The sequence below is a fragment of the Dendrobates tinctorius genome, unplaced genomic scaffold (assembly GCF_039654945.1).
Source record: "Dendrobates tinctorius isolate UK_male_01 unplaced genomic scaffold, ASM3965494v1 ptg000136l, whole genome shotgun sequence".
NCBI classification, from domain to species: Eukaryota; Metazoa; Chordata; class Amphibia; order Anura; family Dendrobatidae; genus Dendrobates; species Dendrobates tinctorius.
Genome location: NW_027361804.1, coordinates 6,503,473 through 6,575,086, shown reverse-complemented (window position 1 = coordinate 6,575,086; position 71,614 = coordinate 6,503,473). Strand labels below are relative to the sequence as shown.

At 50.5% G+C, this 71,614-nt stretch overlaps 3 protein-coding genes across 7 annotated transcripts; 2 read left to right on the top strand and 1 right to left on the bottom strand.

The window, feature by feature from the left end:
- The first annotated feature begins 1,999 nt into the window (after window positions 1-1,999).
- On the top strand, window positions 2,000-10,647 carry MANSC4 (MANSC domain containing 4). The gene is made up of 4 exons (XM_073544239.1): window positions 2,000-2,100; window positions 7,726-7,989; window positions 8,095-8,229; window positions 9,282-10,647. Exons 2-4 carry the CDS (start codon window positions 7,752-7,754, stop codon window positions 9,917-9,919), a joined length of 1,011 nt encoding a protein of 336 aa, XP_073400340.1. The 5' UTR covers window positions 2,000-2,100; window positions 7,726-7,751; the 3' UTR covers window positions 9,920-10,647.
- A 1,695-nt stretch (window positions 10,648-12,342) lies between these two features.
- MRPS35 (mitochondrial ribosomal protein S35) lies at window positions 12,343-24,064 on the bottom strand. 3 transcript variants are annotated; one of them, XM_073544235.1, is made up of 10 exons: window positions 24,022-24,064; window positions 20,533-20,627; window positions 15,862-15,970; window positions 15,430-15,476; window positions 14,964-15,131; window positions 14,825-14,885; window positions 14,450-14,589; window positions 14,266-14,375; window positions 14,107-14,176; window positions 12,343-12,700 (listed from the first exon to the last, which is right to left on the bottom strand). In XM_073544235.1, the coding sequence occupies exons 1-10, from the start codon at window positions 24,050-24,052 to the stop codon at window positions 12,443-12,445; spliced, it is 1,089 nt and encodes a 362-aa protein (XP_073400336.1). In that variant the 5' UTR covers window positions 24,053-24,064; the 3' UTR covers window positions 12,343-12,442. The 3 variants fall into 3 exon arrangements, with proteins under 3 accessions (XP_073400336.1, XP_073400337.1, XP_073400339.1); XM_073544236.1 differs by lacking the exon at window positions 24,022-24,064 and adding an exon at window positions 23,885-24,015; XM_073544238.1 differs by lacking the exons at window positions 15,862-15,970; window positions 20,533-20,627.
- A 3,931-nt stretch (window positions 24,065-27,995) lies between these two features.
- LOC141048538 (potassium voltage-gated channel subfamily KQT member 1-like) lies at window positions 27,996-69,856 on the top strand. 3 transcript variants are annotated; one of them, XM_073544234.1, is made up of 18 exons: window positions 27,996-28,109; window positions 29,171-29,634; window positions 51,609-51,699; window positions 55,848-55,974; window positions 56,381-56,459; window positions 58,206-58,302; window positions 58,452-58,592; window positions 58,768-58,878; window positions 58,975-59,070; window positions 59,137-59,265; window positions 62,314-62,515; window positions 62,779-62,838; window positions 62,926-63,040; window positions 64,501-64,576; window positions 64,689-64,783; window positions 65,224-65,264; window positions 66,878-66,939; window positions 67,692-69,856. In XM_073544234.1, the coding sequence occupies exons 2-18, from the start codon at window positions 29,309-29,311 to the stop codon at window positions 67,848-67,850; spliced, it is 2,007 nt and encodes a 668-aa protein (XP_073400335.1). In that variant the 5' UTR covers window positions 27,996-28,109; window positions 29,171-29,308; the 3' UTR covers window positions 67,851-69,856. The 3 variants fall into 3 exon arrangements, with proteins under 3 accessions (XP_073400335.1, XP_073400333.1, XP_073400334.1); XM_073544232.1 differs by having other exon boundaries at window positions 56,381-56,463; window positions 58,206-58,361; XM_073544233.1 differs by lacking the exon at window positions 62,779-62,838 and having other exon boundaries at window positions 56,381-56,463; window positions 58,206-58,361.
- Window positions 69,857-71,614: the final 1,758 nt, after the last annotated feature.

Sequence of the window (71,614 nt, the reverse complement as noted above, 5' to 3'; positions counted from 1 at the left end):
TGTCTTCTGTCCGCAGTGCTATCACCTGTGACCAGCAGGTGGCGCCTGGTATCATGCCTGTAGCGCAGTGTCTTCTGTCCGCAGTGCTATCACCTGTGACCAGCAGGTGGCGCCTGGTATCATGCCTGTAGCACAGTGTCTTCTGTCCGCAGTGCTATCACCTGTGACCAGCAGGTGGCGCCTGGTATTATGCCTGTAGCACAGTGGCCTCTGTCCTCGGTGCTATCACCTGTGACCAGCAGGTGGCGCCTGGTATCATGCCTGTAGCACAGTGTCCTATGTCCACAGTGCTATCACCTGTGACCAGCAGGTGGCGCCTGGTATCATGCCTGTAGCACAGTGTCCTATGTCCACAGTGCTATCACCTGTGACCAGCAGGTGGCGCCTGGTATCATGTCTGTAGCACCGTGTCCTATGTCCACAGTGCTATCACCTGTGACCAGCAGGTGGCGCCTGGTATTATGCCTGTAGCGCTGTGTCTTCTGTCCGCAGTGCTAACACCTGTGACCAGCAGGTGGCGCCTGGTATCATGCCTGTAGCGCAGTGTCTTCTGTCCGCAGTGCTATCACCTGTGACCAGCAGGTGGCGCCTGGTATTATGCCTGTAGCACAGTGGCCTCTGTCCTCGGTGCTATCACCTGTGACCAGCAGGTGGCGCCTGGTATTACCCTTGTAGCACAGTGATCTGGGTGCTCCGCGTTTCACATTACTCTTATTACACAGGTGCTGCAGTGATATTTGTGATGTGGGATATAAAGTGGTGAACACAGGGGAGGGGTTCTGCTCCCTTTACAGAACTCTACAGTCAGTCTCTCACTGAAATGGCTGATAACAGGGAACAATAGATTGCATTCAGCTGTAATGCACCTTGCAGACAGGGCAGAGAATGCAGCGCGGGGCGGATCGCGCTCAGGTTTATTGTGGACTCAGCCTGAAAGTCTCAGTTCATTAAGCAACAGAATAGCGAGCGTGGGAACGGGGGCCGAGGACGAGCGACACAATGGCAGGAGGAAACCGTATCAGTCACATGACAGTGACAAGAAGACGATCCTGTGAATAATCCCGGTACAATGGAAGAGATTCAAACATACACAATGTCACGCTTATCATTCTTCTTTACATCCAGAGACTGAAAACCTCTGTAGAGTTAATGTGTCCCACGGCTGAAAGTTGTATCCACTCCACAAAATCCTCTGGGAGCTAAACAGACTACACACTGATACACTGTAACAAACTTTCAGCATAGGAGAGAGATTTGTGCTGTTTTTGTGTATAGTTCACAGAGGATTGTCTACTCAGGATTCAACTCTAACATCAGTGAGAAGTAATTAGATCAGGACAAGCTTTTGTTTTTCAGGAGTAAAAAAAATACCATTCACTGATAGCAAGCAGAACCATCTGGCTAATACATTCCTATGAGGATGTTGATTTTGGCACAGGACACCTTCAGCCATCCTAACATCACATCCCTAATGGTGGAGAAAGAGGATTTTGCCCCCCTGGGCCTACCTATAGCCATATTTAAAGCAGGGGGTCAAATGAGACCCCATGGCGGTACCCAGCAGAGAATGACATCACTAATGCTCCTGCCACATAAAGGTGCAGTAGTGCTATTAATAGGAAGTTAATGCAGGAGAGGCCTTGATTTTTACCCATGGGCACTAAATATTTAAGCTGTCCCCATGTTCAATCTACTGTCCACCTGCCTTTCTCATCTTTCCCATCAGTCTCCGATCCCTTCACAGCAGATTTTAAAATTTCGCCACTTTTTCATCCTACAAAACTAATCTGAAACTTGTTTTCTGCTTCTTTCAATTATATTTGAATTAAAAGATTAATATCTCCCCTGCGGCCCCTCCTCCCATCCAAAAAAAAAGTTCTGAAGAAAAGTTTTATATTCCAGACTTTGGTTTCTTTTAAATTTTCAGCCAATTATGTGCGTGTCCCCCTCCCCCAAGTCCGACCCAGAGGGCAGGAGGGGACTGTGTGACAGAGGAGAGGAGGAGACATTCAGGTGGGATCCTGAAATCTGGAGAGGAGAGAACCATGAGAGGCGAGGAGCAGCATGAGTCAACACATGGGGCCGGCGCCTGGTACAGAGGTGAGTGCACACTCATACAGGAGGCTGATACCCCGAGGAAAAGCACTGCGAGGGGCCAATATGGATCTTATACATGTATAAGGGGAAAGGAGGAAGATACAGATTAGATATTAGAAACAACTTTGACAGTGATGGAGATCAAAGAGTGGAACAGGCGGCCACAAGAGGTGGTGAGTTCTTCTTCAATGGAAGTCTTCAAACAGAGGCTGGATAGACAACTGTCTAAGAGGGTTTAGTGACTCCTGCATTGAGCGGGAGGGGGGTGTCAGACACGACCATGGAGGACCCTTCCAACTCTAATATTCTAGGATTCTGTGATCTACACATCACACTGTTATATATAATCTATGCACATAGTATGCCGATATATATGTATAGTGTACAGTATACACGTCACACATTATATATAACACTTGTATATACTATATCCACATTACAGACCATATACTGTGGAATACACAGCACACATGGCATAATTACACACTTGTGTACACTATACACTCATTATTATACATATGTGTATTTGTCTGTTACACACTATAATATATACAGTGGGGATAATAAGTATTTGATCCACTGACGATTTTGCACATTTCCCCCCCCCCTACAAAGAATGGAGAGGTCTGTAATTTTTATCGTGGGTACACGTCACCTGTGAGAGACAGAATCTAAGGATAAAATCCAGAAAATCACATTGGATGATTTCTACATAATACATTTGCATTTTATTGCATGTAATAAGTATTTAATACAATAAAAAAACAGAACTTAATATTTGGTCCAGAAACCTTTGTATTTACAGAGGTCAGACATTTCCTATAGCTCTTGACCAGGTTTGCACACACTGCAGCAGGGATATTGGCCCCCTCCCCCATACACATCTCCAGATCTTTCAGGTTTCGGGGACGTCACTGGGTAACATTGAGTTTCAGCTCCCTCCAAAGATTTTCTATTGGGTTCAGGTTTGGACACTGGCTAAGCCACACCAGGACTGTGAGATGCTTCTTACAGAACCACTCCTTAGGTGACATGGCTGTGTGTTTTCAGGTCATTGTCATGCTGGAAGACCCAGCCTCGACCCATCTTCAATGCTCTTACTGAGGGAAGGAGGTTGTTGGCCAAAATCTCACGATATATGACCCCATCCATCCTCCCTGTAATATGGTACAGTCTTCCTGTCCCCTTTGCAGAAAAGCACCCCCAAAGTATGACGTTTCCCCCACCATGCTTCACGGTTGGAATGGTGTTCTTGAGGTTGTACTAATCCTTATTCTTCCTCCAAATACGGCGAGTGCAGTTGATACCAAAAAGTTCTATTTGGTCTTATCTGACCCCATGACCTTCTCCCATGGCTCCTCTGGATCATCCAGATGGTCAGTGGTGAACTTCAAATGGTCCTGGACCTGTACTGGCATGAGCAAGGGGACCTTGCGTGCCCTGCAGGATTTTAATCCATGACGACGTATTGTATTACTAATGGTAATGTTTGAGACTGTGGTCCTCTGGTGAACAGCGATTTTCATGGCAATTTTCCACAGATTCTCCATTAGATTAAGGTCTGGGCTGTGACTGACACTCCAGAACATTTACACATTCCCCCTTACTCCACTCGAGTGTTGCTTTGGGTCATTGTCTTGTTGGAAGGTGAACCTCTGTCCTAGTCTCAAGACTGAAAGAGGTTTTGCTGGAGAATATTCCTGTATTTCACACCATCCATCTTCCCCTCGACAAGGACCATTTTTCCTGTCCCTGCTGCTGAAAAACATCCCCACAGCATGATGCTGCCACCACCATGTTTCACTGTGGGGATGGTGTTCCTGGGGTGATGAGCTGTGTTGGTTTGGCGTCAGACAGTATTTAGCTGGGTGGCCAAAAAGTTCAATTTTGGTCTCTTCTGACCACAGCACCTTGCTACATTAGGGGAGTCTCCCACATCTTTTGGCAAAGTCAAAACAAGTCTCACAATATGTGTGTAAGTAAAGGCTTTTTTCTGCCCACTCTTCCATAAAGGCCACCTCTATGGAGTGAACGGCTTATTGTGGTCGTATGGACAGATACTCCAGTCTCTGCTTGGGAGCTCTGCAGCTCCTTCAGGGTTAGCTCTTGTCTCTGTGCTGCCTCTCTGATTAATGCCCTCCTTGCCCGGGCTGAGAGTTTTGGTTGGTGTCCTCTCTTGGCAGGTTTGTTGTGGTACCATGTTCTTTTTCATTTGATGATAATGGATTTGATGGATGCTCCAGGGGATCATAAGAGATTGATATTTTTTTTCTTTTATAACCCAACCCTGACTTGTACTTCTCTACAACTTTGTCCTTGACTTATTTGGGGATCTCCTTGGTCTTCATGGTGGTGGGTGGAGATCTCCTCGGTCTTCATGATGTTGTTTGGAGATCTCCTTGGTCTTCATGGTGGTGGGTGGAGATCTCCTCGGTCTTCATGATGTTGTTTGGAGATCTCCTTGGTCTTCATGGTGGTGGGTGGAGATATCTTTGGCCTTCATTGTGTTGTGTGGAGATCTCTTTGGCCTTCATTGTGTTGTTTGGAGATCTCCTTGGTCTTCATGATGTTGTTTGGAGATCTCCTCGGTCTTCATGATGTTGTTTGGAGATCTCCTCGGTCTTCATGATGTTGTTTGGAGATCTCCTCGGCCTTCATGATGTTGTTTGGAGATCTCCTCGGCCTTCATGATGTTGTTTGGAGACCTCCTCGGCCTTCATGATGTTGTTTGGAGACCTCCTCGGCCTTCATGATGTTGTTTGGAGATCTCCTCGGCCTTCATGATGTTGTTTGGAGATCTCCTCGGCCTTCATGATGTTGTTTGATGATCTCCTTGGCCTTCATTGTGTTGTTTGGAGATCTCCTTGGCCTTCATTGTGTTGTTTGGAGATCTCCTTGGCCATCCTGTTGTTGTTTTGGAGAGCTCCTTGGTCTTCTTGGTGGTGTTTGGTTAGTGGAGCATCTTGTGAATGGTGTTGCATCCTCTGTGACCTTACAGAGAAGGTAAAGTCTATTGACAGCCAGGTGACACTATACCGTTACACCTAGCGATGCACCAGTGATATGACGCGGTCTGGATCGCTGGTGCATCGCTAGGTGGTCTCTAGTGAGCTGCCAAACAGGCAGATCTCACCAGCGACATACCGGTGGTCGGGGGTCGCTACTTACCTGTCAGACGCGGCGATCCTGCGTCCTCCCGCCCGGCTCCACGCGTCGCTTGTCGGCGCCACAGGAAGCCCCAGCAGGAAGCTGACGACGAGAAACGGTCCAGGATGTTCTCGTGCGATCAGCGATAACCAGCGGGGGAGCCGGTCGGAGGTATCACATGCAGCGATATCGCAGTGTGTAACGGGGGCTTTAGATTGCACACAGGGGGACGTCTGTCACTAAGAATGGGACTTATGAAGGGAATTGTTTGCACCAGAAATGTTGAGGGGCTTCAAAACAAAAGGTATGAATACATATGCACGTCAATTTTACTTATTTGATCCCATAATTGAAATTGATGCCGAGATTTTTCACACTTCACCAACTTACACTATTTAATGCTGCTGTGTCACACACAAATCCGATTACAAAAATATTTACACACAGGTTGTAATGTAACAAATTTGGAAAAAAGCTAAGAGAAGTGAATACTTTTGCAAGCCACTGTACAATATACACATTACACAGTATATAATACACACACATAAAGTGGGTACGGAAAGTATTTACATTTTTCACTCTGTTTCATTGCAGACATTTAGTAAATGCAAAAAATTTCCATTTTTTTCTCATTACTGTACACTCTGCACCTCTAGACTGAAAAAAACAGAAATGTAGAAATTTTCGCAAATGTATTAAAAAAGAAAAACTGAAATCTCCCATGGTCATAAGTCTTCAGCCCCTTTGTTCAGTATTGAGTAGACGCACCTTTTGAGCTAGTACAGCCATGAGTCTTCTTGGGAATGATGCAGCAAGTTTTTCACCCCTGGATTTGGGGATCCTCGGCCATTCTTCCTTGCAGATCCTCTCCAGTTCCGTCAGGTTGGATGGTGAACGTTGGTGGACAGCCATTTTCAGGTCTCTCCAGAGATGCTCAATTGGGTTTAGGTCAGGGCTCTGGCTGGGCCAGTCAAGAATGGTCACAGAGTTGTTCTGAAGCCACTCCTTTGTTATTTTCGCTGTGTGCTTAGGGTCATTGTCTTGTTGGACGGTGAACCTTCGGCCAAGTCTGAGGTCCAGAGCACTCTGGAAGAGGTTGTCATCCAGGATCTCTCTATACTTGGCCGCATTCATGTTTCCTTCAATGGCAACCAGTCGTCCTGTCCCTGCAGCTGAAAAACAAACTCCATAGCATGATGCTGCCACCACCATGCATCACTGTTGGGATTGTATTGGGCAGGTGATGAGCAGTGCCTGGTTTTCTCCACACATACCGCTTAGAATTATCACCAAAAAGTTCTCTCTTCATCTCTTCAGACCAGAGAATCTTTTTTCTCATAGTCTGGGAGTTCTTCATGTGTTTTTTTAGCAAACTCTATGGGAGCTTTCATGTGTCTGGCACTGAGGAGAGGCTTCCGTGGGGCCACTCTGCCTTAAAGGCCCGACTGGTGGAGGGCTGCAGTGATAGGTGACTTTGTGGAACTTTCTCCCATCTCCCTACTGCATCTGTGGAGCTCAACCACAGTGATCTTGGGGGTCTTCTTTACCTTTCTCACCAAGGCTCTTCTCCCACGATTGCTCAGTTTGGCTGGACGGTGGCCAGGTCTAGGAAGACTTCTGGTGGTCCCAAACTTGTTCCAAGTAAGGATTATGGAGGCCACTGTGCTCTTAGGAACCTTGAGTACTGCAGAAATTATTTTGTAACGTTGGCCAGATCTGTGCCTTGCCACAATTCTGTCTCTGAGCTCCTTGGCCAGGTCCTTTGGCCTCATGATTCTCACTTGGTGTGACATGCACTGTGAGCTGTGAGGTCTTATATAGACAGGTGTGCGCCCTTACAAACCAAGTCCTATCAGTGTAATTACACACAGCTGGACTCCAATGAAGGAGTAGAACCATCTCAAGGAGGATCACAAGGAAATGGACAGCATGTGACTTACATATGAGTGTCTGAGCAAAGGGGCTGAATACTTATGACCATGTGATATTTCAGTATTTCTTTTTTTAATAAATTTGCAAACATTTCTATATTTATGGGGTTTTTTCAGTGAAGATGGGGTGCAGAGTGCACATTAATGAGAAAAATGAACTTTTTTTTTAATTTACCAAATGGCTGCAATGAAACAAAGAGTGAGAAATATAAAGGGGTCTGAATACTTTCCGTACCCACTGTAGATACTATAACACTATATTCACACCCTTGTCTCCTGCATTTTACACTTCCCGCCACTTGCCGTGTGATTACATTGTAGCACAATTAGCCCATCCTGAGCTAACCTTCTCACAGCTGAGGGTTTGTGACAATTGTATCTGGACAATGATACACGTCAGCAGCACTAATGTCTCCCCTGTGCTGCTGGGTTGTGACGGTAAGCAGAGATCCTGAGAACGGAGAGGAATTGGAACACAAAGTATTAGAAGGTTTGAGCGGATGATTGGCTGCAGCTCTGAGACCCCCATACATTTCCTGTCCCCCTGTAGGACCCCCCACCCCATAGCCCCCGGTGATGGCAGTGAGTGTGGAGTCGGTGAGTCTCCTGCTCCTCTCCCTCCTGGACGTGCCCTGGATCTGCTCCCTGCCCAGCGCCCTGTGCCCACACACCGCCTTCTACCATGGCTGCTGGATCAGACGCTTCCCAGGACTAGTCCTCAGTTTCTCCGGATCGGAGCAGCGCGGAGCCCGGCTGTTACTGAGGCGTCCGGAGCCCTCCGCCCAAAAGTGCAGCCACAAGTGCTGCCACCAAGGTAACGCAGGAGCACTTCTGCTGCAGTGTGTCAGCGCAGGTCGCACGCACATGGAACAAGCCCTCTGCTGCGTTTCGTAATCGCATTTCTACCCTATCTTCCCAGATTCGTGCAACGTGGCCGTCTTTTACTCCGAGACGAGCGCTGAGAGCGGAGACTGTCACCTGGTGCACTGCCCCGAGCCCGAGAGCTGCCTCCTCCAGCTCCGAGAGCGCAGCGTTCTCTACACGGTCACAGCAGGTAAGTCGTCCGTAGCGCGCGTCACGGGAATCACAGTAAGTGATCATCCCCCGTCCCCATAGAGAGAAGTAGCTAACTTCTCCTCCTCCAGCTCTGAGAGCGCAGCGTTCTCTACACGGTCACAGCAGGTAAGTCGTCCGTAGCGCGCGTCACGGCAATCACAGTAAGTGATCATCCCCCGTCCCCATAGAGAGAAGTAGCTAACTTCTCCTCCTCCAGCTCTGAGAGCGCAGCGTTCTCTACACGGTCACAGCAGGTAAGTCGTCCGTAGCGCGCGTCACGGCAATCACAGTAAGTGATCATCCCCCGTCCCCATAGAGAGAAGTAGCTAACTTCTCCTCCTCCAGCTCTGAGAGCGCAGCGTTCTCTACACGGTCACAGCAGGTAAGTCGTCCGTAGCGCGCGTCACGGGAATCACAGTAAGTGATCATCCCCCGTCCCCATAGAGAGAAGTAGCTAACTTCTCCTCCAGCTCTGAGAGCGCAGCGTTCTCTACACGGTCACAGCAGGTAAGTCGTCCGTAGCGCGCGTCACGGCAATCACAGTAAGTGATCATCCCCCGTCCCCATAGAGAGAAGTAGCTAACTTCTCCTCCTCCAGCTCTGAGAGCGCAGCGTTCTCTACACGGTCACAGCAGGTAAGTCGTCCGTAGCACGCGTCACGGCAATCACAGTAAGTGATCATTCCCCGTCCCCATAGAGAGAAGTAGCTAACTTCTCCTCCTCCAGCTCTGAGAGCGCAGCGTTCTCTACACGGTCACAGCAGGTAAGTCGTCCGTAGCGCACGTCACGGCAATCACAGTAAGTGATCATCCCCCGTCCCCATAGAAGTAGCCAACTTCTCCTCCTCCAGCTCCGAGACTGCAGTGTCCTCTACACGTTCACAGCAGGTAAGTCGTCGATAGCAGACCTCAGAGGGACTCCACTAACTCTTCCAGGCAATCGAATCACAGTTTCGCTCTCACAGAGAGAGGAAGTAGCTAACATCTTCTGTAGTCGGCGTCATTTGCTTAAGCTTCAGATGTGCTGACGACCATTTGGTTTCCCCTTTAGGTGTGGATCCCGATCTGCTGGTATTCGATCAACTGCGACAGATCGACCTGAACCCTCGGTCATCCCTGAAGTGGGAGCGTCTGAACATATCCCGGGAGCCTCCGACCCTCGGACACTCCAAGGAGCCTCAGTCGTTGCCCACCAGTCCACATGATGAGCCGCCGGCAACCCAGCCCCCTCCTCCCCAGCCCCCGTCCCCGGCGGACTCTCCTCTCCGCTCTTTAGCTCCTACTTATTCTCCTCCAATCACTGCTCAAGATACGACACCGGTCTTCCCCCAAGGAGCCAGGCTGCCCGACAAGGAGGCCCCTCCGTCCTCACCGCCCCTGGATCGACCGGAGCTGCAGAGCCCTGCGCACCTGGACAGCAGCAAACAGCACGTGAACGAAACCAAGGGCCACGGCGGCCGGAACCAAACATACGACGGGGAAACCGAGGACCCTGCAGACACCTGGGCCAATCTCTGGCCCCTTCCTACCATGATCGGGTCCACGGTGACCCTATTGTGCTGCTGCTCGGGGGTCCTGGCGTTTGGGTGCTGTAGGAGGCGGCAGCGCGGGAGGTACCGGCCCTGGAGGGCACCAATGACCGGCACAAGGACCCTCATTACTTGCACTCTGCTCAAGGAGAAGGACTGACGCTTGGGCACCCATACGCCCCCTGGTGGATAATACCAGTACTGAAAGGTGAGGGAACGGACAGACCCCAAACTACCTGCAGGCGAGGCAGCCGCACCCCCAGCACTGCAGCCGCAGGACACTTCATGAGCATTTCCCCTGGACATCAGGGCCAATAATTAAAGGTTTGCACCTAAAAAAAAACAAAAAAAAACAGCAACATTGTCCTTACACTTCAGGGTGCGTATACTTTTGCAGTTTTTTTTTTTACTATTCCAGTGCACAGAGCATCGAAAGTCCTGATGACAAGTTTCCAACCGTTCTGCGTCTACAGCTCCAAGGGAGAGCGATGCGTCTCCACGGCAACAGACGACAAATAATGCCGATGCAGTTCGGGTCCTGTGATTCTTCTGCGGGGGAAGAACAGGACACATGAGTATACAGCTCCTGTGCAGACCTAACAGATTTGTTAGCAAAAGTATACACACCTTCTCCTTTCTAGGTGCCTGTATACACAAAACGGATTTATTTTTCATCAAGACTATTTGGCTTTTTGTCTGAGCCGTAAAAAGCATGTTGCAAAAGTCCACACACACCTTCAGCGCGAAGAGAACCTAAAAAACATGCACTTTTTTAACCTGTTATATATTTGATAATCCAGAAAGTCTGATAATCTGGAAAAGCAACAGATCCCATTGATGTCGGATTAAAGGAATTTCCTACTTCTTGTCTCATCAGCGCTGAGCTGTTTGCCGTGCCATGCGATGAGTGTATCCCCCGTCCTCCACCTCCCCTTAGTCAGGGGGGGTGTCTCGCAGAATGGCTCCATTCTTCTGTGATGCCGTGTTTGGGTTCTTGCTCGGGGAGCGGCCTGTGAAGGTCACCGCAGCTGGATCCGCTCCAGAAATGGAGATTTTGTGTCCTCAGATTAGGAGGAGGTCAACAGCAAGAATTATATCAGATGGGCGACGTCACCTGCGCCGTGACCCCCGGGGATTATGGCAAACACCCACAAAGGATGATCCTAGGAGACAGGCGTGGAAAGGGTCAAGTCTCCGGGTCGGGGGTCCTAGAATTACAGGACACTCCCTCCTTTCCAACTTCTGGTGGCTTTACATTTCTGCAGCAGGCGCTTGACGCTGTGCGTCCGATGATCTCAGGCTTATAGAAAGCAAAGCCACCGATTACAGGAGGAGGGGGGGGGGGGTGCACATACTTATGGTCCAACACAGCCAACAGCCGTACAGCGAGGCAGGTTTGTTATCCCCCCCCACCGTCCATCAACACATAAGGCTTTTAGTCAGTGGCAGAAATTGGAGCTGCTACGAGGTGTCGTATGAAAGTGTGATGGGTGCAATCCAGGCCCCGAACTTACACAACGACCTTTATCCCATCTCACATCACAAAGAGGCCACATAATCCACCCCGAAATCAAAGCCCCAGCTCACGGGAACACAGCCACAATCCACTCATATAGCTGTACACAGCCACCACTAGGGGGAGCTCGCTACATGCAGATTTATCCAGCCACCACTAGGGGGAGCTCGCTACATATAAATTTATCCAGCCGACACTAGGGGGAGCTCGCTACATATAAATTTATCCAGCCGACACTAGGGGGAGCTCGCTACATATAAATTTATCCAGCCGACACTAGAGGGAGCTCGCTACATATAAATTTATCCAGCCGACACTAGAGGGAGCTCGCTACATATAAATTTATCCAGCCGACACTAGAGGGAGCTCGCTACATATAAATTTATCCAGCCGACACTAGAGGGAGCTCGCTACATATAAATTTATCCAGCCGACACTAGAGGGAGCTCGCTACATATAAATTTATCCAGCCGACACTAGAGGGAGCTCGCTACATATAAATTTATCCAGCCGACCCTAGAGGGAGCTCGCTACATATAAATTTATCCAGCCGACACTAGAGGGAGCTCGCTACATATAAATTTATCCAGCCGACACTAGAGGGAGCTCGCTACATATAAATTTATCCAGCCGACACTAGAGGGAGCTCGCTACATATAAATTTATCCAGCCGACACTAGAGGGAGCTCGCTACATATAAATTTATCCAGCCGACACTAGAGGGAGCTCGCTACATATAAATTTATCCAGCCGACACTAGAGGGAGCTCGCTACATATAAATTTATCCAGCCGACACTAGAGGGAGCTCGCTACATATAAAATTTATCCAGCCGACACTAGAGGGAGCTCACTACATATACATTTATCCAGCCGACACTAGAGGGAGCTCACTACATATACATTTATCCAGCCGACACTAGAGGGAGCTCACTACATATAAATTTATCCAGCCGACACTAGGGGGAGCTCACTACATATAAATTTATCCAGCCGACACTAGGGGGAGCCACTAGGGGCTTTTCTATTTTGGGGGGAAGCAATTAAATAATTTCGGGTCACACGAGGGTGAATCTCAATCATATAATAAAGAATTTGATTTATTCAGTCCAATTACAGCAGATGACAGTTCTGTCAGTCTTTAGGGGAGGGCAGGTCCTGTGACGTGTTTAGGCCACACCCAGTAGACTCTTGACACTTTGCTTGTAGAGGCTGATGCTTTCCTCAGTCTCGCCCTGGTTGCGCAGGTTCAGCATGGCACGGCGATATTCCTGCACACTGGGCGATTGGAGGATCTGTTCGCTGGAGGCGGCGTTACCCGGCATCCTGGAGAGCGTGTCCAGGATGTTCTGTTGCGACCGGCTGCCCTCCCAGATGTATTCCTCCATGTCACTTTCCTCCTTCTCACTTTCCCATGCTTCAGTTTTCTGTCAGATAAAATAAAGTCATGATGTGAGGATTCAGATATTAACCAGGAGCTGAAATCTCCCAGCATCCCCTGCTGCTTGCAGCTTTGGATGTGACTAGAGAATAAAATATAGCATAGTCCATCACCAGCACGGAGCTGACTGTAGAAGAGACGAGTGTGCCATTGCTCTCTGCCATCAGCCACCTCAGCATGAATGAGCTTCTGATGCAGATCAGCAGTGTCCTGATAACAGAGAGCACAAGACACCTGGACATCTACAGTCCACAACATCCAGGATGTCGGCAGCAGTGAGGACACTGTGGGAGTTGTAGATCCACAGCAGATGGTCGGGAAGGGAATTACACAAAGGCAACTGGCTGTGCCTCGGGGGGTAGCCAGGAGCTCGCTGCCTCCGGGATCCCCCCTGGATCCTGCAACCCAACCCAAGCCCTCGCCCCGGATCATGGAAAAATCACAAGTGTCAGCGAGGCTCATAAAATATACAGGGCAATCAAAGGCAATTCATCCGATGAGCAGGAGCTGAATTATTAATGAGACACTGAAAGGTAATGAAAGCGCCAGGAGGTTTGTGTACAGGGAACGGCCCGAGATCAGGTGGCGGAGTGCAGAACGGGGGAGGACATCATAGTGACAGGCGGCAGACAGGAGCGCTGCACAGGGAGCGGCCAAAGGATGCAAGGAAGCAGCGACACAGGAACGCAGTACCACCACACAGCCAGTGGGGGGCACCACGCTCAATCACATAGGACATGCATGCTAGGTTACATCCTGTATTATACCCCAGAGCTGCACTCACTATTCTGCTAGTGCAGTCACTGTGTACATACATTACTGATCCTGAGTTACCTCCTGTATTATACGCCAGAGCTGCACTCACTATTCTGCTGGTGCAGTCACTGTGTACATACATTCCATTACTGATCCTGAGATACATCCTGTATTATACTCCAGAGCTGCACTCACTATTCTGCTGGTGCAGTCACTGTGTACATACATTACTGATCCTGAGTTACCTCCTGTATTATACCCCAGAGCTGCACTCACTATTCTGCTGGTGCAGTCACTGTGTACATACATTACATTACTGATCCTGAGTTACCACCTGTATTATACCCCAGAGCTGCACTCACTATTCTGCTGGTGCAGTCACTGTGTACATACATTACTGATCCCGAGTTACCTCCTGTATTATACCCCAGAGCTGCACTCACTATTCTGCTGGTGCAGTCACTGTGTACATACATTACTGATCCTGAGTTACCTCCTGTATTACACCCCAGAGCTGCACTCACTATTCTGCTGGTGCAGTCACTGTGTACATACATTACATTACTGATCCTGAGTTACCACCTGTATTATACCCCAGAGCTGCGCTCACTATTCTGCTGGTGATGTGTTACGCACCCAGGCCTCGTGGTATAAGACGGTCAGCAGGTACAGGGCGTAGTCCTGATTCTGTTTCCTGACTGGACACCTGGAATGAGGCAGAATTGTGTCAGTTGTGGAACCCAGTAATGCTAATATTATTCGGGGGTCCGCTGCCATCACTGGGGTCTGTCCTACCTGTCAGTGCGGATAGTGAGTGTATCGTCCTCGGGGTTGTACCGCGGCCCCACGAGCTTTATCAGCTTCCTCCGGGCATGAGTGTCCAGGTTCAGACTGGAGAGCTTCACCTGCGGAGAGGGTCTCGGGATTAAGTGACTACTGACCCTGAAGAAGACCCCCTAAGTGACCGGACTGCACCCACCTGTAAGGTCACAGCTCGAGCCTTTGGGTTGCGGAGTGACGGTCCAGCGAACAAGTAATCCATGGACTGGAGCTGGATGGGAAAGTGGCGGCTGCAGGAATCATCGCTGGCGAGTGTCGCCGGCCACGGGGTGCAGAACTCTGCAGGGGACGGAAGGGAAGAGATAAGCGGCCCCTCGTCTGTCTGGACCCCTATATACAGAGCGGAGGCCTGGGATACAGAACGCCGGGTGACGGTCTGAGGACCCCTCATAGATCAGAAATACCATCATATGCTCCAATCACATCCAGAGCTGAAGTCACAACTTGCTGCATTACCGCCCCTTCATTTGCTGCTTTGGATGTGACTGGAGAAGATGAGATTTTCGGATGGTACCTTTCAGAACAGCGCAGTGCTTCTTGATGGCGGCCGGCGTCAAGTGCAGGAAGTTGGGAATCTGGAAAAAAATAGAGGCTAGAGGAAGCTGGGAGTTGTAGTCTGCACCACAGTTTCCTGATGTGGTCCCCCCCAATACCTTCAGCAGCTCCAGGTTTCCGATCTTATCCGGGGGCGCCGCCTTCTTTTTGGGGTATCCCATGCGCACGGGCAGCGGGACCACGGACGGCCGGAAGGAGGCGGCGGTGGGGAAGATGCTGCTCCACTCCTGCTCCGGGGACATCTTCTCTGTGCGAGGAGGCGGGACCTGAGGGAGTGATTGACAGGCGGTTACCTAGTAACAGGATACGACTGATACAATGTATCCAGGGTGAGGGGGCAGAACTCCACATGGGATATCGGGGGCCTCCGACTGGGATATCGGGGGCCTCCGACTGGGATATCGGGGGCCTCCGACTGGGATATCGGGGGCCTCCGACTGGGATATCGGGGGCCTCCGACTGGGATATCGGGGGCCTCCGACTGGGATATCGGGGGCTCCAGCTGTCATACAGGGGGCTGCGGACCCTGTAATCCGGCATCTACTCCTCATCGCCCCCGCTCACCTCCTTCCTCTGCAGATTTCTCTGTCCGGGACGTTTTCTGTGAGAACCTGGAAAATAAGACACCGGAGAACAATCACTCCTATCCTCCTTACTCTATGTGCACATGCAGGGGGTTACAGTCCGACAGGACCGGGAGACGCCGGGGGGGGTTACAGTCCGACAGGACCGGGAGACGCCGGGGGGGGTTACAGTCCGACAGGACCGGGAGACGCCGGGGGGGGTTACAGTCCGACAGGACCGGGAGACGCCGGGGGGGGTTACAGTCCGACAGGACCGGGAGACGCCGGGGGGGGTTACAGTCCGACAGGACCGGGAGACGCCGGGGGTTGCCGGTTGCCGCTACAGCATGTTGTGAATGTCGTGTAGCTGGTATCCGGAATTGCTGGGACCAGTAGTTCCACCACCAGGGTTCCCGCATATCTCCGCTCTCACCTGACACCGCCGGGACCGCACTGCTGCCCCGCACCAGCACCGAGGACACGGCGGAGCCCTGGAGGGTCAGAGGAGCCCGGAACAGCACGGAGGCCGCCATCACTACTAACTGCGGACGGCGAGAAAAGAGGGACAAAGTAAGAGAGGAGGCGAAACACCGAGGGGGCGGAGCAACGGGAGAGCAGTGACGTCACTACACTGAGCGACATACGTCATATCAGAGGAGCCCCGGAATCACGTCATATCCACACAGTGCCCCCATAATAACAGCGATATCCACAGTGCCCCCATAATAACAGTGATATCCACAGTGTTCCCATAATAACAGCGATATCCACACAGTGCCCCCATAATAACAGCGATATCCACAGTGCCCCCATAATAACAGCGATATCCACAGTGCCCCCATAATAACAGTGATATCCACAGTGTTCCCATAATAACAGCGATATCCACACAGTGCCCCCATAATAACAGTGATATCCACAGTGTTCCCATAATAACAGCGATATCCACAGTGCCCCAATAATAACAGTGATATCCACAGTGCCCCCATAATAACAGTGATATCCACAGTGTTCCCATAATAACAGCGATATCCACAGTGCTCCCCATAATAACAGCGATATCCACAGTGCCCCAATAATAACAGTGATATCCACAGTGTTCCCATAATAACAGCGATATCCACAGTGCCCCCATAATAACAGCGATATCCACAGTGCCCCCATAATAACAGTGATATCCACAGTGTTCCCATAATAACAGCGATATCCACAGTGTCCCCATAATAACAGCGATATCCACAGTGCCCCCATAATAACAGTGATATCCACAGTGTTCCCATAATAACAGCGATATCCACAGTGCTCCCCATAATAACAGCGATATCCACAGTGCTCCCCATAATAACAGCGATATCCACAGTGCTCCCATAATAACAGTGATATCCACAGTGCCCCCATAATAACAGCGATATCCACACAGTGCCCCCATAATAACAGTGATATCCACAGTGTTCCCATAATAACAGTGATATCCACAGTGCCCCCATAATAACAGTGATATCCACAGTGCCCCCATAATAACAGCGATATCCACAGTGCTCCCCATAATAACAGCGATATCCACAGTGTCCCCATAATAACAGTGATATCCACAGTGTCCCCATAATAACAGTGATATCCACAGTGCTCCCATAATAACAGTGATATCCACACAGTGCCCCCATAATAACAGTGATATCCACAGTGCTCCCATAATAACAGTGATATCCACAGTGCCCCCATAATAACAGCGATATCCACACAGTGCCCCCATAATAACAGTGATATCCACAGTGTTCCCATAATAACAGTGATATCCACAGTGCTCCCATAATAACAGTGATATCCACAGTGCTCCCCATAATAACAGTGATATCCACAGTGCTCCCATAATAACAGTGATATCCACAGTGCTCCCCATAATAACAGTGATATCCACAGTGCTCCCATAATAACAGTGATATCCACACAGTGCCCCCATAATAACAGTGATATCCACAGTGTTCCCATAATAACAGTGATATCCACAGTGCTCCCCATAATAACAGTGATATCCACAGTGCTCCCATAATAACAGTGATATCCACACAGTGCCCCCATAATAACAGTGATATCCACAGTGTTCCCATAATAACAGTGATATCCACAGTGCTCCCATAATAACAGCGATATCCACACAGTGCCCCCATAATAACAGTGATATCCACAGTGCTCCCCATAATAACAGTGATATCCACAGTGCTCCCATAATAACAGTGATATCCACAGTGCCCCCCATAATAACAGTGATATCCACAGTGCTCCCCATAATAACAGTGATATCCACAGTGCTCCCATAATAACAGTGATATCCACAGTGCTCCCCATAATAACAGTGATATCCACAGTGCTCCCATAATAACAGTGATATCCACACAGTGCCCCCATAATAACAGTGATATCCACAGTGTTCCCATAATAACAGTGATATCCACAGTGCTCCCATAATAACAGCGATATCCACACAGTGCCCCCATAATAACAGTGATATCCACAGTGTTCCCATAATAACAGTGATATCCACAGTGCTCCCATAATAACAGCGATATCCACACAGTGTCCCCATAATAACAGTGATATCCACAGTGCTCCCATAATAACAGCGATATCCACAGTGCTCCCCATAATAACAGCGATATCCACAGTGCCCCCATAATAACAGCGATATCCACAGTGCCCCCATAATAACAGTGATATCCACAGTGTTCCCATAATAACAGCGATATCCACAGTGCCCCCATAATAACAGTGATATCCACAGTGCCCCCATAATAACAGCGATATCCACAGTGCCCCCATAATAACAGCGATATCCACAGTGCCCCCATAATAACAGCGATATCCACAGTGTTCCCATAATAACAGCGATATCCACAGTGCCCCCATAATAACAGTGATATCCACAGTGTTCCCATAATAACAGCGATATCCACACAGTGCCCCCATAATAACAGCGATATCCACAGTGCCCCCATAATAACAGCGATATCCACACAGTGCCCCCATAATAACAGCGATATCCACACAGTGCCCCCATAATAACAGCGATATCCACAGTGTTCCCATAATAACAGCGATATCCACACAGTGCCCCCATAATAACAGTGATATCCACAGTGTTCCCATAATAACAGCGATATCCACACAGTGCCCCCATAATAACAGTGATATCCACACAGTGCCCCCATAATAACAGTGATATCCACAGTGTTCCCATAATAACAGCGATATCCACAGTGCCCCCATAATAACAGTGATATCCACAGTGTTCCCATAATAACAGCGATATCCACAGTGCCCCCATAATAACAGCGATATCCACAGTGCTCCCCATAATAACAGTGATATCCACAGTGCCCCCATAATAACAGTGATATCCACAGTGCTCCCCATAATAACAGTGATATCCACAGTGCCCCCATAATAACAGCGATATCCACAGTGCTCCCCATAATAACAGTGATATCCACAGTGCCCCCATAATAACAGTGATATCCACACAGTGCCCCCATAATAACAGCGATATCCACACAGTGCCCCCATAATAACAGCGATATCCACACAGTGCCCCCATAATAACAGCGATATCCACAGTGCCCCCATAATAACAGCGATATCCACAGTGCTCCCCATAATAACAGCGATATCCACAGTGCTCCCCATAATAACAGCGATATCCACAGTGCCCCCATAATAACAGCGATATCCACAGTGCTCCCATAATAACAGCGATATCCACAGTGCCCCCATAATAACAGCGATATCCACAGTGCCCCCATAATAACAGCGATATCCACAGTGCTCCCATAATAACAGCGATATCCACACAGTGCCCCCATAATAACAGCGATATCCACAGTGTTCCCATAATAACAGCGATATCCACAGTGTCCCCATAATAACAGCGATATCCACAGTGCTCCCCATAATAACAGCGATATCCACAGTGCTCCCCATAATAACAGCGATATCCACAGTGCCCCCATAATAACAGCGATATCCACAGTGTTCCCATAATAACAGCGATATCCACAGTGCCCCCATAATAACAGCGATATCCACAGTGCCCCCATAATAACAGCGATATCCACAGTGTTCCCATAATAACAGCGATATCCACAGTGCCCCCATAATAACAGCGATATCCACAGTGCCCCCATAATAACAGCGATATCCACAGTGTCCCCATAATAACAGCGATATCCACAGTGCCCCCATAATAACAGCGATATCCACAGTGTTCCCATAATAACAGCGATATCCACAGTGCCCCCATAATAACAGCGATATCCACAGTGTCCCCATAATAACAGCGATATCCACAGTGCCCCCATAATAACAGCGATATCCACAGAGTTCCCATAATAACAGTGATATCCACAGTGCCCCCATAATAACAGTGATATCCACAGTGCTCCCCATAATAACAGCGATATCCACAGTGCCCCCATAATAACAGCGATAGCCACAGTGCACCCATAATAACAGTGATATCCACAGTGCCCCCATAATAACAGCGATATCCACAGTGCCCCCATAATAACAGCGATATCCACAGTGCTCCCCATAATAACAGCGATATCCACAGTGCCCCCATAATAACAGCGATATCCACAGTGCCCCCATAATAACAGTGATATCCACAGTGCCCCCATAATAACAGTGATATCCACAGTGCCCCCATAATAACAGTGTTATCCACAGTGCCCCCATAATAACAGCGATATCCACAGTGCCCCCATAATAACAGCGATATCCACAGTGCTCCCCATAATAACAGTGATATCCACAGTGTTCCCATAATAACAGCGATATCCACAGTGTCCCCATAATAACAGTGATATCCACAGTGCTCCCCATAATAACAGTGATATCCACAGTGCCCCCATAATAACAGTGATATCCACAGTGCCCCCATAATAACAGTGATATCCACAGTGCCCCCATAATAACAGTGATATCCACAGTGCCCCCATAATAACAGTGATATCCACAGTGCCCCCGTAGTTCCCCAGTTTCCTCTGGTATCTGTGGTGCCCCCTTTTCCGCGCTCCGGTACTGGGGGACACTTCATTGTTGTTCGCACCATGGATCGCTTTCCGTCTCCTCTGATTGTTCCTGCTGATATCGGTGTCTCGGCCGCCGCTGATCCCTTTCTATCTGCCGATTCCATCAGGAAACCTGAGCGGAGAGAAAGAGGCTAATGGAGGCGAGACCCCCCAAATGTCACCGCGCTCACACGCCCCCTACTGGGCACAATGTGCACTGCTGCCAGAGAGGGGCGCCCTGGAGCAGAGGCCACAATAACAGCTGTATCACACAGGAGAGGATTAGATACACGGCTCAGCAGTCAGTATCACACAGGAGAGGATTAGATACACGGCTCAGCAGTCAGTATCACACAGGAGAGGATTAGATACACGGCTCAGCAGTCTGTATCACACAGGAGGGGATTAGATACACATCTCAGCAGTCAGTATCACACAGGAGGGGATTAGATACACGGCTCAGCAGTTAGTATCACACAGGAGACGATTAGATACACGGCTCAGCACACAGTATCACACAGGATAGGATTAGATACATGGCTCAGCAGTCAGTATCACACAGGAGGGGATTAGATACACGGCTCAGCACACAGTATCACACAGGAGACGATTAGATACACGGCTCAGCACACAGTATCACACAGGAGACGATTAGATACATTAGCTCAGCAGTCAGTATCACACAGGAGAGGATTAGATACACGACTCAGCAGTCAGTATCACACAGGATAGGATTAGATACACGGCTCAGCAGTCAGTATCACACAGGAGGGGATTAGATACACGGCTCAGCACACAGTATCACACAGGAGACGATTAGATACACGGCTCAGCACACAGTATCACACAGGATAGGATTAGATACATTAGCTCAGCAGTCAGTATCACACAGGAGAGGATTAGATACACGACTCAGCAGTCAGTATCACACAGGAGAGGATTAGATACACGGCTCAGCAGTGAGTATCACACAGGAGAGGATTAGATACACGACTCAGCAGTCAGTATCACACAGGATAGGATTAGATACACGGCTCAGCAGACAGTATCACACAGGAGAGGATTAGATACACGGCTCAGCAGTCAGTATCACACAGGAGAGGATTAGATACACGGCTCAGCAGTCAGTATCACACAGGACAGGATTAGATACACGGCTCAGCAGTCAGTATCACACAGGACAGGATTAGATACACGGCTCAGCAGTCAGTATCACACAGGAGAGGATTAGATACACGGCTCAGCAGTCAGTATCACACAGGAGAGGATTAGATACACGGCTCAGCAGTCAGTATCACACAGGATAGGATTAGATACATGGCTCAGCAGTCAGTATCACACAGGAGAGGATTAGATACACGGCTCAGCAGTCAGTATCACACAGGAGAGGATTAGATACACGGATAAACTGACAGTATGACATGAAAGAGGCTTAGATACCCCAGGTGAGATGTGACCACACAGAAGCTCAGATACTTTCTCCCTTTCCTTTCGGGGGTTTGGACGCTGTGGACAGTTACGTGGAATCAGATGGGATATTGGCTGACACCAGAGAGCAGGCGACGCTCTGTATTTGTATCGGTTGCACTCTATAGAGCTATATATAGCATGTCAGCGTGAAATACATGAAATATTAATATCTATACAGCTTCTGAATACTAGGAAATATGAGACACTTTGCACATAATTTGGCCGTTATCTCTGCCCATCAACCAACGACAGGTTGATCTCAGAAAAAAGGTGCCGGGTCCCTAGAAGTGTGAACACCTCTCTAGACTGATGTCTGAATTCCTGGGTGAGTGTGGACTCCTCTGTCAGCAATGCCTGCATTTATGGGTTGGTAGGATCCTGCTGCATTATAATCCCCACATGGTGGAGGGCGGAGAGGAAAGCCTGACTGGCTCCTCCAGACCAGTGTGAACAGGGGCGAATTGCTTCCTAGTATCCAGAAGCCGCACAGCTGTTCCCATTCCATAGATGTCACATCGCCATGCTTCAGCTCTGCAGAGTGTATAGTAGATATGGAGGCGGCTGCTCCTGGTTTGCGCCTGTTCACACTCGGCTGGAAGTGCCGGTGCGTCTTTTGTTATTAGGCCAGGATCTCACTGCTGTGTGTGATGGGAGAATCTCGCCCCGGTCTATGGCATCAGCACCCGGCGCTGGCGCTGGCGCGGGCACTCGGGCCGGAGCTGCGGGTAGTTCTATGTATTTTCCGGTCCCGAGTTCCTGCGGCAGCGCCGGTGCTGGTGGGAGAGACGCGGTGCGAGCTTCTTGTATCACACACGGTCCTGTGCTCCGGCATTACTCTGGATTCATGGATCAGAGAAGTCGCATCAATTATCTGTAGATCCAAAATGTTCTATCCGACCAGAAATCCTGCAATCATCATCGGCCGCTCTCTGCTTCCACCATCTCACGTCCGGCTCCTGCTGTGCTGCATTATGAGAGCATTTCACATGCAGCTTTGGATGTGACTTGTGTAATGTAATGATAGCAACTAATATGTCCGGATTCATCAGGCGGAGCGATTATTGAGCGTATAGCAGTAATGATTGTTCCATGACCCGGCGGTGGCACATTCCCAGGGAATGATGTCCCCATCCACTGCCCCAGTGCCTGTTACCCCCAGTCTCTGCCCCACTGCCCCCTCTTGTTGCCCCTGCTGCCTCCCACCTGTTGCCCCCGCCTCCTGCTTGTTGCCCCCACTGCCTCCCACCTGTTGCCCCCCGCCTCCTGCTTGTTGCCCCCCACCTGTTGCCCCCGCCTCCTGCTTGTTGCCCCCCACCTGTTGCCCCCGCCTCCTGCTTGTTGCCTCCCACCTGTTGCCCCCGCCTCCTGCTTGTTGCCTCCCACCTGTTGCCCCCGCCTCCTGCTTGTTGCCTCCCACCTGTTGCCCCCGCCTCCTGCTTGTTGCCCCCCACCTGTTGCCCCCGCCTCCTGCTTGTTGCCCCCGCCTCCTGCTTGTTGCCCCCCACCTGTTGCCCCCCACCTGTTGCCCCCGCCTCCTGCTTGTTGCCCCCCACCTGTTGCCCCCGCCTCCTGCTTGTTGCCCCCCACCTGTTGCCCCCGCCTCCTGCTTGTTGCCTCCCACCTGTTGCCCCCGCCTCCTGCTTGTTGCCCCCCACCTGTTGCCCCCGCCTCCTGCTTGTTGCCCCCCACCTGTTGCCCCCGCCTCCTGCTTGTTGCCTCCCACCTGTTGCCCCCGCCTCCTGCTTGTTGCCCCCCACCTGTTGCCCCCGCCTCCTGCTTGTTGCCCCCGCCCGCTGCGACAGGTAACACAATGCAGCACATTACAGTAATTGTCTGGGCCTCGGGTGACAGGAATTTCATATAATCTCCGCGCCCCGGGCGGACACCTGATCCCGCCGTCACCGCAGCCTCACACCGCACCTCGCCTTTCATCAGCACAATGACACCAGTAGCCGTCCCCAGGGCCCGCGCCTCATTACCCGCGGCCGGGGCTCAGGTTCCCCGGGACGCTCTTTATACACGGAAGGTTAATGGTTACATGGAGAATCCGCGCTGACCTCTGACCTCCGCCGGGAACACCGGCATCATTTAGTAAGGATTGCAGTTTTCATATCGGCCACGAGATGTCAGCACAAGAGACCTGCGGCGCCGGGCGCTGTCCAGTCCCTGAGCCCTCCAGTCACCTCAGTGCTGATTGGATGGGCATGGACACTCCCCGGAGTGGTGACGCCCAGTTGTCAATTTATGCACTCATTTACGAGGCTGAAGTTGGTTTCTTATTCGGCAATTTTTTCTTTAATGTTTTTTTATAGGTTTAACAACCCAGAACCCATTTGGGCCAGGCTGGAGGGTCCTGGCTGTGATGTGGGGCTCCCTGTTCTATATGTCTGCACTGTGAGATCAGTGGCCCAAAGTCATTTAACCCTTTCATTAATGCCCTTCGGTGCCCACTTTTGTGCCAGTTTTATAGCTTTTGTAGCCGTTTATAAGTGCATCCCCATCAGGCTCCTCGCTGCAGTGTATGTTATTATTGTGATGCTGATTTTTTTGTTGGTAAACCTATAAAAAAACAGAAAAGAAAAAATTGCCGAATAGGAAACTGACGAATAAGAAACCAACTTCAGCCTCGTCACATTTCCAAGAGGAATAACAGAGGATCCATGAAGAGTTAACATGAAGAATATTTACTGAAAAGGTCACATCAGGGGGCGGATAGTGGCCCCATAAGTGGCCCCATGGTAAGGAGGGAAGCTCAGTCCTGTGGAGCCAATATATCTTGTGTCCTATTCTCCAATCACATCCAAAGCTGCATCTAAACTTCTCTTAGCTGCCATAAGCTCACAGATAAACCCTTCCGGCCCAAGCGAGATCCCAAGTGTTGGGAACGTCCATTATTCTCTGCGCATTGTCTGATCCTCCACTCACAACCTAAGCTGCATTCAACAGAGATAATACAAGGCCTGGATGCAGCTTTGGATGTGATTGGAGTGAGATGCGCGGCGAATAAGTATTTGCCCGATAGCTGATATGACCGATATGGGTCCTCTCTGTGCCCTCTGGATCGGCTGTGATCAGGGCAGACTCTGGTTGGATCATCTGTGATCAGTGCAGACCTTGGTTGGATCAGACTGGTTGGATCGGCCGTGATCAGTGCAGACCCTGGTTGGATCGGCTGTGATCAGTGCAGAGTTGGATCGGCTGTGATCAGTGCAGACCCTGGTTGGATCGGCTGTGCTTAGTGCAGACCCTGGTTGGATCGGCTGTGATCAGTGCAGACCCTGGTTGGATCGGCCGTGATCAGTGCAGACCCTGGTTGGATCGGCCATGATCAGTGCAGACCCTGGTTGGATCGGCCGTGATCAGTGCAGACTCTGGTTGGATCATCTGTGATCAGTGCAGACTCTGGTTGGATCGGCCGTCATCAGTGCAGTCCCTGGTTGGATCGGTCGTGATCAGTGCAGACCCTGGTTGGATCGGCTGTGATCAGTGCAGACCCTGGTTGGATCGGCTGTGATCAGTGCAGACCCTGGTTGGATCGGCCGTGATCAGTGCAGACCCTGGTTGGATCGGCCATGATCAGTGCAGACCCTGGTTGGATCGGCCGTGATCAGTGCAGACGCTGTTTGGATCGGCCGTGATCAGTGCAGACCCTGGTTGGATCGGCCGTGATCAGTGCAGACCCTGGTTGGATCGGCCGTGATCAGTGCAGACCCTGGTTGGATCGGCCGTGATCAGTGCAGACGCTGTTTGGATCGGCCGTGATCAGTGCAGACCCTGGTTGGATCGGCCGTGATCAGTGCAGACCCTGGTTGGATCGGCCGTGATCAGTGCAGACCCTGGTTGGATCGGCCGTGATCAGTGCAGACCCTGGTTGGATCGGCTGTGATCAGTGCGGTTGGATCGGCTGTGATCAGTGCAGACCCCGGTTGGATCGGCTGTGCTTAGTGCAGACCCTGGTTGGATCGGCTGTGATCAGTGCAGACCCTGGTTGGATCGGCCGTGATCAGTGCAGACCCTGGTTGGATCGGCCATGATCAGTGCAGACCCTGGTTGGATCGGCCGTGATCAGTGCAGACTCTGGTTGGATCATCTGTGATCAGTGCAGACTCTGGTTGGATCGGCCGTCATCAGTGCAGTCCCTGGTTGGATCGGTCGTGATCAGTGCAGACCCTGGTTGGATCGGCTGTGATCAGTGCAGACCCTGGTTGGATCGGCTGTGATCAGTGCAGACCCTGGTTGGATCGGCCGTGATCAGTGCAGACCCTGGTTGGATCGGCCATGATCAGTGCAGACCCTGGTTGGATCGGCCGTGATCAGTGCAGACGCTGTTTGGATCGGCCGTGATCAGTGCAGACCCTGGTTGGATCGGCCGTGATCAGTGCAGACCCTGGTTGGATCGGCCGTGATCAGTGCAGACCCTGGTTGGATCGGCCGTGATCAGTGCAGACGCTGTTTGGATCGGCCGTGATCAGTGCAGACCCTGGTTGGATCGGCCGTGATCAGTGCAGACCCTGGTTGGATCGGCCGTGATCAGTGCAGACCCTGGTTGGATCGGCCGTGATCAGTGCAGACCCTGGTTGGATCGGCTGTGATCAGTGCGGTTGGATCGGCTGTGATCAGTGCAGACCCCGGTTGGATCGGCTGTGATCAGTGCAGACCCTGGTTGGATCGGCCGTGATCAGTGCAGACCCTGGTTGGATCGGCCGTGATCAGTGCAGACGCTGGTTGGATCGGCCGTGATCAGTGCAGACCCTGGTTGGATCGGCCGTGATCAGTGCAGACCCTGGTTGGATCGGCCGTGATCAGTGCAGACGCTGTTTGGATCGGCCGTGATCAGTGCAGACCCTGGTTGGATCGGCCGTGATCAGTGCAGACCCTGGTTGGATCGGCCGTCATCAGTGCAGACCCTGGTTGGATCGGCTGTGATCAGTGCGGTTGGATCGGCTGTGATCAGTGCAGACCCCGGTTGGATTGGCTGTGATCAGTGCAGACCCCGGTTGGATCGGCCGTGATCAGTGCAGACCCTGGTTGGATCGGCCGTGATCAGTGCTGACCCTGGTTGGATCGGCCGTGATCAGTGCAGACGCTGGTTGGATCGGCCGTGATCAGTGCAGACCCTGGTTGGATCGGCCGTGATCAGTGCAGACCCTGGTTGGATCGGCCGTGATCAGTGCAGACCCTGGTTGGATCGGCCGTGATCAGTGCAGACGCTGTTTGGATCGGCCGTGATCAGTGCAGACCCTGGTTGGATCGGCCGTGATCAGTGCAGACCCTGGTTGGATCGGCCGTGATCAGTGCAGACCCTGGTTGGATCGGCTGTGATCAGTGCGGTTGGATCGGCTGTGATCAGTGCAGACCCCGGTTGGATCGGCCGTGATCAGTGCAGACCCCGGTTGGATCGGCCGTCATCAGTGCAGACCCTGGTTGGATCGGCCGTGATCAGTGCAGACCCTGGTTGGATCGGCCGTGATCAGTGCAGACTCTGGTTGGATCGGCCGTGATCAGTGCAGACCCTGGTTGGATCGGCCGTGATCAGTGCAGACCCTGGTTGGATCGGCCGTGATCAGTGCAGACCCTGGTTGGATCGGCCGTGATCAGTGCAGACTCTGGTTGGATCGGCCGTGATCAGTGCAGACCCTGGTTGGATCGGCCGTGATCAGTGCAGACCCTGGTTGGATCGGCCGTGATCAGTGCAGACCCTGGTTGGATCGGCCGTGATCAGTGCAGATGTCGCGCTGATCTCCTCCTCTCCCTGATCCGTTACCGCAGGGCAGACGCCAGGTGTGACCTGCGCCCACAGCACGCCGCCCACTGGTGGTTGACCTCCTCGGTGCCCGGTTCTTCCCTCACAGCTCCCCCGATCCCGGGGGTTTAGATGCCGCCATAGACTGTGGCGTTGCGCAGAGGATCCTGCAGGACAGTACGGGATCTCAGGGGGTGATTGTTGGGGGTGATCGTCCTCCAGTCACTCATCACTCACGGGCATTGCTGGCACTTGTGGTTCACCAGTCCCCAGGTGCCTAATCCCGCCTTGCCCGGAGACAATGCTGCAGGATGTGCGGGGAGTGACACCGGGAGAGAGGGGAGGAGCAGCGGCAGGTGGCGGCCACAGCAGGCGAGCATGGCAGCGAGGAGCCAGGGGCAGGTACCGCTCTGCAGGCTGTCTGTGGGGGGCTCAGGGAGCAGGAGGGGGTCTGCACAGGAAAGGGCATGTAACATAGGGGGCAATGCTCTGCAGACTGTCTGTGGGGGGCTCAGGGGATAGGAGGGGGTCTGCACAGGAAAGGGCATGGGATACAGGGGGCAATGCTCTGTAGGCTGTCTGTGGGGGGCTCGGTACAGGAGGGGGTCTGCACAGGAAAGTGCATGTAACATAGGGGCAATGCTCTGCAGACTGTCTGTGGGGGGCTCAGGGTGTAGGAGGGGGTCTGCACAGGAAAGTGCATGTAACATAGGGGCAATGCTCTGCAGACTGTCTGTGGGGGGCTCAGGGTGTAGGAGGGGGTCTGCACAGGAAAGTGCATGTAACATAGGGGGCAATGCCCTGCAGACTGTCTGTGGGGGGCTCAGGGGATAGGAGGGGGTCTGCACAGGAAAGGGCATGGGATACAGGGGGCAATGCTCTGTAGGCTGTCTGTGGGGGGCTCGGTACAGGAGGGGGTCTGCACAGGAAAGTGCATGTAACATAGGGGGCAATGCCCTGCAGACTGTCTGTGGGGGGCTCAGGGTGTAGGAGGGGGTCTGCACAGGAAAGTGCATGTAACATAGGGGCAATGCTCTGCAGACTGTCTGTGGGGGGCTCAGGGTGTAGGAGGGGGTCTGCACAGGAAAGTGCATGTAACATAGGGGCAATGCTCTGCAGACTGTCTGTGGGGGGCTCGGTACAGGAGGGGGTCTGCACAGGAAAGTACATGTAACATAGGGGCAATGCTCTGCAGGCTGTCTGTGGGGGGCTCGGTACAGGAGGGGGTCTGCACAGGAAAGTACATGTAACATAGGGGCAATGCTCTGCAGGCTGTCTGTGGGGGGCTCAGGGTGTAGGAGGGGGTCTGCACAGGAAAGTACATGTAACATAGGGGCAATGCTCTGCAGACTGTCTGTGGGGGGCTCGGTACAGGAGGGGGTCTGCACAGGAAAGGGCATGGGACGTAAGTAGAGAGTGTCTGGGAGTTTCTGTGTTTGTGACCTGTGCTCCTTCCTCCGCAGCTCGGGGTGATGGCGGTGACTCCGCCGTGATCCGTCCGCGCAGGACACTGATAAGGGATCAGGTCCCTCAGGACTCCGGAGCTGCAATCTAACACCGACTCTGAGGATGTGAAATATTGATCAGCCGCAGTCTGCGACATGTCGCGCGGTCCGGGGGACAGCAGGGGGCTCCCCCTCTACAGCCGCCACACGGCGCCCCCGACCCCGGACCCCCTGCATTACTCATCTGTGGCCCTCAGCGCAGAGCCCCCCTTAAACAATGGCTCCGGGACCCCCTGCTCTGCGCAGCAAGACCCCACGCTGCAGGTGAGCAGCCCGAGTGGGGGCGCCAAGGACACCAACGCGGAATCTTCCCCCAGGTGCTTCTACCGCCACTACCTGACCCGCACCAGCATGCAGGGCGACATCTACAACTTCCTGGAGAGGCCCAGCGGATGGCGCTGCTTCATCTACCACTTCAGCGTGTGAGTATGGGGTCTGCAGGCAGCACTGAGCCCCCCACCAGCGCCGAGCCCCATCCATTATGTATGCGGGTGCAGCAGAGAGGAGCTCCTCAGCGGCAGATCTTATCACGTATAGCAGAGCTCTCATATCTGATGTAGCAGTGCTGAGTTTGCACATGTCTGCCATATATCTGATGTAGCAGAGCTGAAACTGTCACATTATAATACTAATATTATCTCATGTAACAGAGCGGACTTTAGCAGAAATAGCAGAGTTGATTTGTTACATACCGGAAGACTACATTTTGTCAGATGTAGCAGAGCTGAGTTGATCTAGTTGCGGTTACTTTCACAGGACCCTTCCCATCTCGGGCAGACACTAAACCCACGGCAGTACATGACCGCCTCCATGCTGATGGCAGCGCGGCTCCTCGCAGACACTTTCCTACGTTTCTGCTCCATTTCACTGATTCCAAACCCAAAGTTCCCTTTCCCTTGTTTGTGCTGAAGGATGAAAGCTATTGTCTGCTGTTATCAGCCATTACAGACAGTCGCTGACCGTTGGGATGAATGACAAGAAATCCCCAATTATCTGTTTGTAGAATGACGCTGCCGTACCTTTAAATAATCTGAGTCGGCTCAGAAGACTTTATCACTAATGGGGGAACCGAGAGCCGAGACCCCAAATATCGTGTGACGTCTCCTCAGCTTAAAAATATATAAATAATTGTTCTGATATGGGACGAAGGGGGACGGGGCACGCCGGAAATCTGCAGCCCCCTAATCTAATAATAATGGGGGGTCTCATCTCATGGTGCCCCCCCTACTTATAACATTTCAATAATTTGTCACTTTTTTAAAGGTGTACATACCTGATAATTCCCTCTGTCCTCTCCTTAAATAGACATACACAGAGCTAAAAACCCTGCGGCTCATATACAGTGGATGCCGCCTGCAGTATAAAGCATGGAGGGTTGTCCCACTGGTTGCTATAGTTGTGCTTACAATAATATTAATGTGCAAAAAGTTTTCTTCAGGTTTGGAAAAAAAAATGCTACAAAGTAAGAAGCTTCTAGACTTAGAAGGGTTAATGATTTATTTTAATTTTATTTTTATATTGATTGATGAAATAAAAACTGTTAACACTTTAATTTCTGGAAGCCTCTCACCCTGCCCCCCATCCTGCACAGCTTCACCAGCGGACGCCCCCCCCCCGGTCCCTCCATCCAGGATTTGGGGACGGTTTCTTGCCAAATTTTGGGATCGGCCTCTCCTTCGAGGACAGCGGCTCGGTAATCCCTGTGTGTGGATAATCCGTTTCAGCGCTGCAGATGTCGCAGTGAGTGGCCGGGATAATCTGCGGATGAGGATAATGTCAGCTCCCGCGAGGAATCCACATGGCATCTGTCTCCTGACCACAGCGCCACCCACTGATCTCCACCTCTAGTGTCAGGGCATCGGGGGCCACGCTTGTATTTCAATCAGCTTCCCAAATCTACAACTCCCAGCATGCTCTGACAGCCTGAGGCTGGGAGTGGTAGTTTTACTAATGATGAGGGGAGGTTGGGAAACACTGGTTCTGATAGTCACCACTAGGGGGAGCTACCTGTATACAGAGATACATGATAAGATCCTGTCTGCTGCCACCACTAGGGGGAGCTCCCTGTATCCAGAGATACATGATAAGATCCTGTCTGCAGCCACCACTAGGGGGAGCTCCCTGTATACAGAGATACATGATAAGATCCTGTCTGCAGTCACCACTAGGGGGAGCTCCCTGTATGCAGAGATACATGATATGATCCTGTCTTCAGCCACCAATAGGGGGAGTTCCCTGTATATAGAGATACATGATCAGATCCTGTCTGCAGCCACCACTAGGGGGAGCTCCCTGTATACAGAGATACATGATAAGATCCTGTCTGCGGCCACCACTAGGGGGAGCTCCCTGTACACAGAGATACATAAGATCCTGTCTGCAGCCACCAATAGGTGGAGCTTCCTGTATACAGAGATACATGATAAGATTCTATCTGCAGCCACCACTAGGGGGAGCTCCCTGTATACAGAGATACATGATAAGATCCTGTCTGCAGCCACCACTAGGGGGAGCTCCCTGTATACAGAGATACATGATAAGATCCTGTCTGCAGTCACCACTAGGGGGAGCTCCCTGTATGCAGAGATACATGATATGATCCTGTCTTCAGCCACCAATAGGGGGAGTTCCCTGTATATAGAGATACATGATCAGATCCTGTCTGCAGCCACCACTAGGGGGAGCTCCCTTTATACAGAGATACATGATAAGATCCTGTCTGCAGTCACCACTAGGGGGAGCTCCCTGTATACAGAGATACATGATAAGATCCTCTCTGCAGTCACCACTAGAGGGAGCTCCCTGTATACAGAGATACATGATAAGATCCTCTCTGCATCCACTACTAGGGGGAGCTCCCTGTATACAGAGATACATGATCAGATCCTGTCTGCAGCCACCACTAGGGGGAGCTCCCTTTATACAGAGATACATGATAAGATCCTGTTTGCAGTCACCACTAGGGGGAGCTCCCTGTATACAGAGGTACATGATAAGATCCTGTCTGCAGTCACCACTAGGGGGAGCTCCCTGTATACAGAGATACATGATAAGATCCTGTTTGCAGTCACCACTAGGGGGAGCTCCCTGTAAACAGAGATGCATGATAAGATCCTGTCTGCAGTCACCACTAGGGGGAGCTCCCTGTATACAGAGATACATGATAAGATCCTGTCTGCAGCCACCACTAGGGGGAGCTCCCTGTATACAGAGATACATGATAAGATCCTCTCTGCAGTCACCACTAGAGGGAGCTCCCTGTATACAGAGATACATGATAAGATCCTGTTTGCAGTCACCACTAGGGGGAGCTCCCTGTATACAGAGATACATGATAAGATCCTGTCTGCAGCCACCACAAGGGGGAGCTCCCTGTATACAGAAATACATGATAAGATCCTGTCTGAAGCCACCACTAGGGGGAGCTCCCTGTATACAGAGATGCATGATAAGATCCTGTCTGCAGCCACCACTAGGGGGCGTTCCCTGTATCCAGAGATAGATGATAAGATCCTGTCTGCAGTCACCACTAGGGGGCGCTCCCACAGAGAAACATGATAACATCCTGTCTTCAGCCACCACTGGGGGAGGAGCTCCCTGTATACTGAGATACATGATAAGGTTCCGCCTGCAGCCACCTCTAGGGGGAGCTCCCTACATGAATGTATACAGCTGTTATTAGATTCATTGGCAGGTGTATAAATCTCTTGAGCTCCCCTCAGTGGCAGCAGCAGTTACTGCTATGAGCATCAGGGCAGGCAGGGGATGTGGTTGTGGATCGGGACCCTCCGCCATGGGCCTCTATGGAACTTACACTGTTGGGCTAGTAGTCTTCATGGTGTGGCTGTCAGGAAATACTAGGAGTTGTAGTGGTTACAGATGATGACTATTTTCTCGGAGTGGCGCCACAGGATCCGTGATACCTTATAATTACCATCCAAGATACTTTGCAAAAATGGAAACAGATTAAGATTTAATGTTGTGCGAGTTCACAGCTCAGACAGGGCTGAGCGCCAGGGAGCAGCCGCTGTAATGGCGCTCCACAGCAGGAGACGATGGGAGTATCAGTACCACAGTGATCTGCCGTGACCCAGGTGGGAGACTCTGCAGCGCCTCCGGTGGGGAAACAGAGAATTACATTGAGGTCCTGTTATAGCCACTAATGTGTCAGCTGCAGTCTCATCATAGGATCAGGCGGCAGCTCCCTCATACTTTACACTGCAGCTTTGCTGGTTCCTGTACCAGCTTGTTGTCATTCTGCCCTCATAAGGGGCTTTTCTGCTTGTTTGAGGCTTAGTTTTCTGTTATAGTCATAATTACCACCTATAAAATCCGGTGCCCCATGACAGATGGACACAGACTGGACCTGGCACCGAACCCTTGGATTATAGCGGGAGGATGGTGCAGTGATTAAGAGCTCAGGGTGTTGGAGCCATCGCTTCATTGTCAATTATTGATTTTGTTACATTTAAAGGGCCAGTCCCCCAAATATCATTATATGGTGCAACTTTCTACCACATTGGGCATTGTGGTGTGTGGTCGTGTCTAGTGGTTGGATCATGTTGGGGGGTTGTAGTGTACGGTCGTGTCCAGTGGTCTGATCATGTTGAGGGTTGTAGTGTATGGTTGTGTCCAGTGGTCGGATCATGTTGAGGGTTGTAGTGTGTGGTCGTGTCCAGTGGGCGGATCATGTTGGGTGTTGTGGGGTACGGTCGTGTCCAGTGGTTGGATCATGTTGGGTGGTGTACGGTTGTATCCAGTGGTAGGATCATGTTGAGAGTTGTAATGTGCAGTCGTGTTCAGTGGGAGGATTATGTTGGGTGTTGTGGGGTACGGTCGTGTCCAGTGGTTGGATCATGTTGGGTGGTGTGGTGTACGGTTGTGTCCAGTGGTCGCATCATGTTGGGGGTTGTAGTGTGTGGTCGTGTCCAGTGGTCTGATCATGTTGAGGGTTGTAATGTGCAGTCGTGTCCAGTGGGCGGATCATGTTGGGTGTTGTGGGGTACGGTCATGTCCAGTGGTTGTATCATGTTGGGTGTTGTGGTGTACGGTTGTGTCCAGTGGTAGGATCATGTTGAGGGTTGTAGTGTATGGTTGTGTCCAGTGGTCGGATCATGTTGTGTGTTGTGGGGTACGGTCATGTCCAGTGGTTGTATCATGTTGGGTGTTGTAGTGTATGGTTGTGTCCAGTGGTCGGATCATGTTGAGGGTTGTAATGTGCAGTCGTGTCCAGTGGGCGGATCATGTTGGGTGTTGTGGGGTACGGTCGTGTCCAGTGGTTGTATCATGTTGGGTGTTGTGGTGTACGGTTGTGTCCAGTGGTAGGATCATGTTGAGGGTTGTAGTGTATGGTTGTGTCCAGTGGTCGGATCATGTTGGGTGTTGTGGGGTACGGTCGTGTCCAGTGGTCGGATCATGTTGGGTGTTGTAGTGTATGGTTGTGTCCAGTGGTCGGATCATGTTGGGTATTGTGGGGTACGGTCGTGTCCAGTGGTAGGATCATGTTGGGTGTTGTAGTGTATGGTTGTGTCCAGTGGTCGGATCATGTTGAGGGTTGTAATGTGTGGTCGTGTCCAGTGGTCTGATCATGTTGAGGGTTGTAATGTGCAGTCGTGTCCAGTGGGCGGATCATGTTGGGTGTTGTGGGGTACGGTCGTGTCCAGTGGTTGTATCATGTTGGGTGTTGTGGTGTACGGTTGTGTCCAGTGGTAGGATCATGTTGGGGGTTGTAATGTATGGTCGTGTCCAGCGGTCTGATCATGTTGGGTGTTGTGGTGTACGGTCGTGTCCAGTGGTCTGATCATGTTGGGGGTTGTAGTGTATGGTCATGTCCAGTAGTCTGATCATGTTGGGTGTTGTAGTGTAAGGTCGTATCCAGTGGTCGGACTATGTTGGGGGTTGTAGTGTACGGTCGTGTCCAGTGGTCTGATCATGTTGGGGGTTGTAATGTACGGTCATGTCCAGTGGTCGGACTATATTGGAGGTTGTGTACGGTCATGTCCAGTGGTCGGACTATATTGGGGGTTGTGTACGGTCATGTTCAGTGGTCGGACTATGTTGGGGGTTGTAGTGTACAGTCGTGTCCATTGGTCCGATCATGTTGGAGGTTGTAGTGTTTGTTCGTGTCCAGTGGTTGGATCATGTTTGGAGTTGTAGTGTACGGTCGTGTCCAGTGGTAGGATCATGTTGGGGGTTGTAGTGTACGGTTGTGTCCAATGGTTGGATCATGGGGGTTGTAGTGTACGGTCGTGTCCAGTGGTTGGATCGTGTTGGGGGTTGTAGTGTACGGTTGTGTCCAATGGTTGGATCATGGGGGTTGTAGTGTACGGTCGTGTCCAGTGGTTGGATCGTGTTGGGGGTTGTAGTGTACGGCCGTGTCCAGTGGTTGGATCGTGTTGGGGGTTGTAGTGCTCATGTTATTGCATTGGTGTTATTGTGTCCTCCATGTCAGTCAGGGCAACGTGTTGTGTGTCTGTGCTGTCCGTCTGTCTGGGCAGCGTGTTGTGTGTCTGTGCCGTCCGGCTGTCAGGGGAGCGTGTTGTGTGTCTGTGCTGTCCGTCTGTCAGGGCTGCCTGTCATGTGCCTCACCCTGACACACCGCGCCGCTCGGATTAGCCGTGTCCTGATCTCTTCATCTTTTATTCACAGGTTACAGTTGTTCTAATCTAACGTTACACACAGCGAGGGCCCGAGTCCTGTACTTAACACAGTGTCGCCATGCAGATCCACTCCCGACACCAGCGACACCAGTATACAGTCAGCATACTGTGCCCCTCGCGCCCTAAACCCACAATATTACAGATGTGTTCCCTAATAATCCCCCGCAAGATGGGCTCTGTGCCCCCCGGATGAACATTACAGACCAAAAGTTTGGACACACCTTCTCATTCAAAGAGTTTTCATTTTCATGACTACGAAAATTGTAGATTCATTCTGAAGCATCACCGGAAATGGTCTTCCAACAGTCTTGAAGGATTTCCCAGAGATGCTTAGCACTTGTTGGCCCTTTTGCCTTCGCTCTGCGGTCCAGCTCACCCCAAACCATCTCGATTGGGTTCAGGTCTGGTGACTGTGGAGGCCAGGTCATCTGGCGTAGCACCCCATCACTCTCCTTCTTGGTCAAATAGCCCTTACATGGCCTGGAGGTGTGTTTGGGGTCATTGTCCTGTTGAGAAATAAATGGTGGTCCAACTAAACGCAAACTGGATGGAATAGCATGCCGCTGCAAGATGCTGTGGTAGCCATGCTGGTTCAGTATGCCTTCAATTTTGAATAAATCCCCAACAGTGTCACCAGCAAAGCCCCCCCACACCATCACACCTCCTCCTCCATGCTTCACGGTGGGAACCAGGCATGTAGAGTCCATCCGTTCACCTTTTCTGCGTAGCACAAAGACATGGTATTTGGAACCAAAGATGTCAAATTTGGACTCATCAGACCAAAGCACAGATTTCCACTGGTTTAATGTCCATTCCTTGTGTTCTTTAGCCCAAACAATTCTCTTCTTCTTGTTGCCTGTCCTTAGCAGTGGTTTCCTAGCAGCTATTTTACCATGAAGGCCTGCTGCACAAAGTCTCCTCTGAACAATTTTTGTAGAGATGTGTCTGCTGCTAGAACTGTGTGTGGCATTGACCTGGTCTCTAATCTGAGCTGCTGATAACCTGCGATTTCTGAGGCTGGTGACTCGGATGAACTTATCCTCCGCGGCAGAGGTGACTCTTGGTCTTCCTTTCCTGGGCCGGTCCTCATGTGAGCCAGTTTCTTTGTAGCTCTTGATTGTTTTTGCCACTGCACTTGGGGACACTTTCAAAGTTTTCCCAATTTTTCGGACTGGCTGACCTTCACGTCTTAAAGTAATGATGGCCACATGTTTTTCTTTACTTAGAATTTGTATTATGGCAAGAAAAAAACAGCTAACAGTCTATTCAGTAGGACTATCACCTGTGTATCCACCAGACTTCTGCACAGCACAACTGATGGTCCCAACCTCATTTATAAGGCGAGAAATCCCACTTATTAAACCTGACAGGGCACACCTGTGAAGTGAAAACCATTTCTGGTGACTACCTCTTAAAGCTCATCAAGAGAATGCCAAGAGTGTGCAAAGCAGTAATCAAAGCAAAAGGTGGCTACTTTGAAGAACCTAGAATATAAGACATATTTTCAGTTGTTCCACACTTTTTTGTTAATGATATAATCCCACATGTGGTAATTCATAGTTTTGATGCCTTCAGAGTGAATCTACAATTTTCATAGTCATGAAAATAAAGAAAACTCTTTGAATAAGGTGTGTCCAAACGTTTGGTCTGTACTGTACATACTGGTGCCCTTATATAAGACATCCGCAAACCCGCCGACTGATGCCACCCATAACCCACCCTATACCTGACTTGTGCCCCTCTTATGTGCTCCTGTACCCATATACCCTACCTGTGCCCCTCTAATGTACTCTGTACCCATATACTCTACCTCTGCCCCTCTAATGTACTCCTGTACCCATATACTCTACCTCTACCCCCCTACTGTACTCTGTACCCATATACCCTACCTGTGCCCCTCTAATGTACTCTGTACCCATATACTCTACCTCTGCCCCTCTAATGTACTCCTGTGCCCATACACCCTACCTGTGCCCCTCTAGTGTACTCCTGAACCCATATACCCTACCTCTGCCCCTCTAATGTACTCTGTACCCATATACTCTACCTCTTCCCCTCTAATGTACTCCTGTACCCATACACCCTACCTGTGCGCCTCTAGTGTACTCCTGTACCCATACACCCTACCTGTGCCCCTCTAATGTACTCCTGTACCCATACACCCTACCTGTGCCCCTCTAGTGTACTCCTGTACCCATATACCCTACCTGTGCCCCTCTAATGTACTCCTGTACCCATACACCCTACCTGTGCGCCTCTAGTGTACTCCTGTACCCATACACCCTACCTGTGCCCCTCTAATGTACTCCTGTACCCATACACCCTACCTGTGCCCCTCTAGTGTACTCCTGTACCCATATACCCTACCTGTGCCCCTCTAATGTACTCCTGTACCCATACACCCTACATGTGCCCCTCTAATGTACTCCTGTACCCATATACCCTACATGTTCCCCTCTAATGTACTCATGTACCCATACACCCTACCTGTGCCCCTCTAATGTGCTCCTGTACCCATATACCCTACCTGTGCCCCTCTAATGTACTCATGTACCCATATACCCTACCTGTGCCCCTCTAATGTACTCCTGTACCTATACACCTTACCTGTGCCCCTCTAATGTGCTCCTTTACCCATACACCCTACCTGTGCCCCTCTAATGTACTCCTGTACCCATACACCCTACCTGTGCCCCTCTAATGTACTCCTGTACCCATATACCCTACATGTGCCCCTCTAATGTACTCCTGTACCCATACACCCTACCTGTGCCCCTCTAATGTGCTCCTGTACCCATATACCCTACCTGTGCCCCTCTAATGTACTCCTGTACCCATACACCCTACCTGTGCGCCTCTAGTGTACTCCTGTACCCATACACCCTACCTGTGCGCCTCTAGTGTACTCCTGTACCCATACACCCTACTTGTGCCCCTCTAATGTACTCATGTACCCATATACCCTACCTGTGCCCCTCTAATGTGCTCCTGTACCCATACACCCTACCTGTGCCCCTCTAATGTGCTACTGTACCCATATACCCTACCTGTGCCCCTCTAGTGTACTCCTGTACCCATATACCCTACCTGTACCCCTCTAATGTACTCATGTGTCCATATACCCTACCTGTGCCCCTCTAATGTACTCCTGTACCCATATACCCTACCTGTGCCCCTCTGATGTACTCCTGTACCCATATACCCTACCTGTACCCCTCTAATGTACTCATGTGCCCATATACCCTACCTGTGCCCCTCTAGTGTACTCCTGTACCCATATACCCTACCTGTGCCCCTCTGATGTACTCCTGTACCCATATACCCTACCTGTGCCCCTCTAATGTATTCCTGTACCCATACACCCTACCTGTGCCCCTCTAATGTGCTCCTGTACCCATACACCCTACCTGTGCCCCTCTAATGTGCTCCTGTACCCATATACCCTACCTGTGCCCCTCTAGTGTACTCCTGTACCCATACACCCTACCTGTGCCCCTCTAGTGTACTCCTGTACCCATATACCCTACCTGTACCCCTCTAATGTACTCATGTGCCCATATACCCTACCTGTACCCCTCTAATGTACTCCTGTACCCATACACCCTACCTGTGCCCCTCTAATGTGCTCCTGTACCCATACACCCTACCTGTGCCCCTCTAGTGTACTCCTGTACCCATACACCCTACCTGTGCCCCTCTAGTGTACTCCTGTACCCATATACCCTACCTGTACCCCTCTATTGTACTCATGTGCCCATATACCCTACCTGTACCCCTCTAATGTGCTCCTGTACCCATACACCCTACCTGTGCCCCTCTAATGTGCTCATGTGCCCATATACCCTACCTGTGCCCCTCTAATGTCCTGTACCCATACACCCTAACTGTGCCCCTCTAATGTGCTCCTGTACCCATATACCCTACCTGTGCCCCTCTAGTGCACTCCTGTACCCATACACCCTACCTGTGCCCCTCTAGTGTACTCCTGTACCCATATACCCTACTTGTACCCCTCTAATGTACTCATGTGCCCATATACCCTACCTGTACCCCTCTAATGTACTCATGTGCCCATATACCCTACCTGTGCCCCTCTAATGTCCTGTACCCATACACCCTACCTGTCCCCCTCTAATGTGTTCCTGTACCCATATACCCTACCTGTGCCCCTCTAATGTACTCCTGTACCCATATACCCTACCTGTGCCCCTCTAATGTACTCCTGTGCCCATACACCCTACCTGTGCCCCTCCAATGTCCTGTACCCATACACCCTACCTTTGCCCATCTAATGTACTCCTGTGCCCATACACCCTACCTGTGCCCCTCTAATGTCCTGTACCCATACACCCTACCTGTCCCCCTCTAATGTGCTCCTGTACCCATACACCCTACCTGTACCCCTCTAGTGTACTCCTGTACCCATACACCCTACCTGTGCCCCTCTAATGTCCTGTACCCATACACCCTACCTGTACCCCTCTGATGTACTCCTGTACCCATATACCCTACCTGTACCCCTCTAGTGTACTCCTGTACCCATACACCCTACCTGTGCCCCTCTAATGTGCTCCTGTACCCATATACCCTACCTGTACCCCTCTAGTGTACTCCTGTACCCATACACCCTACCTGTGCCCCTCTAATGTCCTGTACCCATACACCCTACCTGTCCCCCTCTAATGTGCTCCTGTACCCATATACCCTACCTGTACCCCTCTAGTGTACTCCTGTACCCATACACCCTACCTGTGCCCCTCTAATGTCCTGTACCCATACACCCTACCTGTACCCCTCTGATGTACTCCTGTACCCATATACCCTACCTGTACCCCTCTAGTGTACTCCTGTACCCATACACCCTACCTGTGCCCCTCTAATGTCCTGTACCCATACACCCTACCTGTACCCCTCTGATGTACTCCTGTACCCATATACCCTACCTGTACCCCTCTAGTGTACTCCTGTACCCATACACCCTACCTGTGCCCCTCTAATGTCCTGTACCCATACACCCTACCTGTCCCCCTCTAATGTGCTCTGGTGCCCATACACCCTACCTGTGCCCCTCTAATGTCCTGTACCCATACACCCTACCTGTACCCCTCTGATGTACTCCTGTACCCATATACCCTACCTGTACCCCTCTAGTGTACTCCTGTACCCATACACCCTACCTGTGCCCCTCTAATGTGCTCCTGTACCCATACACCCTACCTGTGCCCCTCTAATGTGCTCCTGTGCCCATATACCCTACCTGTGCCCCTCTAATGTCCTATACCCATATACCCTACCTGTGCCCCTCTAGTGTACTCCTGTACCCATACACCCTACCTGTGCCCCTCTAATGTGCTCCTGTACCCATACACCCTACCTGTGCCCCTCTAATGTGCTCCTGTGCCCATATACCCTACCTGTGCCCCTCTAATGTCCTGTACCCATACACCCTACCTGTACCCCTCTGATGTACTCCTGTACCCATACACCCTACCTGTGCCCCTCTAATGTGCTCCTGTACCCATACACCCTACCTGTGCCCCTCTAATGTCCTGTACCCATACACCCTACCTGTACACCTCTGATGTGCTCCTGTACCCATACACCCTACCTGTGCCCCTCTAATGTGCTCCTGTGCCCATATACCCTACCTGTGCCCCTCTAATGTCCTGTACCCATATACCCTACCTGTGCCCCTCTAGTGTACTCCTGTACCCATACACCCTACCTGTGCCCCTCTAATGTCCTGTACCCATACACCCTACCTGTACCCCTCTAATGTGCTCCTGTACCCATACACCCTACCTGTGCCCCTCTAATGTTCTCCTGTGCCCATATACCCTACCTGTGCCCCTCTAATGTCCTGTACCCATACACCCTACCTGTACCCCTCTGATGTGCTCCTGTGCCCATATACCCTACCTGTACCCCTCTAGTGTACTCCTGTACCCATACACCCTACCTGTGCCCCTCTAATGTGCTCCTGTACCCATACACCCTACCTGTGCCCCTCTAATGTGCTCCTGTACCCATATACCCTACCTGTGCCCCTCTAATGTCCTGTACCCATACACCCTACCTGTACCCCTCTGATGTACTCCTGTACCCATACACCCTACCTGTGCCCCTCTAATGTGCTCCTGTACCCATACACCCTACCTGTGCCCCTCTAATGTGCTCCTGTGCCCATATACCCTACCTGTGCCCCACTAATGTCCTGTACCCATATACCCTACCTGTGCCCCTCTAGTGTACTCCTGTACCCATACACCCTACCTGTGCCCCTCTAATGTGCTCCTGTACCCATACACCCTACCTGTGCCCCTCTAATGTCCTGTACCCATACACCCTACCTGTACCCCTCTGATGTGCTCCTGTACCCATACACCCTACCTGTGCCCCTCTAATGTGCTCCTGTGCCCATATACCCTACCTGTGCCCCTCTAATGTCCTGTACCCATATACCCTACCTGTGCCCCTCTAGTGTACTCCTGTACCCATACACCCTACCTGTGCCCCTCTAATGTCCTGTACCCATACACCCTACCTGTGCCCCTCTAATGTGCTCCTGTACCCATACACCCTACCTGTGCCCCTCTAATGTGCTCCTGTACCCATATACCCTACCTGTGCCCCTCTAATGTACTCCTGTACCCATACACCCTACCTGTACCCCTCTAATGTGCTCCTGTACCCATATACCCTACCTGTACCCCTCTAATGTCCTGTACCCATACACCCTACCTGTGCCCCTCTAATGTCCTGTACCCATACACCCTACCTGTGCCCCTCTAATGTGCTCCTGTACCCATATACCCTACCTGTGCCCCTCTAATGTACTCCTGTACCCATATACCCTACCTGTGCCCCTCTAGTGTACTCCTGTACCCATACACCCTACCTGTGCCCCTCTAGTGTACTCCTGTACCCATACACCCTACCTGTGCCCCTCTAATGTCCTGTACCCATACACCCTACCTGTGCCCCTCTAATGTGCTCCTGTACCCATACACCCTACCTGTGCCCCTCTAATGTGCTCCTGTAACCATATACCCTACCTGTACCCCTCTAATGTCCTGTACCTATACACCCTACCTGTGCCCCTCTAATGTCCTGTACCCATACACCCTACCTGTGCCCCTCTAGTGTACTCCTGTGCCCATACACCCTACCTGTGCCCCTCTAATGTGCTCCTGTACCCATATACCCTACCTGTGCCCCTCTAATGTACTCCTGTACCCATATACCCTACATGTTCCCCTCTAATGTAATGTACCCATACACCCTACCTGTGCCCCTCTAATGTACTCATGTACCCATACACCCTACCTGTGCCCCTCTAATGTGCTCCTGTACCCATATACCCTACCTGTGCCCCTCTAATGTACTCATGTACCCATATACCCTACCTGTGCCCCTCTAATGTACTCCTGTACCCATACACCTTACCTGTGCCCCTCTAATGTGCTCCTTTACCCATACACCCTACCTGTGCCCCTCTAATGTACTCCTGTACCCATACACCCTACCTGTGCGCCTCTAGTGTACTCCTGTACCCATATACCCTACCTGTGCCCCTCTAATGTACTCCTGTACCCATACACCCTACCTGTGCCCCTCTAATGTACTCCTGTACCCATATACCCTACATGTGCCCCTCTAATGTACTCCTGTACCCATACACCCTACCTGTGCCCCTCTAATGTGCTCCTGTACCCATATACCCTACCTGTGCCCCTCTAATGTACTCCTGTACCCATACACCCTACCTGTGCGCCTCTAGTGTACTCCTGTACCCATACACCCTACCTGTGCGCCTCTAGTGTACTCCTGTACCCATACACCCTACCTGTACCCCTCTGATGTACTCCTGTACCCATATACCCTACCTGTACCCCTCTAGTGTACTCCTGTACCCATACACCCTACCTGTGCCCCTCTAATGTGCTCCTGTACCCATACACCCTACCTGTGCCCCTCTAATGTGCTCCTGTGCCCATATACCCTACCTGTGCCCCTCTAATGTCCTATACCCATATACCCTACCTGTGCCCCTCTAGTGTACTCCTGTACCCATACACCCTACCTGTGCCCCTCTAATGTGCTCCTGTACCCATACACCCTACCTGTGCCCCTCTAATGTGCTCCTGTGCCCATATACCCTACCTGTGCCCCTCTAATGTCCTGTACCCATACACCCTACCTGTACCCCTCTGATGTACTCCTGTACCCATACACCCTACCTGTGCCCCTCTAATGTGCTCCTGTACCCATACACCCTACCTGTGCCCCTCTAATGTCCTGTACCCATACACCCTACCTGTACACCTCTGATGTGCTCCTGTACCCATACACCCTACCTGTGCCCCTCTAATGTGCTCCTGTGCCCATATACCCTACCTGTGCCCCTCTAATGTCCTGTACCCATATACCGTACCTGTGCCCCTCTAGTGTACTCCTGTACCCATACACCCTACCTGTGCCCCTCTAATGTCCTGTACCCATACACCCTACCTGTACCCCTCTAATGTGCTCCTGTACCCATACACCCTACCTGTGCCCCTCTAATGTGCTCCTGTGCCCATATACCCTACCTGTGCCCCTCTAATGTCCTGTACCCATACACCCTACCTGTACCCCTCTGATGTGCTCCTGTGCCCATATACCCTACCTGTACCCCTCTAGTGTACTCCTGTACCCATACACCCTACCTGTGCCCCTCTAATGTGCTCCTGTTCCCATACACCCTACCTGTGCCCCTCTAATGTGCTCCTGTACCCATATACCCTACCTGTGCCCCTCTAATGTCCTGTACCCATACACCCTACCTGTACCCCTCTGATGTACTCCTGTACCCATACACCCTACCTGTGCCCCTCTAATGTGCTCCTGTGCCCATATACCCTACCTGTGCCCCTCTAATGTCCTGTACCCATATACCCTACCTGTGCCCCTCTAGTGTACTCCTGTACCCATACACCCTACCTGTGCCCCTCTAATGTGCTCCTGTACCCATACACCCTACCTGTGCCCCTCTAATGTCCTGTACCCATACACCCTACCTGTACCCCTCTGATGTGCTCCTGTACCCATACACCCTACCTGTGCCCCTCTAATGTGCTCCTGTGCCCATATACCCTACCTGTGCCCCTCTAATGTCCTGTACCCATATACCCTACCTGTTCCCCTCTAGTGTACTCCTGTACCCATACACCCTACCTGTGCCCCTCTAATGTCCTGTACCCATACACCCTACCTGTGCCCCTCTAATGTGCTCCTGTACCCATACACCCTACCTGTGCCCCTCTAATGTGCTCCTGTACCCATATACCCTACCTGTGCCCCTCTAATGTACTCCTGTACCCATACACCCTACCTGTACCCCTCTAATGTGCTCCTGTACCCATATACCCTACCTGTACCCCTCTAATGTCCTGTACCCATACACCCTACCTGTGCCCCTCTAATGTCCTGTACCCATACACCCTACCTGTGCCCCTCTAATGTGCTCCTGTACCCATATACCCTACCTGTACCCCTCTAATGTACTCCTGTACCCATATACCCTACCTGTGCCCCTCTAGTGTACTCCTGTACCCATACACCCTACCTGTGCCCCTCTAGTGTACTCCTGTACCCATACACCCTACCTGTGCCCCTCTAATGTGCTCCTGTACCCATACACCCTACCTGTGCCCCTCTAATGTGCTCCTGTAACCATATACCCTACCTGTACCCCTCTAATGTCCTGTACCTATACACCCTACCTGTGCCCCTCTAATGTCCTGTACCCATACACCCTACCTGTGCCCCTCTAGTGTACTCCTGTGCCCATATACCCTACCTGTACCCCTCTAATGTACTCCTGTACCCATATACCCTACCTGTGCCCCTCTAATGTGCTCCTGTACCCATACACCCTACCTGTGCCCCTCTAATGTACTCCTGTACCCATATACCCTACCTGTACCCCTCTAATGTGCTCCTGTACCCATATACCCTACCTGTACCCCTCTAATGTGCTCCTGTACCCATATACCCTACCTGTACCCCTCTAATGTGCTCCTGTACCCATACACCCTACCTGTACCCCTCTAATGTGCTCCTGTACCCATATACCCTACCTGTACCCCTCTAATGTCCTGTACCCATACACCCTACCTGTGCCCCTCTAGTGTACTCCTGTGCCCATACACCCTACCTGTGCCCCTCTAATGTACTCCTGTACCCATACACCCTACCAGTGCTCCTCTAATGTGCTCTTGTACCCATACACCCTACCTGTGCCCCTCTAATGTCCTGTACCCATACACCCTACCTGTGCCCCTCTAATGTGCTCCTGTACCCATACACCCTACCTGTGCCCCTCTAGTGTACTCCTGTGCCCATACACCCTACCTGTGCCCCTCTAATGTACTCCTGTACCCATATACCCTACCTGTGCCCCTCTAATGTCCTGTACCCATACACCCTACCTGTGCCCCTCTAATGTACTCCTGTACCCATACACCCTACCTGTGCCCCTCTAATGTGCTCTTGTACCCATACACCCTACCTGTGCCCCTCTAATGTCCTGTACCCATACACCCTACCTGTGCCCCTCTAATGTGCTCCTGTACCCATACACCCTACCTGTGCCCCTCTAATGTACTCCTGTACCCATATACCCTACCTGTGCCCCTCTAATGTACTCCTGTACCCATATACCCTACCTGTGCCCCTCTAATGTGCTCCTGTACCCATACACCCTACCTGTGCCCCTCTAATGTACTCCTGTACCCATACACCCTACCTGTTCCCCTCTAATGTCCTGTACCCATACACCCTACCTGTGCCCCTCTAATGTACTCCTGTACCCATATACCCTACCTGTGCCCCTCTAATGTACTCCTGTACCCATACACCCTACCTGTGCCCCTCTAATGTACTCCTGTACCCATACACCCTACCTGTGCCCCTCTAATGTACTCCTGTACCCATATACCCTACCTGTGCCCCTCTAATGTACTCCTGTACCCATACACCCTACCTGTGCCCCTCTAATGTGCTCCTGTACCCATATACCCTACCTGTGCCCCTCTAATGTCCTGTACCCATACACCCTACCTGTGCCCCTCTAATGTACTCCTGTACCCATACACCCTACCTGTGCCCCTCTAATGTACTCCTGTACCCATATACCCTACCTGTGCCCCTCTAATGTACTCCTGTACCCATACACCCTACCTGTGCCCCTCTAATGTACTCCTGTACCCATACACCCTACCTGTGCCCCTCTAATGTACTCCTGTACCCATATACCCTACCTGTGCCCCTCTAATGTACTCCTGTACCCATACACCCTACCTGTGCCCCTCTAATGTGCTCCTGTACCCATATACCCTACCTGTGCCCCTCTAATGTCCTGTACCCATATACCCTACCTGTGCCCCTCTAATGTACTCCTGTACCCATATACCCTACCTGTGCCCCTCTAATGTACTCCTGTACCCATACACCCTACCTGTGCCCCTCTAATGTGCTCCTGTACCCATATACCCTACCTGTGCCCCTCTAATGTCCTGTACCCATATACCCTACCTGTTCCCCTCTAATGTCCTGTACCCATACACCCTACCTGTGCCCCTCTAATGTACTCCTGTACCCATATACCCTACCTGTGCCCCTCTAATGTACTCCTGTACCCATACACCCTACCTGTGCCCCTCTAATGTACTCCTGTACCCATACACCCTACCTGTGCCCCTCTAATGTACTCCTGTACCCATATACCCTACCTGTGCCCCTCTAATGTACTCCTGTACCCATACACCCTACCTGTGCCCCTCTAATGTGCTCCTGTACCCATACACCCTACCTGTGCCCCTCTAATGTCCTGTACCCATACACCCTACCTGTGCCCCTCTAATGTGCTCCTGTACCCATACACCCTACCTGTGCCCCTCTAGTGTACTCCTGTGCCCATACACCCTACCTGTAACCCTCTAATGTACTCCTGTACCCATACACCCTACCTGTGCCCCTCTAATGTACTCCTGTACCCATACACCCTACCTGTGCCCCTCTAATGTCCTGTACCCATACACCCTACCTGTGCCCCTCTAGTGTACTCCTGTGCCCATACACCCTACCTGTGCCCCTCTAATGTACTCCTGTACCCATATACCCTACCTGTGCCCCTCTAATGTACTCCTGTACCCATATACCCTACCTGTGCCCCTCTAATGTACTCCTGTACCCATATACCCTACCTGTGCCCCTCTAATGTGCTCCTGTACCCATACACCCTACCTGTGCCCCTCTAATGTACTCCTGTACCCATACACCCTACCTGTTCCCCTCTAATGTCCTGTACCCATACACCCTACCTGTGCCCCTCTAATGTACTCCTGTACCCATATACCCTACCTGTGCCCCTCTAATGTACTCCTGTACCCATACACCCTACCTGTGCCCCTCTAATGTACTCCTGTACCCATACACCCTACCTGTGCCCCTCTAATGTACTCCTGTACCCATATACCCTACCTGTGCCCCTCTAATGTACTCCTGTACCCATACACCCTACCTGTGCCCCTCTAATGTGCTCCTGTACCCATATACCCTACCTGTGCCCCTCTAATGTACTCCTGTACCCATATACCCTACCTGTGCCCCTCTAATGTACTCCTGTACCCATACACCCTACCTGTGCCCCTCTAATGTGCTCCTGTACCCATATACCCTACCTGTGCCCCTCTAATGTCCTGTACCCATACACCCTACCTGTGCCCCTCTAATGTACTCCTGTACCCATATACCCTACCTGTGCCCCTCTAATGTACTCCTGTACCCATATACCCTACCTGTGCCCCTCTAATGTCCTGTACCCATACACCCTACCTGTGCCCCTCTAATGTACTCCTGTACCCATATACCCTACCTGTGCCCCTCTAATGTACTCCTGTACCCATATACCCTACCTGTGCCCCTCTAATGTCCTGTACCCATACACCCTACCTGTGCCCCTCTAATGTGCTCCTGTACCCCTGTAGCTTGGTGTCGGTAGTGCGGTGATGGCACTTGCCCCAGCAGCCATGTTATGTTGTGCTGCTGTCTCTAGTATCCCCAGTTCTCCTCTCATTAATTTATGGGACGTCTCCGGATTCCCGCTCTCTCGTGACATCGCTCCATTCACCAGCTGCATGCAGTGCCCTCAGGGGCTAATTACGCAGCTCAGTATTGTGGGGGTTAACTACTCCAGTCATTAGTCATCTGCTAATCAATAATTCAGTTTATTTTAATTACTTCTCTTCTGACCAATGGAGACTCCCTGATAATAGGGCTTCACTACATGGGGGGTCTCGACAGGGAGGACGCCCCCCAGAGATGATTTCTCATCAGTTTCCCGATATTTAGTGTCTTAAAGGGATGGCGGTAATATAAACCAGCCATAGTAGGCCTCAGGTGAAGCTGTTACCAATAGCAACCAATCAGATTGCAGATTTAATTTCTCCAAAGCAATTTTGAAAATAAAAGAAGCGATATGATTGGTTGTTAGGGGCAACTGACTCCCTGTGTATTGTGGTTATGATAGACAGTATCACACAGGATAGGACTAGATACACGGCTCAGCAGTCAGTATCACACAGGAGAGGATTAGATACACAGCTCAGCAGACAGTATCACACAGGAGAGGATTAGATACACAGCTCAGCAGACAGTATCACACAGGAGAGGATTAGATACACAGCTCAGCAGTCAGTATCACACAGGAGAGGATTAGATACACAGCTCAGCAGTCAGTATCACACAGGAGAGGATTAGATACACGGCTCAGCAGTCAGTATCACACAGGATAGGATTAGATACACGGCTCAGCAGACAGTATCACACAGGAGAGGATTAGATACACAGCTCAGCAGTCAGTATCACACAGGAGAGTATTAGATACACGGCTCAGCAGTCAGTATCACACAGGAGAGGATTAGATACACGGCTCAGCAGTCAATATCACACAGGATAGGATTAGATACATGGCTCAGCAGTCAGTATCACACAGGAGAGGATTAGATACATTGCTCAGCAGTCAGTATCACACAGAATAGGATTAGATACATGGCTCAGCAGTCAGTATCACACAGGAGAGGATTAGATACACGGCTCAGCAGTCAGTATCACACAGGATAGGATTAGATACACGGCTCAGCAGTCAGTATCACACAGGATAGGATTAGATACACGGCTCAGCAGTCAGTATCACACAGGAGAGGATTAGATACACGGCTCAGCAGTCAGTATCACACAGGATAGGATTAGATAAACGGCTCAGCAGTCAGTATCACACAGGATAGGATTAGATACATTGCTCAGCAGTCAGTATCACACAGAATAGGATTAGATACATGGCTCAGCAGTCAGTATCACACAGGAGAGGATTAGACACACGGCTCAGCAGTCGGTATCACACAGGAGAGGATTAGATACACGGCTCAGCAGTCAGTATCACACGAGAGGATTAGATACACGGCTCAGCAGTCAGTATCACACAGGATAGGATTAGATACATTGCTCAGCAGTCAGTATCACACAGGATAGGATTAGATACATTGCTCAGCAGTCAATATCACACAGAATAGGATTAGATACACGGCTCAGCAGTCAGCATCACACAGGAGAGGATTAGACACACGGCTCAGCAGTCGGTATCACACAGGAGAGGATTAGATACACGGCTCAGCAGTCGGTATCACACAGGAGAGGATTAGACACACGGCTCAGCAGTCGGTATCACACAGGAGAGGATTAGATACACGGCTCAGCAGTCAGTATCACACAGAATAGGATTAGATACACGGCTCAGCAGTCAGTATCACACAGGATTGGATCAGATACACGGCTCAGCAGTCAGTATCACACAGGAGAGGATTAGATACACGGCTCAGCAGTCAGTATCACACAGGAGAGGATTAGATACACGGCTCAGCAGTCAGTATCACACAGGATAGGATCAGATACATGGCTCAGCAGTCAGTATCACACAGGATACGATTAGATACACGGCTCAGCAGTCAGTATCACACAGGAGAGGATTAGATACACAGCTCAGCAGTCAGTATCACACAGGAGAGGATTAGACACACGGCTCAGCAGTCGGTATCACACAGGAGAGGATTAGATACACGGCTCAGCAGTCAGTATCACACAGAATAGGATTAGATACACGGCTCAGCAGTCAGTATCACACAGGATAGGATCAGATACACGGCTCAGCAGTCAGTATCACACAGGAGAGGATTAGATACACGGCTCAGCAGTCAGTATCACACAGGAGAGGATTAGATACACGGCTCAGCAGTCAGTATCACACAGGATAGGATCAGATACACGACTCAGCAGTCAGTATCACACAGGAGAGGATTAGATACACGGCTCAGCAGTCAGTATCAAAGAGGAGAGGATTAGATACACGGCTCAGCAGACAGTATTACACACGATAGGTTTAGATACACGGCTCAGCAGTCAGTATCACACAGGAGAGGATTAGGTACACGGCTCAGCAGCCAATATCACACACTTGGATTAGATACATGATGATGCTGTTCGATATTTCGATGCCGCTGATGCTCTTTAGAGATGATTGACACCAAGCACAAGTGCGGTGTGTATGATGAGTAGTAGTACACGACACTTGTCATTACTCGCTTCTTTCAGCCCCCGACACATAATCACCATGGTCCGTTCTCACTTGTGTCGCGCAGGTTCCTCCTCGTCCTCATCTGTCTGATTTTCAGCGTCCTGTCCACCATTGAACATTACTCTGAATTTGCCACTGGGACTCTATTCTGGATGGTGAGTAGCAAGAAGCACTACAACTCCCAGGCTGCCATGAATTCCCGTTTATATATAGAATGGGGGCTGATATGAAAACCTCTTTTTGATTTTTTGCTTTGTGGCATTTACCGTACGTGATGAATAATTTTATATTTTGACAGCTCGGACCTTTACGGACGCAGCGATAGCAAATGTGTTTTTATTTATTTATTTTTTAAATTTATCATTAAATTTGTAAAGTGCACTGATACAAAGTTTTATATTTTTATCTTAAAAATATATTTTTTTAATTTATTTTTTTCGGTCCCTTTGAGGACTTGCACTTGTCTGATGGCTTGTTCTGTACACTGCACGACCTTAGTACTGCAGTGTAGAAAGAGAAATAATTGCCCGCTGTGAGGCTGAGCCACAGGCTGGACCTCACCGGGTAGCTACTTGGCAGCCGTGGGGGCCATTCTGCCATGAGGGTCCTTCCAAAGTTATGTATTAACACCTTGAGATTGCATTGCGGAGATCCTGATACATGCTCAAAACTACACGACACCCAGGTGGTGCCCTTATATTCCCCTGTCGGAGATCAACAGTGACATTTGGGCTACACAGCAGCGATCAGACATTGTTTCAGGCAGGTGTCAGTGGTTGGTGCTGCTCTGATCTTAGCTGTTACAGGCAGGTGTCAGTGATCAGAGCTGCTCTGATCTCTGCTGTTACAGGCAGGTGTCACTGATCAGAGCTGCTCTGATCTCTGCTGTTACAGGCAGGTGTCAGTGATCAGAGCTGCTCTGATCTCTGCTGTTACAGGCAGGTGTCAGTGATTGGAGCTGCTCTGATCTCAGCTGTTACAGGCAGGTGTCACTGATCAGAGCTGCTCTGATCTCTGCTGTTACAGGCAGGTGTCACTGATCAGAGCTGCTCTGATCTCTGCTGTTACATGCAGGTGTCAGTGATCGGAGCTGCTCTGATCTCAGCTGTCACAGGCAGGTGTCACTGATCAGAGCTGCTCTGATCTCTGCTGTTACAGGCAGGTGTCAGTGATTGGAGCTGCTCTGATCTCAGCTGTTACAGGCAGGTGTCACTGATCAGAGCTACTCTGATCTCTGCTGTTACAGGCAGGTGTCACTGATCAGAGCTGCTCTGATCTCTGCTGTTACATGCAGGTGTCAGTGATCGGAGCTGCTCTGATCTCAGCTGTCACAGGCAGGTGTCAGTGATCAGAGCTGCTCTGATCTCTGCTGTTACAGGCAGGTGTCACTGATCAGAGCTGCTCTGATCTCTGCTGTTACAGGCAGGTGTCGGTGGTTGGTGCTGCTCTGATCTCAGCTGTTACAGGCAGGTGTCAGTGATCGGAGCTGCTCTGATCTCTGCTGTTACAGGCAGGTGTCAGTGATCGGAGCTGCTCTGATCTCTGCTGTTACAGGCAGGTGTCAGTGATCGGAGCTGCTCTGATCTCTGCTGTTACAGGCAGGTGTCACTGATCAGAGCTGCTCTGATCTCTGCTGTTACAGGCAGGTGTCGGTGGTTGGTGCTTGGTGCTGTTCTGATCTCAGCTGTTACAGGCAGGTGTCAGTGATCGGAGCTGCTCTGATCTCTGCTGTTACAGGCAGGTGTCACTGATCAGAGCTGCTCTGATCTCTGCTGTTACATGCAGGTGTCAGTGATCGGAGCTGCTCTGATCTCAGCTGTCACAGGCAGGTGTCAGTGATCAGAGCTGCTCTGATCTCTGCTGTTACAGGCAGGTGTCACTGATCAGAGCTGCTCTGATCTCTGCTGTTACAGGCAGGTGTCACTGATCAGAGCTGCTCTGATCTCTGCTGTTACATGCAGGTGTCAGTGATCGGAGCTGCTCTGATCTCAGCTGTCACAGGCAGGTGTCAGTGATCAGAGCTGCTCTGATCTCTGCTGTTACAGGCAGGTGTCACTGATCAGAGCTGCTCTGATCTCTGCTGTTACAGGCAGGTGTCGGTGGTTGGTGCTGCTCTGATCTCAGCTGTTACAGGCAGGTGTCAATGATCGGAGCTGCTCTGATCTCTGCTGTTACAGGCAGGTGTCAGTGATCGGAGCTGCTCTGATCTCTGCTGTTACAGGCAGGTGTCAGTGATCGGAGCTGCTCTGATCTCTGCTGTTACAGGCAGGTGTCACTGATCAGAGCTGCTCTGATCTCTGCTGTTACATGCAGGTGTCAGTGATCGGAGCTGCTCTGATCTCTGCTGTTACAGGCAGGTGTCGGGGTTGGTGCTGCTCTGATCTCAGCTGTTACAGGCAGGTGTCAGTGATCGGAGCTGCTCTGATCTCTGCTGTTACAGGCAGGTGTCAGTGATCGGAGCTGCTCTGATCTCAGCTGTTACAGGCAGGTGTCAGTGATCGGAGCTGCTCTGATCTCTGCTGTTACAGGCAGGTGTCACTGATCAGAGCTGCTCTGATCTCTGCTGTTACAGGCAGGTGTCGGTGGTTGGTGCTGCTCTGATCTCAGCTGTTACAGGCAGGTGGCAGTGATCGGAGCTGCTCTGATCTCTGCTGTTACAGGCAGGTGTCAGTGATTGGAGCTGCTCTGATCTCTGCTGTTACAGGCAGGTGTCGGTGATTGGAGCTGTTCTGATCTTGGCTGTTACAGGCAGGTGTCAGTGATCGGAGCTGCTCTGATCTCTGCTGTTACAGGCAGGTGTCGGTCATTGGAGCTGCTCTGATCTCAGCTGTTACAGGCAGGTGTCGGTCATTGGAGCTGCTCTGATCTCAGCTGTTACAGGCAGGTGTCGGTCATTGGAGCTGCTCTGATCTCTGCTGTTACAGGCAGGTGTCGGTGATCGGAGCTGCTCTGATCTCTGCTGTTACAGGCAGGTGTCACTGATCAGAGCTGCTCTGATCTCTGCTGTTACAGGCAGGTGTCGGTGGTTGGTGCTGCTCTGATCTCAGCTGTTACAGGCAGGTGTCAGTGATCGGAGCTGCTCTGATCTCTGCTGTTACAGGCAGGTGTCAGTGATTGGAGCTGCTCTGATATCTGCTGTTACAGGCAGGTGTCGGTGATTGGAGCTGCTCTGATCTTGGCTGTTACAGGCAGGTGTGAGTGATCGGAGCTGCTCTGATCTCTGCTGTTACAGGCAGGTGTCGGTCATTGGAGCTGCTCTGATCTCAGCTGTTACAGGCAGGTGTCGGTCATTGGAGCTGCTCTGATCTCAGCTGTTACAGGCAGGTGTCAGTCATTGGAGCTGCTCTGATCTCTGCTGTTACAGGCAGGTGTCGGTGATCGGAGCTGCTCTGATCTCTGCTGTTACAGGCAGGTGTCAGTGATCAGAGGTGCTCTGATCTCAGCTGTTACAGGCAGGTGTCAGTGATCAGAACTGCTCTGATCTTGGCTGTTACAGGCTGGTGTCAGTGATCGGAACTGCTCTGATCTCTGCTGTTACAGGCAGGTGTCAGTGATCGGAGCTGCTCTGATCTCAGCTGTTAGAGGCAGGTGTCAGTGATCAGAGCTGCACTTGTCTTGGCTGTTACAGGCAGCTGTCAGTGATCGGAGCTGCTCTGATCTCAGCTGTTACAGGCAGGTGTCAGTGATCGGAGCTGCTCTGATCTCTGCTGTTACAGGCAGGTGTCAGTGATCGGTGCTGCTCTCGTCTCAGCTGTTACAGACAGGTGTCAGTGATCGGTACTGCTCTGATCTCTGCTGTTACAGGCAGGTGTCAGTGATCAGTGCTGCTCTCGTCTCAGCTGTTACAGACTGGTGTCAGTGATCGTTGCTGCTCTGATCTCTGCTGTTACAGGCAGGTGTCAGTGATCGGAGCTGCTCTGATCTCTGCTGTTACAGACAGGTGTCAGTGATCGGAGCTGCTCTGATCTCTGCTGTTACAGGCAGGTGTCGGTGATCGGAGCTGCTCTGATCTCTGCTGTTACAGACAGATGTCAGTGATCGTAGCTGCTCTGATCTCTGCTGTTACAGGCAGGTGTCGGTGATCGGAGCTGCTCTGATCTCTGCTGTTACAGACAGATGTCAGTGATCGGAGCTGTTCTGATCTCTGCTGTTACGGGCATGCAGCGCAGCTTCTGAGCCTGTCCCATATACGAATATATTGGGAAGAGGTTAACGTCCGCCATGCTAATAAAGGTTGTCACCTCAAGACCTTATATTGGCACAGTGCCCCCCGATGGTCTCTTTAACCATTTCTCTCTTGCAGGAGATCGTCCTGGTGGTCTTCTTTGGTGCTGAGTACCTGGTGAGGCTGTGGTCCGCCGGCTGTCGCAGTAAATACGTTGGATTCAAGGGGCGGATTCGTTTTGCCCGGAAGCCCATCTCTATAATTGGTGAGCGGCCATGTTGGATGTACCGTTTGGCTGTAGGGTCACTCGGTCACACGAGTCGCCCGTCAGGCAGATGTATTAGGAAAGAGACAGATGCTGCTGATGGATTAGCTGAGTATGGTGGTTTTGGTGACAGACACACTGCGGTCTGGTGTCTCCCAGGGGTGTAGAGGCAGCAGCGACACCGGGGTCCCGGGGCCACGGACGGCAGATAAGCCCCTCAGCCACATAAGACCCCGCTATTATATGTGCCCCACATAGTATAAAGCGGGGGAAGGTGCCAGGAGTCAAGGGAGCCTTCACCAGGGTCCCCAATCCTGAGGCTTCTCCCCCCAGGTATCACCCAACCTCCAGCTCCATTTACCAAAACGTGAGACCAGAAATCCACAAATTACCTCTCCTCCTCCAGATCTCATCGTGGTCATCGCCTCCATCATTGTCCTCAGTGTGGGCTCCAATGGCCAGGTCTTCGCCACGTCTGCCATTAGGTTGGTGAGTTTATTGGGCTCCAGGATTCACATAAAGAAAGAGTTCAGCAGAATAGTGAGTGCAGCTCTGGGGTATAATACAGGATGTAACTCAGGATCAGTAATGTAATGTATGTACACAGTGACTGCACCAGCAGAATAGTGAGTGCAGCTCTGGGGTATAATACAGGATGTAACTCAGGATCAGTAATGTAATGTATGTACACAGTGACTGCACCAGCAGAATTGTGAGTGCAGCTCTGGGGTATAATACAGGATGTAACTCAGGATCAGTAATGTAATGTATGTACACAGTGACTGCACCAGCAGAATAGTGAGTGCAGCTCTGGGGTATAATACAGGATGTCACTCAGGATCAGTAATGTATGTACACAGTGACTGCACCAGCAGAATAGTGAGTGCAGCTCTGGAGTATAATACAGGATGTAACTCAGGATCATTAATGTAATGTATGTACACACTGACTGAACCAGCAGAATAGTGAGTGCAGCTCTGGAGTACAATACAGGATGTAACTCAGGATCAGTAATGTAATGTATGTACACAGTGACTGCACCAGCAGAATAGTGAGTGCAGCTCTGGAGTATAATACAGGAGGTAACTCAGGATCAGTAATGTATGTACACAGTGACTGCACCAGCAGAATAGTGAGTGCAGCTCTGGGGTATAATACAGTATGTAACTCAGGATCAGTAATGTAAGTACACAGTGACTGCACCAGCAGAATAGTGAGTGCAGCTCTGGGGTATAATACAGTATGTAACTCCGTGTCAGTAATGTAATGTATGTACACAGTGACTGCACCAGCAGAATAGTGAGTGCAGCTCTGGGGTATAATACAGGATGTCACTCAGGATCAGTAATGTATGTACACAGTGACTGCACCAGCAGAATAGTGAGTGCAGCTCTGGAGTATAATACAGGATGTAACTCAGGATCATTAATGTAATGTATGTACACACTGACTGAACCAGCAGAATAGTGAGTGCAGCTCTGGAGTACAATACAGGATGTAACTCAGGATCAGTAATGTAATGTATGTACACAGTGACTGCACCAGCAGAATAGTGAGTGCAGCTCTGGAGTATAATACAGGAGGTAACTCAGGATCAGTAATGTATGTACACAGTGACTGCACCAGCAGAATAGTGAGTGCAGCTCTGGGGTATAATACAGTATGTAACTCAGGATCAGTAATGTAAGTACACAGTGACTGCACCAGCAGAATAGTGAGTGCAGCTCTGGGGTATAATACAGTATGTAACTCCGTGTCAGTAATGTAATGTATGTACACAGTGACTGCACCAGCAGAATAGTGAGTGCAGCTCTGGGGTATAATACAGGATGTAACTCAGGATCAGTAATGTAATGTATGTACACAGTGACTGCACCAGCAGAATAGTGAGTGCAGCTCTGGGGTATAATACAGGATGTAACTCAGGATCAGTAATGTAATGTATGTACACAGTGACTGCACCAACAGAATAGTGAGTGCAGCTCTGGGGTATAATACAGGATGTAACTCAGGATCAGTAATGTAATGTATGTACACAGTGACTGCACCAGCAGAATAGTGAGTACAGCTCTGGAGTATAATACAGGAGGTAACTCAGGATCAGTAATGTAATGTGTGTACACAGTGACTGCACCAGCAGAATAGTGAGTGCAGCTCTGGATATAATACAAGTGGTCTCTTTGGATTCTGTCTTTTCCTGACGGTTTTCTCATTCTTTCTTCTGTCCTTAGGGGGATTCGGTTTCTGCAGATCCTCCGCATGCTACATGTAGATCGACAGGGGGGAACGTGGAGACTTCTAGGATCTGTCGTGTTCATCCATCGCCAGGTGAGGACATCTCCCAGCAGCCGCCATCCTCCGTTTCAGCCCTTATTCTCACCCTCAGGGTAATGGCCGCCCTGTAATAATCAGAATTTCTTTGTCTTCTGCGGAGATCTCATTCTGTCCTCCCTTCTTGCTCTCCTGCCGTCCTTCAGGAGCTGATCACCACGCTGTACATTGGGTTCTTGGGGCTGATCTTCTCCTCGTACTTCGTCTACCTGGCCGAGAAAGACGCTGTAGATGAGGAAGGGAGGACCGGATTCTCCAGCTACGCCGACGCCCTCTGGTGGGGAGTGGTGAGTATGACTGCGTCTGCTGATATTCTCCACATCTTCTCTAGTCACAGCCAAAGCAGCATTCTCTGCTGCCCCCTGCAGGTAGCCTATGGGAACTGTATCTGTACGGATTCCATATATGCATTGTTCCGCCCCGTACCGCGCCGTATGACCCGGCTCAGTCTCCCTTACACAGGTCACAGTGACAACCATAGGATACGGAGATAAAGTCCCGCAGACCTGGATTGGGAAAACCATCGCTTCCTGCTTCTCCGTCTTTGCCATATCCTTCTTTGCTCTTCCAGCGGTGAGTAGCTTCCATATTGCTTCTCGTTTTCTTCACTGACAGCAAGCAGAGCTTGAATCTTTTCCTAAACCATCATTTCGATCCCTTTTCTCTCAGGGGATTTTGGGCTCCGGTTTTGCTCTGAAGGTTCAGCAGAAACAAAGGCAGAAACATTTCAACAGACAGATCCCGGCAGCGGCGTCACTGATCCAGGTATGGGGTGTTTGGTGCTTGGGGGACGGCGGGTCTTGAATATCATCTCACCTGTCTCCTATGCAGACCCTCTGGAGGTGCTACGCCGCTGAGAAGTCCTACAGCTCCACCGCCACATGGAAAATCTACCTGACCCCCCCAGAACAGGGAAGCAAGACCGCATCGGCGCCACTCAGCCCGGGCACACGGAGACAGGTCTGGGCATTCCTGACAGTTTTCATTCCTACCCAATTTATTTAGAGCAGCCAGATTCACTGGTGATATTCTTAATACCTCCTCTAGGGGGAGCTCACTGAGTACAAATGTATTATAGTATTAAAGGGAAGGTGTAAAAAGCTGAATGTAGTGAGCTCCCCCTAGTGGTGGCTGTATAAATCTGCATGTAGTGAGCTCCCTCTAGAGGTGACTGTATAAATCTATATGTAGTGAGCTCCCTCTAGTGGCGGCTGTATAAATCTATATGTAGTGATCTCTCTCTAGTGGTGGCTGTATAAATCTGCATGTAGTGATCTCCCTCTAGTGGTGGCTGTATAAATATGTATGTAGTCAGCTCCCCCTAGTGGTGGCTGTATAAATCTGTATGTAGTGAGCTCCCTCTAGTAGTGGCTGTATAAATCTGTATGTAGTGAGCTCCCTCTAGTGGTGGCTGTATAAATCTGTATGTAGTCAGCTCCCTCTGGTGGTGGCTGTATAAATCTGCATGTAGTGAGCTCCCTCTAGTGGTGGCTGTATAAATCTGCATGTAGTGATCGCCCCCTAGTGGTGGCTGTATAAATCTGTATGTAGTGAGCTCCCTCTAGTGGTGGCTGTATAAATCTGTATTTAGTGAGCTCCCTCTAGTGGTGGCTGTATAAATCTGTATGTAGTGAGCCCCCCTAGTGGTGGCTGTATAAATCTGCATGTAGTGAGCTCCCCCTAGTGGTGGCTGTATAAATCTGTATGTAGTGAGCTCCCTCTAGTGGTGGCTGTATAAATCTGTATGTAGTGAGCTCCCTCTAGTGGGGACTGTATAAATCTGTGTGTAGTGAGCTCCCTCTGGTGGTGGCTGTTAAAATCTGTGTGTAGTGAGCTCCCTCTAGTGGGGGCTGTATAAATCTGTATGTAGTGAGCTCCCTCTAGTGGGGGCTGTATAAATCTGTATGTAGTGAGCTCCCTCTAGTGGGGGCTGTATAAATCTGTGTGTAGTGAGCTCCCTCTAGTGGTGGCTGTATAAATCTGTATGTAGTGAGTTCCCTCTAATAGTGGCTGTATAAATCTGTATGTAGTGAGCTCCCTCTAGTGGTTGCTGTATAAATCTGTATGTAATGAGCTCACTCTAGTGGGGGCTGTATAAATCTGTGTGTAGTGAGCTCCCTCTGGTGGTGGCTGTATAAATCTGTGTGTAGTGAGCTCCCTCTAGTGGGGGCTGTATAAATCTGTATGTAGTGAGCTCCCTCTAGTGGGGGCTGTATAAATCTGTGTGTAGTGAGATCCCTCTAGTGGGAGCTGTATAAATCTGTGTGTAGTGAGCTCCCTCTGGTGGTGGCTGTATAAATGCATGTAGTGAGCTCCCTCTAGTGGTGGCTGTATAAATCCGCATGTAGTGATTTCCCTCTAGTGGTGGCTGTATAAATCTGTATGTAGTGAGCTCCCTCTAATAGTGGCTGTATAAATCTGTATGTAGTGAGCTCCCTCTAGTGGTTGCTGTATAAATCTGTATGTAATGCGCTCCCTCTAGTGGGGGCTGTATAAATCTGTGTGTAGTGACCTCCCTCTGGTGGTGGCTGTATAAATCTGCATGTAGTGAGCTCCCTCTAGTGGTGGCTGTATAAATCTGTATGTAGTGAGCTCCCTCTAGTGGTGGCTGTATAAATCTGTATGTAGTGAGCCCCACCTAGTGGTGGCTGTATAAATCTGTAGGTAGTGCTCTTCCTCTAGTGGTGGCTGTATAAATCTGTATGTAGTGAGCTCCCTCTAGTAGTTGCTGCATAAATATGTATGTAGTGAGCTCCCTCTAGTGGTGGCTGTATAAATCTGTATGTAGTGAGCTCCCTCTAGTGGGGGCTGTATAAATCTGTGTGTAGTGAGCTCCCTCTGGTGGTGGCTGTATAAATCTGCATGTAGTGAGCTCCCTCTAGTGGAGACTGTATAAATCTGTGTGTAGTGACCTCCCTCTGGTGGTGGCTGTATAAATCTGCATGTAGTGATCTCCCTCTAGTGGGGGCTGTATAAATCTGTATGTAGTGAGCTCCCTCTAGTGGTGGCTGTATAAATCTGTATGTAGTGAGCTCCCTCTAGTGGTGGCTGTATAAATCTGTATGTAGTGAGCTCCCTCTAGTGGTGGCTGTATAAATCTGCATGTAGTGAGCTCCCTCTAGTGGTGGCTGTATAAATCTGTATGTAGTGAGCCCCTTCTAGTGGTGGCTGTATAAATCTGCATGTAGTGATCTCCCTCTAGTGGTGGCTGTATAAATCTCTATGTAGTGAACTCCCTCTAGTGGTGACTGTATAAATCTGCATGTAGTGATCTCCCTCTAGTGGTGGCTGTATAAATCTCTATGTAGTGAACTCCCTCTAGTGGGGGCTGTATAAATCTGTGTGTAGTGACCTCCCTCTGGTGGTGGCTGTATAAATCTGTATGTAGTGAGCTCCCTCTAGTGGTGGCTGTATAAATCTGCATGTAGTGAGCTCCCTCTAGTGGTGGCTGTATAAATCTGTATGTTGTGAGCTCCCTCTAGTCGTGGCTGTTTAAATCTGTATGTAGTGAGCCCCCCCTCCAGTGTTGGCTGTATAAATCTGTAGGTAGTGCTCTCCCTCTAGTGGTGGCTGTATAAATCTGCATGTAGTGAGCTCCCTCTAGTGGTGGCTGTATAAATCTGCATGTAGTGATCTCCCTCTAGTGGTGGCTGTGTAAATCTCTATGTAGTGAGCTCCCTCTAGTGGGGGCTGTATAAATCTGTGTGTAGTGACCTCCCTCTGGTGGTGGCTGTATAAATCTGTATGTAGTGAGCTCCCTCTAGTGGTGGCTGTATAAATCTGTATGTAGTGAGCTCCCTCTAGTGGTGGCTGTATAAATCTGTATGTAGTGAGCTCCCCCTAGTGGTGGCTGTATAAATCTGTATGTAGTGAGGTCCCCCTAGTGGTGGCTGTATAAATCTGTAGTGATCTCCCCCTAGTGGTGGCTGTATAAATCTGTATGTAGTGACCCTCCCCTAGTGGTGGCTGTATAAATTTGATGACTGAAATTCCTTCCTCTTCCCCCAGAACAGAAGAAGTAAGAAGAAGACCAAGTCTGTACACGAGGCCCTTGTCTCCCCCGCAAGTCCTTCACTAGCCCCGCTATGCCTTTCGCCTCTAGCACGGGGGCCCCGAGTCTTCTCCCCGGACAATGCGCTGTCTGTGCCTCACATTACCTATCATCATACGGAGGGCGAGAACAGAGACATGAACTTTCAGGGGCCGACAGGTAGGGGGCAGACATGTGCCACAATAAATGTAATGCCAGACATGTGCTGTCCCTTTAAATTTCCCCTTTAGCTTCCCCTCTATCAGCTATAGTCATGTGGATGGCGACACCTAGTGGCCCTTGTTGGTAATGCAGCCTAATTATGCATGGCTCCATCCATAGTTCTCCCAGCTGTGGATGTCTCTGAAGTCTCGTGCTCGGTGACATTTCCCGGCGTCTCTGTCACCTTCTGTCTCTTCCTCTTCTCTTCCTCTCTGTAACAGGTCGCTGTAGGTCCTGGTCTACCCTCTCTATCTGCACGTCTCTTACCTCCTCGGTACAAGGTATAGTGCATGAAAACCGTAAAATTCCAACCAGAAGAATTGTGTTTGCAGCTTTGGCTGTGATTGGAGTAATTCATTTATCTACAGGGAGAGGTCGAGCGGACGGATCTCTGCCAGATATTTCCAGGACTAACAGCTACACTGACGACATGGACGCCATGAGCGAGGAGAGCTCCCTGCCGGCGGTGACCGAGATATCCCAGTAAGGCTCAGGGGGAGGGAAGGGGTTAATCTGCCGATATCGGAAAGGGGGGCGCCAAGAAGAAGCCGCATGTTACAGGGTATATTATACTCCCACCTCTGGTGCTAAAAAACATCCATCTTGTAAAAAAGGACGGAGCTGCAGCAGCTCTCACTCTTTGCTGCGAGAGGGAGTGAAGAGATTCATTTATGCTTTAGAAATGAGGGTCAACGTCTTTTTTTTTTTCATAATCAGCGCCACTGACGTCCATGTGGCTGCTCCAGGTACTGCAGCCGAAGTAAATGCAGCTAAGCTGCTGTTCCATATACAGCCACAAGGACATGAGAGGCGCTGTTCCTGAGCACCCTGTGCCTTCTGCTTAGTGACCCCTAAGTACATGCGTCTGCTCCGTCTGATGCCCGCACCGTGTAATCGCTGTTCTTTATCCCCCCTGGCAGCACCATGAGCAGGTGAGGGTCTGCCCAGGAAGAAGAGGTATAAAAGTGGAACTCCATATCCGTGTTTTCTTGGGTTTCACGCTAGCTCTCGGCGAAGGAGACTTTTTTTCCCATTCAGAGGCTGAAAGCTTGTCGTAACCTCCTTCTGCTCACACGGCTGAGGGTTTGTTACAGTTGCAGACCGGGACACATTTCTCTTCTATCATGGGCTCCTGCTGTGTGAGCAGGACTAGTTTGTTTGGTTTTCATTTACTGACAGCTACTGTGATGGTGGAGGACAAAGCACAAATTATTCTGGGAAGTGCTGGAGGTCAGGGATTCAGGAAACAATTTGAAAACAGAAATGAAGAATCCGCTTTTATACCCGAGCTCCTGTGCTTTGCAGTGTGAGCGTGCTCCGAGTGTGCATGCAGCCTCTGTGTGGCCTTAATTTACTGTTCCAACCTTCTGGTGTTCCCCTCTCCCATTATTCTGCTGAACTGAATAAAGTGGCCTAATATCTATTCAGGCCTAACACAAGGGGGCGCTCATTCCTACTGATTCCAATCTTCCAATCAAGTCTTCTCTAGTGGTGTCTGTGCTGCGGCACTCAGCTTTGTGACTGTGGTGTGGCACTCAGCTGTGTGTCTGTGCTGCTGTATTCAGTTGTGTGTCTGTGCTGCTGTATTCAGTTGTGTGTCTGTGCTGCGGTACTTAGCACTGCAACACAGATACTCAGCTAAGTACTGCAACACAGATACACAGCTAAGTACCGCAGCACAGACACACAGCTGTGGCTGTGCTGCCGTACTTAGCTGTGTGTCTGTGCTGCAGCACTTGCCTGTGTGTGATCTTCACGTGTTATTTCCATTGCAATATCAGTAATACCGCAGTATTGACCTCGGGCTCCTTCCCCGTCCCCCACTGGTTATACCACCGCCATCATTAGCACTAACCCCCATCACTCCCACAGCCGGCACCAGTACTACAACCCCCACTATACTTATACTTACAATTTCTCCAGCGTGTGTTATTGTGTTGCAGATTGACAGACGCGCACCGGATGGCAGTGAAGGTCACCCGCCGCATGCAGTACTTTGTTGCCCGCAGGAAATTCCAGGTACGAGACGGAGCTCGGTGTAAGTGCTGCAGCTCCAGTGTTATATACCGCCTGACCGTGCACCGCCCGCCGCAGCCTTCACACTTTCCTCTCTGGTCCCTTTTCTTCCCAGCAAGCTCGGAAACCGTACGACGTCCGGGACGTGATCGAGCAGTATTCCCAGGGACACCTGAACATGATGGTGCGGATCAAGGAGCTGCAGAGGAGGTGAAAGCTTAGTCTGTGCACAGCTCTGCTTGCTGTCAGTGAGTGGGAAGACTCTGCTCGGCCTTCTCACAGCTGCTTGTTTGTCACAGTTGTACCCAGTTGAGACGACCCTCGGTGATCGGACACACCGGAAATCATTTATGACATTTTCTCAGCACTGATCCATTGTATCATTCTGGAGATTACCAGCCTGGATGCAATTGTAACAATCCCTCAGCTCTGACAAGTTCAAGCAGAGATCTTATCTGTTGTGTGAATGGGAACCAGAACGTACATTGTAAGGTTGTGGAGCTGTGCTTCCATACTGATCTATACCGTGTCCTCGCCTTCCTGTCCTGCGGAGATCAGCGGCGCCGGATGCACGTTGTGACGGGATGGATCTCGCATGTCTGCGGCCGCGCTGCCATTAGTCGCACTCATAATTATCCGTCTCTTCACAGACTGGACCATTCCCTGGGGAAGCCGGGCCTCTTCCTGCCAGGTACCATCCTGACTGCCATTTAGCGTGGGGATCACTGCGGTAACCATCACAGGGGGCACAAGTTGGGGATGACTCAAACTCTAGAGTCCCCAGGGTCCCTCTACTGAGTAAAGGTACCAGTACAACTGTACGATGTACACAGGACCCATGCAGAAGAAAGGATTTACATCTGGACCCAGAATATCTAACAGGAAAAAGAAAAGGCTCTAGAGAAATGTGCACATAATACCGCCATACAGTGTGCACATAATACCGCCATACAGTGTGCACATAATACCGCCATACAGTGTGCACACAATACCGCCATACAGTGTGCACATAATACCGCCATACAGTGCGCATATAATACTGCCATACAGTGTGCACATAATACTGCCATACAGTGTGCACACAATACTGCCATACAGCATGCACACAATACCGCCATACAGTGCGCATATACCGCCATACAGTGTGCAAATAATACCGCCATACAGTGCGCATATAATACTGCCATACAGTGTGCACATAATACTGCAAGATGTGTGCACACAATACTGCCATACAGTGTGCACACAATACTGCCATACAGTGTGCACACAATACTGCCATACAGTGTGCACACAATACTGCCATACAGTGTGCACACAATACCGCCATACAGTGTGCAAATAATACCGCCATACAGTGTGCAAATAATACCGCCATACAGTGCGCATATAATACTGCCATACAGTGTGCACATAATACTGCAAGATGTGTGCACACAATACTGCCATATAGTGTGCACACAATACTGCCATACAGTGTGCACACAATACCGCCATACAGTGCGCATATAATACCGCCATACAGTGCGCATATAATACCGCCATACAGTGTGCAAATAATACCGCCATTAAGTGTGCATATAATACTGCCATACAGTGTGCATATAATATCTCCATTAAGTGTGCAAATAATACCGCCATTAAGTGTGCATATAATACCGCCATTAATACAGTATGCACATATTACCACCATACAGTGTGCACATAATACCGCCATACAGTATGCATATAATATTGATATTTAGTGTGCAGATATTACCGTATAATGTGCATATAATACCGCCATACAGTGTGCACATAATACCGCCATACAGTGTGCACATAATACCGCCATACAGTGTGCACATAATACCGCCATACAGTGTGCACATAATACTGCCATACAGTGTGCACATAATACTACCATACAGTATGCATATAATACTGCCATACAGTGTGTATATAATACCGCCATACAGTGTGCACATAATACCTCCATTAATTGTGCATATAATACTGCAATACAGTGTGCACATATTACCGCCATACAGTGTGCACATAATACTATAATACCGCCATACAGTGTGCACACAATACCGCCATACAGTATGCATAGAATACTGCCGTACAGTGTGCACATAATACCGCCATACAGTGTATATACAGAGTACCGCCATACCGTGCCCATTGCTGTATAGTGCTGTACCCTCCGATCCGCTATGATTCCTACATTGCCATCAGTCTGACGGGCCCCGGTTTGCGGTTGCCCCGTGGCCGTTGCCCCTTTTCCTCCCTGTAATCCCCCCTCTCTAATCTTCTCCGCAGAGAAGGGCCTGGACAAGGGCTTCTACACGGTGGGATCGAGGCTCATGCGTCTGGAAGACAAGGTACTAAATCTGACTGCTTATTGTTAAAGGGACCCTCCACCTTTATCCTCTGAGGTGTCTCAGCGATGCGGTGCGATTTCCCTTGAATTAGTGGCACCGCGCGCTGTCTCCATCGTCTTCATAAAGCCCTGATATAACGTGTACGTTAGTCTTTTGTTGCCTGCGTCCCCCCTCGGACCCTTCGCCCTTCACCGTTCTCGCTTCCTCTGGCAGAGGAACATTTTCCCAGGGCTGAATAATACAGCTGAGGATTGAGCCTGGCACACGGAGGGTAGACCTCAGCGCCTCGGCCCCCCTCCCACCATTTACCTCTTGCTCCTGGGAGCACAGAGACCCACTTGGTTGTGTAATTGTGGGGTCTCGCTGGCTGATGAGCTGGAACGAGGTCTGCACACTTGGCAGTGCCACGCAGGTCTGGCATTGCCGGGCAGCTGGATGGGCTGAGTGCGAGTATTGTCTGAGTGTCTAGAAATCAGCCAGACACCCAGCAGAACGAAGCCCCCCGTATACAATGAGCTCAGCGGATTGTTCCCGCGTCACCCCGCAGCTCCTGTCCCCAGATCACCCCCCACAGTAACCACCCGGGCAGCGCAGTGCCAGCAGGCCTTCACAGCAATCACGTGAGCTGTGGGTCCGCTTTCCTCCTTTGCCTGCCGGTCTCCCCTTTTCTCCTCCTGTGTTATGGGGTCACCCTGGTGGTCTCCTTTCTGTGCATTCATTGGTCTCCTATTGTGTCGCCCTCCCATGTCCAGGTTTCACAGATGGACCGTAAGTTGGATGAAATCCTCCGCGCCTTCCGGGCTCAGTTAGTGCTAGAGGAGGACCAGGCGTTGCCTTCAGAGCCTACATCGCCCTCTCCCCACCGGCTGCACCCCTCTCACAGCTCCCCGACTCCCAGCCGACGGTTCTGAGCACCATAGTCTATCTCTTTCAAGGGTCTAGAGACTGAAGCGGCCATCATCACCTGTTACCTGGGCAGCTGTGAAGGTGCTAAGTGTCACCGGGCTCCATTTGTGGCTTCTCAGGACTGGCTCAGTGCTCTACATGTCAACCAGAGCTCAATACGCACCAAGGTGGAGATGCCACACAACCCCATAAGTGGTGCTACATGTTCACCTAACCAATAGACTTCCATAAGAGATGCCACATGAAAGATGCCAGGATCCAGTGGTTGAGAAGGACCAACGCTATGGACTAGATGTGATCTAGAGCGCTGAGCGCTACTATGAGGGAAGCCTCCATCACTGGGAAGAGAATCTGCAAACTTCAGGAATTCCATTACCGGGGAAGAATCCCCCCTTCACTAGGAAGAGAACCTCCATCTCCAGGAGAACCCCTCTTCACAAGGAAGAGAACTTCCATCTCCAGGAGAACCTCCACTACCAGGAAGAGAATCTACAAGCTCCAGGAACCTCTATTACCAGGGGGAGATCCCCCATCACTAGGAAGACAACCAAAACCATTTCAGGGAACCTATAAGCTCCAGGAACCTCCATTACCAGGGAATGAACCCCCTTCACTAGGAAGAGAACTTTCATTTCCATGAGAACCTCCATTACCATGGTGAGTTTCTCCAACACTAGGAAGAGAATCTACAATCTCCAGGAACCTCTATTACCAGGGGGAAAACCCCCGTCACTAGGAAGACAACCATCACCATTGAAGAGAATTTACAAGCTTCAGGAATTCCATTACCAGGGCAAGAACCCCCCTTCACAAGGAAGAGAACCTCCATCTCCATGAGAACCTCCATTACCAGGGTGAGATCCCCCAACACTAGGAAGAGAATCTACAAGCTCTAGGAACCTCCATTACCAGGGGAGAATATCACTAGGAAGACAACCACCATAAGTATGAAGAGAATCTACAAGGTCCAGGGACCTCCATTACTAGGGCCATATTCCCCATCACTCGGAAGAGAACCTCCATCTGCAGGAAGAAAATCTACAATCTTCAGGAGTCCTCATTAACAGGGGGAGAACATCTATCATCAAGATGTGAAACACCATACCCATGAGGACCTCAATTCACCAGGGGAGCATATCCATCACCAGGGGGAGAACCTCTGAACTTCAAAAGCCTCAATAACCAGGAAAAGATCTGCCACAGTCTCCAGAGAGAGAACCTGAATGCTTTAGGAACCTGCATAACCAGGAAGAGAAGTTCTATCAGAAAGAGGAGAACCTCAGTCTTTGGGGAGAGAACCTCCATTACCAAGGAGACAATTGCCAAGCTTCAGGAACCTCCATAACCAACAAGAGATTGTCTATCACCAAGAGGTAAACCTCTATATCAGTCAGAGAGAGCCTCCATCTTCACGAGGAGGACATTCATCACAAGGAACAGACCCCTTTGTCTACTTAACCAAGAAAAGAAGCACCATTACTAGGAAGAGCATTCCCATCTCCAGGAAGAGAACTTCCATCACCAAGAACTGCCCTCTATCCTCAAGCCATAGCCGTCTCCTCCTGGACACTTTGCCTTCTTCTGGGCGGAATCATCTATATATTATGTTATGAATGTCTTTCTTGCACCTGAACCTTCAGAACATTGGACAACCCATGATAAATGGACTATGGGTTCCCTCTCCAGGAGGACGCAGCCCCTTCCCCATGTTCTGACTGTGCACAGATCACCGTGACCTCCGTCCTGATTGAGTATTCAATAGACTTTGTGTACATAGATCTCGGAGTGAGACATTGACGACCCCTCTTCACCACATTTTTAGTGGAGAAAAGGGTTATGAACCCATTTGCCTTATATCGCCCGTAGGTGACCCCTTCCCACTATGTATCTATTCGAGACTCGTCATCATCCATCTGATGAGGCAGACAAAAATCGTTTCCCAACGTATTGATGAAAATATGTAAATGTATGCAAATGAGCCTGACAGGAAATCATTAAAAACGACATAGAGGACACGGCTATGATTGTCTGTGGGGAGGGGGCAGTCCACGGGGTGGTCCTGGGTGCAGTCCCATGTCACCTTTCCTCCCGTTGGTCACAGATGACATGGCAGAGCTCCTGAGGATCCCCTGGGTTGTACATGGTTCGCAGCCGGGGTATCGATCCCCATAGAGGTTGTGGACCCAAAAGGTCCTGCCTTACAGAGGATGGAAGGGTGGGCTGCGGACCGCCCGCTTCATAGCAGTGAGCTGTGCTGTATACTTAAAGCTGCGTGGTGCCCTGGACATTTCCGGGGTGGCCACAGATGGAGAACCTCAGCGTTGGTCCCCCGGGCGCGTTCTTGAAGGTTTATCCTGACAATTCCCCCAACATTACCAATAAACTACAGGTGCCCCTCTTATGCCCAATTCTAATGCCACTGCACAGGATGGAAGGGGCGTGCAGGGATTCGGGCCCAGAGCCTCCATTGTTCTCAGCCCTCCCCCCAAAGTTTCCATTGTTCCCAGGACTTCTTCCATGTAACTTTTTACTGACTGCAGGACCAACCCCCAACCTCCGGGACCCCCTCTAGTCCTGATAATGAAGTAAATGGGGTCAAGGGCAATGCCCTGTACAGAGGGTGCAGAGAACGTGGCCGGGAGGAGGGGGGGCTGCAGCCAATCGGCTAGATCAGTGGATGTTTTCATTCACTGGAAGCAAGCAGAGATTTCGGAAATATCTAAGAACTTTTCTATCTGCGCCGTGGACCTCGGTACATTTCACAGTGACTTTTTATTAAACCACGTCCCTTTCTTTCATGGTCACGTGACCGTTCCTCCGTTGGCTCCCCGCACACGTCTTGGCGCCATTTTCTGAGCCATCGCTGTCACAATGTAACGCAAAAATTGCAAACAAGTCAGTAAAAAGTAAAAGACGTTTGTGCCACAAAAGAGACTCTCCAGCGAAGAACTTTCTGTATCAGGACATAAAGGAGATTTAGAAGTGAGGGATAAAGGGGACGGTTGTTGGCGCCGCGCAGGGGCTGCACCGGGGGCAGAGGGGCACAATATATTGTATCTTCTTTCTGTATGACTAACGTCGTCTAATGGGGAGGGGGGATAAATCCAAGAAAACAGCTGCGGAGGGAGCAAGATGGAAATAGATTGTCTGACCCTCAGGAACACAGCAGCCTTGTTATATGGAAGGTGAAGGGAGAATAGCCGACAGAAGGGGCACTGTGCAGTGTACACAGGGCAGAGAAGGGGTACTGTGCAGTGTACACAGGGCAGAGAAGGGGTACTGTGCAGTGTACACAGGGCAGAGAAGGGGTACTGTGCAGTGTATATATACAGGAGGAGTGGTACTGTGCAGTGTATATATACAGGAGGAGCGGTACTGTGCAGTGTATATACAGGAGGAGTGGTGCTGTGCAGTGTATATATACAGGAGGAGTGGTGCTGTGCAGTATATATATACAGGAGGAGTGGTGCTGTGCAGTGTATATATACAGGAGGAGGGGTACTGTGCAGTGTATATATACAGGAGGAGCAGTACTGTGCAGTGTACACAGGGCAGAGAAGGGGTACTGTGCAGTGTATATATACAGGAGGAGTGGTACTGTGCAGTGTATATATACAGGAGGAGCAGTACTGTGCAGTGTATATATACAGGAGGAGTGGTGCTGTGCAGTGTATATATACAGGAGGAGTGGTGCTGTGCAGTATATATATATATATATACAGGAGGAGTGGTGCTGTGCAGTGTACATATACAGGAGGAGGGGTACTGT

Coding starts and splice junctions, on each gene's coding strand:
- LOC141048538 (XM_073544232.1), top strand. CDS start 29,309: ATGTCGCGCGGTCCGGGGGACAGCAGGGGGCTCCCCCTCTACAGCCGC. Junction 56,464..58,205: donor CCACGTCTGCCATTAGGTTG/GTGAGTTTATTG, acceptor TTCTGTCCTTAG/GGGGATTCGGTTTCTGCAGA. Junction 65,265..66,877: donor GCCGGGCCTCTTCCTGCCAG/GTACCATCCTGA, acceptor TCTTCTCCGCAG/AGAAGGGCCTGGACAAGGGC.
- MRPS35 (XM_073544235.1), bottom strand. CDS start 24,052: ATGATGCCGGTGTTCCCGGCGGAGGTCAGAG. Junction 15,477..15,861: donor TGCGGTCCCGGCGGTGTCAG/GTGAGAGCGGAG, acceptor CTTATTTTCCAG/GTTCTCACAGAAAACGTCCC. Junction 14,590..14,824: donor GCACTGCGCTGTTCTGAAAG/GTACCATCCGAA, acceptor CGTCCCCTGCAG/AGTTCTGCACCCCGTGGCCG.
- MANSC4 (XM_073544239.1), top strand. CDS start 7,752: ATGGCAGTGAGTGTGGAGTCGGTGAGTCTCCTGCTCCTCTCCCTCCTG. Junction 7,990..8,094: donor CCACAAGTGCTGCCACCAAG/GTAACGCAGGAG, acceptor CTATCTTCCCAG/ATTCGTGCAACGTGGCCGTC. Junction 8,230..9,281: donor TCTCTACACGGTCACAGCAG/GTAAGTCGTCCG, acceptor TTTCCCCTTTAG/GTGTGGATCCCGATCTGCTG.